Genomic DNA, 71,589 nt, shown 5'->3' on the forward strand with positions numbered 1-71,589 from the left:
AAACAAACATTTGTATCCACAGAGAGCAGCTGCAATTGTTATTGTAGGGATGATGGTTGGAATTGCAAATGGAGAGGAAGGATGTGAGGGGTGTATAGGTAGCATTGTGCAGGAAGTTGATGTCAAGAAATTGCAAGCAAATGTACAACAAGCTTGGATGCACGTGTCAATTTTGCATGACAGGCAACAATGACATTTTGAATTAATAGGAAGGGCGCATGAGGGAGGAGAAGGTTGAGTAAGCGGGGCACAGTGAGGTGGGGGATATGAGGGGAGGGGTTTCTCCGTCAAGGCAAGTGCTAAGAAAGTGGAATCGACATAATTCTTTTCGAAGGGGAAATCCTAAGAGCACGGCCACATGCGTCATAGAACGCAGAGAAATTGGATCTACAACAGGCAATTCCTGGTCACATGCAAACGAATGCTCTACGCCAAAATTCGATGTGCATATCTTCAAGCGGAGGTGCAAAATCTACATGAGCTACCTTGAAAGACACCTAACTAGAGAATGGAGGCTCAATGGCAGTGCCAAAAAGCCCCCTCCATTCACCAACCAAAGATCTAATGAGACGACTTGGTGGACTCCAACACCTCCCATCATGAAATCTGCATGCTTTGAACAAGTGCCATCCTCCCTAGCAGCCTTCTATTGGACTCCATCCATGTGAGAGTTGCTCCTCAACAAGTGTGCCTGTGCAGATGCTCAGAAGGTCTTCTTAGACACAAAGCAACAAGTAGCTACACTAGCATGTGGACAGAGTTCCACAGATCTGATTTCAGCGCATTCTAGAGCTTTGGAGGCAGGGCAACGAATTTTAGATCTTTAGAGGGTGGCATGTGGCCACGCTCTAAGAGCAATATTGGGGTGGAATCCGTGAAACAAAGGAGCGGGGGAGGTTGGAGCACAACAATCCATGGTTTTATGGCTCAATGAAAGGATAGAGCCTTCTTGCTTTACGATAATGTAGTCACTTCTCCTTCAAACAGTCCCATGCTACCCAACAAGTTCGCCCCATGGACAACTCCATTGCTTTGCATGCATAATCTTGTAGCGTCCACTTGCACCATTTTGTACCATATTTGGCGATCATTCGGGGACATGGGTGCAGTGATTAGAATGCCAAATTCACTCTCTATTATGATATTATCAAAAGCTCTAATACCACGTAGAACCAAAGTCTCTCTATATATCTCTCTCCCTGCTCCATGCTCTCTAGCAAATTCAGATGACAAACTTGCCTTCCCGTGAGCCTTTTTGAAGTCACATGTGCCTCCAGTTATGTTGTGACAGAGACATCACGGCTATTGCATCCACCAACCTCCACAAAACTTGTTCTGCAAGAGTTACTACACTCGTTCGCTCGTTGAGAGTAGTGTTGCCAAAAGTCTCGTAAACTTTTGAAACCTTGTCCTTGCCAATCTTCAGTAGTCTCCTGAGGCGCCGACTTGCTGGCTGCTTTTCCCAGATTCTTCACCACTCTGATACTAGTGTTACACTTGAGGACTTTGAGCGCTTCCAATTTTCTATCCACCCAGATGCGGATTCTTGCTATGGAGCTCACTGTCAGCCCCACTGTTGTTCACGTGAGATCCAAACCTCCTTCCACTTTTAGCTCCTCCTTTGGAATCCTCCCCCTAGCCTAGCACTTGCCATGTGGCCTTCCCAATTGAAGCCAAGTGTCCCACAGGGGACCTTAGCATATGAGCCACCTCCTCATTTATTTCCTGGGCCTAGGTGTGATCCTAGACCCAAGGGCCCTGCTTTGAAATTATGTCAAGCCCTCTGGTTTCCCGCCTCGCCATATCCAAGCCATGGGCTTCCGTGATTATGGTTGACGTTACAATTGTTGTGTCATGAGAGGTGCACACAGTAAGGCAACCTCTTTGCAGTATTGCGATCAAGTTGGGGATTGATTCCATCTTTACAAACTAGGTCTTTCCACCTTTGCTCTATAGGGGGGTTTCTTGGGCATTTCATAGTCTAAGGTGTGGGACTAGGCATTAGCATGTGCTTGATCAAGTGTATTTAAGGCAACTTTGAGAAATCATTTTCAATATTTGTTTAGTCATTGGTTTAGCTATGGGTAGCACAATCATTAAGGCAATGGTAATAAAAACATTTTTGGTTTCCTTGAGATCATCATTAAGGACTCAAGATTTATAGATGTTTTACTAGTGGCACATGGTTAACTTTGGCATATTATCTTTTTACATTGGAATGCTTGCCTTTGCTTTTCTGTGCATGCTTTGTGTTGAACCTTCATTCATCTTTAAAGAGCTAACGTTTTTTGGCCTGGTTAGCATTTAGAAGGGGAAAATACAATTCTTTCAACCTTGTTGATTTTTATTAATCTCATTGTTATATGCAATGATCATCTTCTACATATTGTGTCCTACCAAAGGAGTGTTTTTCTACCCTCGGACTCTATTGGATGTAATCTAGCCTTTCTTGCAAGTTTGTCCTTTCCCTCTATCCAAGGAGAAGAGGGCACTGTAGGGTATGGCATTTAAGACTCCTAAAAAAGGATTCTTAGCGTGCTATGAAAGAGCTACATGTGAATATCGCAAAGTTAGAATGATCACACAAGTCTAAGAACATTTCTTACGTTGAACTTGCACATATGGTTGAGTAAAAGTTGTCAAATAGACACATGAGAACATAAAATGCTCTTGCAAATTACCTCGGCTATGAGTAAATCCATGCCATAAATAACTTCGACTTAAGAAATATCTCTTTTACTTGTCACTACAAAGACTTTTTTACGTTGTCTCGCGATGCCAAGGAACCAAATTGACTATGCCAAGAATGGAGCAAACACACCTCAAACACCATGACTGACTTGGGTTTTACAATGTGCATTCTTGTAAGAACTTAGGAAGGTGCGATGGAGGCCCTTTGAAGCTGCACCGTGTACTGGAGAGTGGCGAGGGGAGGGATCTGCACTCCCCCTCCCAAGTCTTGGCCAGACTCACCAAACCCAAGCTCCGGAGGAACCACCACTTTCCTCTTGCCTCCCACTCTCATGGATTGCAACGCCTCCTCTACCCCCTTGCACATCCCCCTCACGTATGGCTTGCTCCCAAACACGAACGCTATCGATCGCCGCTTCCCCGAAAACGTGTCCACAAACACTTGACCTGTGCTTTCCACCTTGCCCAGTAAATCCACTACCACCAGATCGCCTCGATGTGGTGAAGCTCCCCCCCCGACCCTCAGATCCACGTATTTTACCTGGCTCTCAAGAACCACTTCTTCGGCACTTTCTACATCCCTGCAAATTTGCAAAAGGTATAAGCTCAGGAGTACATGGGCAATGCCTACTGCAACCGAACAAGTCTATGCAAAGAACAAGAGTAAAGACGGCTTGCAAAACCTTGTACCCTGCTCCTCCAAGAAGACTTCTGTGCGCGTCTTGATCTGCTCGGATATCACTCCGAACGCAAGAAAGCCCACCCAAGCTAGGCCAGCACCTAAGCCGAATCTGCGCGTGAGGGAGGAGGCAATCCAATCTGTTGTATCGGCAGGCTTGCGAGGGCGTGGAGCTGCGGGCTGTGGGAGTCGGGTGGGATCGCCCATTTGACGCATTTCGCTACTGGAGACGGCCTCTCTGTCATTGGCAGGTTGAGCCTCATCGTTACGCTCTGAAGCCGAGCAGCAACAGACGCGAAGCTCGGAAGCGAAGGATGAGGCTAAGAGCAGGGGCTGCTTCACAAAACAAGTAGAGGCAGGCGTCCACGCTGCGAAGGACATCTCTTTCATCCTACAAAGACACTACTTCTTGGCCAAGGCTCCCTATCTTGTTAATCCCATAAGACCCAAGGAGGTGTCTCTGCCATGCATGTGCAAATGAGGTGTCAAGTGAGCATGCCCAGGTGTGAAACAAAAGTCCGGCGGCGTCACAATCCCACCCAATAGAGTGTCTGACCGAATCCAACGAATCACTAGTGCATGATGTCTGACAACGTCATTTCATAAAAATCAACATGCACCAAAGTCCATCCAAAGTGCTTAAAAGCATCCCGACATGAATAAATTCCCTCAAAAAGATACTTGCAAAAGTAACTCAAAATGCTTGCAAGCAAATCTAAAGAAATACTATGTCTCTACCTAGTTCACAATGTCAACTAGATAACCTCCTAGAGAAACTCCTAAAGAAAGATACCCACAAGCACCAAAAGTGCTCCTAAGAAAATTTGAAGGCCTCTAACTAGTTTGCAATATCTTTTAAACAACCTCCTATAAATGTAATGAGAGGAGCGCAAGCACACACACCAAAAGCATGCACAACTAAATGGCCTTGGGGGGATTAAAGAACAAGTATTGAATGAGAGAACTCACCTAGGTGCCGATCCCCCCCTCCATAGGTCTTCCACAAAATGTTAAATTTTGTATGGATGTTACCCCCCACTCCGTTGCAAGGGTTTGGTTCTTGTACTACATGTAGTGGCCTCCAACCTAGCGAGCCACAAAGGGGAATGGGGAGATGCCCAAAGGTTACTAGAGGTTCGCCTATGTGCAAACAATAATTGGATTGTAAAGGATTTAGTTGGCTTTTATAGGAAGATTTTTAGGGGTGTGGGGGTGTGGAAACAACATGTAGCAAGCACCATAATTTGCAAGACAACTTTTTTGAAACTCCAATAAATTCCACCAAAACCCCTTTCTCTTGCATGGTTTTCCCAACCCACAATTAGGTTAGTTTCACAAGCATGATACGTGAAGTCTGGGCCTTGATTTTCACACAATGAAAAGGAATTGAAAAAGGTATGGTGTGACATTGTGACAAGTTTCCAATTTAAATCCTAAGGCATCGACAAAACTAGTTATATATTCATTGAGAAAACATTAGCATCATCAATATAACCATCAATATAAACATTGACAATCATCAATGTAAGCATAAAAATATTTTCCAAAACATGTTGCAAGGATTATGGACGGTTCCTACAAAGCATGGCCTACAGAAAATGTCTTCTATGTATTCAATGAGCAAGGCATTCACTAAATAGCCCTCCACCTTGGTTGCTAGCCTATGTTTCAAAAATGCCCTAGGCAATGAGCTGAGTTCTCTAAAAGCTAGCTAGTTGGACAACCAATTTCTTTCTAGTTTTCTATCTCTATCAGTAACCCTTGGTGTGATTGGTTTTTCACAAGCATAAATAGAAAGTTATTTTCTTTGGATTTCTTTTTAATGGATGGTTATCAATGCTATGTCTAGGAATACATTGACAGATTTATGAACTAATATATTAATGATTAGGGTTTTTCATATATCAATGAATGTACCGACAATTGAGGTTACTTTTAAAAGTACATGAAAATAAGAGTGAAAATCCACCCCAAGGTCGAGGTTGCATAAAGGATGTTATGACTCGACTTCATGCAAAAATTCATCTCACGTGGATCTCATTAAGACATTCAAAACACTTACCTACAAAAATAGTACCACTCATGGTGCAATATGAGCTCAATCTAATGGGTTCTAAATGGACAAATGGATTCCCATACTGGTGGTGCCTTGGACATAGCTTAATTTCATCATGGAATTTGTACCTACCAAAATATGGCCCAATTTGAAACTTGGTAGTTGACTCTATATGCTTATCCTATGGAAAACATGTCATCTTAGGATGAGATTCTACATTGGACTATAGGATATTAATTTGTAAGGTGATAAATAGTCACTACAAAAGATGAGGCCTTTTATACATCTTGATTCCATAATGGGATAAAGATTTAGCTTACCGTGGCTTGTGCTTTATATCCTTACCTTGGGGTGCAAAGCATAAAAGATAGCATACCGTGCTAACCTTATAAGCATGGTTATAGGATCCATGTGGCAAAGCATGTGCATAGATTGCTACCACACAAAAATTGTAGCCAAATCAAGCCATGAATCCTACTCAGGGGAAACTAGTTTCAATATTCTTTTATAGGATGGTAAAGGGAAAGTAGGTAATGGACAACATGAATCATGCATTACATTACCAACCTCCTGAATCACAACTTAATTGAGCTATCAACATTTGCTAAAATCAGCAAGGATAATAAAGAGAAGGATCATGAGGGAAGCCCAAGAATGTGAACATGTACCAACAACAAAATCAAAAATATCAAAATTTTGATTAAGTGTATCTTTTGATTGATAAATCGAAATTGAGTCACATAGCGTACCAAATGCCAAGACATGATTTATACAGTTAGCATGTTTTTTTCACCATTTAGTTAAGTCAAATGCATCAAAATAAGCATTTTATGAAGCTATGTCTAATTCTCTCCACCAAGTTCAAAATATGCCCATTTTATGCTATCATTTCTAAAGGTGAGGATGGTAGGATAGCCCAACTAGGTGCTCCTTTTTATGTTGGGTATTTGGAAAAGAAATGGTGTTAGGGATAATCCAAGAGTAAAAGATGACATGGTACAAGGGAAAGGCATGTGGAAAAAGATGAGGTCATATAAGAGTCAAGAAAGATGAACACATTTTGTGACTAAAATTATGATAGATAGAGAATTGATTAAATGATACAAAGACCTAAAATGAATATGAGAAGAATACAAAAGACCTTTAAAATAAGTACTATAAGGGTTAGGTATCCATATGTGTTATCTCTATTGCTAAGCAAATGTGAAACTACATCCTTCCAAGATACACTTGTTAAGGCCTATTAAAGGGGGGAGACAGTGAGCAGTACAGAGCACAAAATTGCCAAGGGTTCTAAGCTCAATGTAAATAGCTTCACATAATTAGTAATATCATGCTTTATGGTTCTCATGTTGGTAAGTTGCAAACAATTTTATTTTATTTTTTGGGGGGAGGGGGGGGATTTTGCAAAATTTGGCAAATTTTTGGCACCCTCAAGGATTTTTTGAGACAACAAATGGCTTATAAGGCTACATTTTAGTCAAATCTTTGGTGATATTTTTTAATTTTGGATCCATATTTATTGCCACAAATTGGACCAGATTGATTTAATTGTCTACTATGAAATCAGACAGGGAACAAAATTCACATAAAAATAGCTATATAAAAAATCATAATAATACTTTAAAAATAAAAATAAAACCCTTATAACTCACTATTCACATTTTTTCTTTTATACAATGATCGCACAATAGATCTTTTTTTGTGTTCTATATCCTGCTTAACAACAACAGTCGTACCTTCATCCTCTATAACATGGTTACCTCCCCTTCTGTGAAACTGTTTTTTGCTTTCTCATGAGTCACTCTCTATAGGATCTCATCTTTATCATCGTATTCGGCACCCTCTTCCATGGGGTTGTCTTCCAATTGACTTTTCTCCATGACCTCATTTATGTCTTTAGCACAGGAGGCATGTGTTGATCCATGCTGGGCCACACAATCATTTGGAGACTCCTTTCTGGTGCAAGGAGATTTAAAATTTTCACTTTCAATATTATTAAATTTCTCTGAGTATTCTGTTGCAAAGCCCGGGCCACTTAAATATAGCACAAACAGTAAATATTATGCTAATATGTGTATCATTACAATCTATATATCACTACTATGTTTGTAGTATTGTAAGAGAGTACTATCATAGTACTAATAGTGGTACTACTTAGTAGTGTATAAGTATATGGAAAATAGTGTAAAACATCATGGTACTTCCTCCAAAATATGTATGTGTTGTTGCCAAATGTATGAATCTTTGAGGGGCCTTGTAAAAATACACTAGCTGTAGATAGCATCGACTATCAAAAAGACTAATTTTTCTTATTTTGGCTTCATGTTTGGCATCTTTCACATCAATTGATGTGAATTCTAACACGTGGTTGTGGAGTCATGGAAGAATTTCCCAAGAGAAATGAGCTAGTGCAAAGAAATTGAAGTATTTTTTCATTTATTGATGCACCTAACAACATAATTTGTAGTCATGGTATTACTTGGAGCTAACAAGGTGGCATGTGATTCTATTTGAACTAATAAAGAAAATTTTCTTTAAAGACGTGGAAGTTGAGAAAGAGATGCAAAATGTCATAGATGGCAGTAAGCACTTCTAATGTTCCTCCCCTACAACCATTATATGGCCTCCCCGATGATAATTTAATCTCCTCATATCATTACTTAAACCAAGATATAAGGGATTAGTTTTTGCTATAAAGGATATCGAGGACTTGGCACAAGATAAGCATGATAGTGTGATGCGTTACAAGAGGATCATGAAAGAGATTCACCAAATGTCAGTCATGATTGACGAGCACTCACATCTATTATATTTTAATCGCTTTTTAACACTCTATGCATGGGCTATATCATGTTTAAAGTCTTTATAGTTATATCTTTGTTAGTCTACAAGTGTTGGAGTGCCCTCATTGTTCTAGCACATTAGTCAAATGGTCCAAGATTTTTGATAGACTTATTGGCTTGTTGTCTTAGAACCCACCTTCTTTGAGACTTGAAATTATCTGGTAATTATATACTCTTTTTTCCCTTTGATTTTGAATTACATATTTGGTTAAGCTTCTTCTTGGACAGTTTTTTAGATTGCTACATTGTGGTGGGTTCAGTTGGAGAATTGTTGTATCTTCTATGGTTGTTGTTTTTGTACCTTCTAGTTAAGGTCATAGATAGCCAGTGAGACAGTTTACAAGACTTGACTAATGGCTCTACAATACCTTAGTTGAGTCATAGAGAAGAAGAATATACAACATTCTTGTTTGTACACACCATGTCCAATGCTCTACGCTATGCACACTCTCATTTCATTAACAAAGTGAGGCATAAAAAAAGTCTATAGGATTGTTGGATAATTGCTTGAAATATATGAAATATAAATTGCAATGTTGACCATTATATTGACAATTCATTCCATTAGTTTTTGGATGATTATGTTTCTTCCCATCAATTCCTTTAAAAAATAGCACAAACAAGAATAAAAAAGCATTGAATGGTGTCTGGGCCATTCCCTTTCTTGTATGTCCTTCCATCTAGCAATGCACTGATTGATAATGTGGTCCTCTCATGTTCTCTTACTACATTCATCTACTCCATTTTCAACATATTCTCTATGTTTTGTTTGCCTCTTTATTGCTAAGTTATTAGCTTAGTAGCAAGAGTTGTTTCTACAACAAGTTCTTTGTGGACTTCAATGCCATTTCTATTTAGGATTTGAAGGAGGGCCTTAATGGAGAGCACTTGCATATAGTTATAGTTGTTGGACCACCATATAATAGATTGCAATCAAAAAAATGGAGGCTAATGACACCTTCCTTTTTATAATCTAGAGGCATTATTTCACAATACCTTATTTACATGCTTTTAAAAGGATTGCTATGAGTTTCACAAAAATTTCATCACAAAATAATTCTCCAAGTGACTAAAAAACTTGCATTATAGGCCATAAATTTGAAGAAATGCATTATCTACATTGCTTCCTTCAACTTCTTACCTTACTTAACCAGGCTCCCACCTCATTCCTCATATACTCTTGCCCTCCCTAGCCTCTTTCCCTCCCTTCTCATCTAGACTTGGATAGCCGCTTCAAATTCCTTTTGCTTGCATGTATGTCCTATTGCCCTCATTGCTATGCTCTTTGAGGATTATCATGGATACAAGTGGTAATTTGGTAATTTGTATATATCAAGAATCTTGAGAGATTTATTAATCAACACAAGGTTGCATCTAGCAGATGTTGAGGCGGCCTTTCCATTTTCAAAGATTAACTATGAACACCATTAGTTTAAATAGTATTTCTCAAACTAGCACTCCATCAAGATCTCAGAAGTCCCTACCAGAAACAAGGAGGTGGGTGAGCCTCAACCAACAATAGAGACAGCTCTCTCTAGAAGGGCAAGAAGCCTACTCTAAAGAGAAATGGGCTATGGGACACATAAAGACTCTATAACTCATGCCAATGGTCCATAATCATAGGAAGATTGTACTAGGACATAATTCAAAGAGTACACATGACCTGTGGCTACACCAAAAGCACCTCTCCCACCTACCCCACCCACTTACCTAGCAATATCATATACCTCCCTCCTTACATTCTTCTTCAAATCCTACCTATAAGATGTGGACAAAGGGGGATGCCCATATTGCAATTGATATTGCAACCAAAGGAATTGTTCTTAACTATGGGCCCTAAAAATTATTTTCATGAAGTATGAGCAAGGTTAAATGAAATATCACACTCAAAAAAGAGCTTGCCACACCTCCAAATCAAATGAAAGCAAAGGTGTGAGCCAAATGATTTGTAGAATCCCTATCATGGGTGGTATTTTGGATGAATTTAGAAACCATGGATGCTCCACTCCTCACATTGTGAACATATAGTGGAACCACTAGCAATAGAAAATAAATCGATACTCTATAATCGATGATGGAAGTGGAGGACAAAGTCCACATGTGATCGTCACTAGAGCACTACTAGGTCAAGTGAGAGTTCACTTGGGTAGAGAGCATGGCTACTATATGGGGGTATATTACATCTTGAATGCAAGGATGCCACATGGGTAGAATGTAGGCTACCATGTGGGCAGCTTAAATGCCTACATGAAGGGCTTCCACAGCAACAACACATGGCTTTAGTAGCAGCACTAGGCCTTACAAGGGCCTTGCATGGAGAAAAATGGTAGTCTAATTGGGTCTACAATTGTAGGGATATTATAATGGTATGGTTATATAGAATATCAACAATCATATGAGTCTAGTTATGGTTGATGTGGGATTTCATATGTAACTTAATAATTTGTAGTTTTCAATTAGTTGGTAGGGAACTAGCTTTGCTCCTCCCATTTGTATGAGCACAATCTCATTTCTTTCATCAAATTTCTTACTCTGAGAATCAACTTGACACTTTGGGGATGCAACAGGATGACTCATCTTACAAAACCAAAAGATCTCATTGAGCAACGTTTGAACATACATGAAGTCATGTCAATGACCATTTATTCAACATTACTCTAAATTCCTCTTAGTCCACTTAGTATCTTCCTTAATGGGATAGTAAGGTGTCATTTGAGGAGTTAGTTAGATTTCTTTTAAAGGAGTAAGAATTCAAAAATAATTTTGTAGGAGGAACAAATCGTGTTTTTCTTTTATTCACTCAATATCTCCCTTAGGGAGGTTAATAAGATGTCAATTGAGGAGTTAGTTGGACTACTTTTATAAGAGCAGCAAATCATAAACAAAAATTTCAAGTTTTCATTTCCTTAGAAAATGCTTTCTTGGGCAAGTATAAAGGTAATTGGAAAGGCAAAAACTTCACTCATGAATATAGGGAAAAAAGTTATGCTACTTGCTAAGATGAAAAGGAACCGAGAAATATAGCCACCAATGCCCTGGAACAAGAAGGTAAACAACAAGCTAGTCTTGCCTTAATTTATAAAAATCATGATTGAACTTTGATTATGATTGATAATCTTTCAAATCATCAAACACATGCATTTGCATCCAGAAGTGTAAGAAATAAAGCATCACATATTGTGCTAGATATATAGGAGATTGATTAGTACATTAACAATGGTGCCACAAGGCATATGACATCTAGGAGAAATGCACCATAAATTTAAAGTGCAAGGATGGTAATAAAAAGGTGTTTTGTGAAAATAACTCCTCTTACCTCATCAAAGATGTAAGAATTGTGCCTATGATATTGCCTAATGGGGAAGAGAGAAGCATTAAAGATGTTCTGTTTTTTCCTGTACTTGAGCTAAAATAACTTTCAATTCCCACAATTGCAAAACTTGGTCTTGTGGTGGAGTTCAGGCAACATAAGTGCTTTAATGAAAAATCCCTCTAAAATGCACAAGATCATTTCACCTTGATCACTTGAGAAAGGTTGTATACCCTAGACACCTATGACAAGTTACCACTCCATGCATGTGTTATAATAGTCCTCACGCAATTTATGAAAAAAGATTAATCATGGCATCCAAGATTTGGGCACATCAATTTTGGTACTAGCAAATTCTCAACAAGAAAAATCACAAGATCCAACAAACACCAAGAGACACATAAAATCAAGCAGACATTAAGATTGGATTAGAAGCAAAAGAAGGTCAATAATAGACGTTAGAAAGAACAATTGCAAAGCAATGGCAATTGACAAGAGTCCAATACACTAGTGCGAGAACAAGCACAGCCAAAGTAACAAAATATCAAAAGATCAAAATGATACAGCTAATCACTAAGTTAGCACATTGCTTGATGTAATGTTCACACATGGTTGACACTATGATGGAAATGAAGAAGCTCCATTAAAGAGCCAATCAACATCAAGAAGCCAAAAAAGACAAGCATAGAACATGCAAATGTAACAAACACAAATCTTGAACATTAAGATAATCAAAGCAAAAAAGCTTCCAAATAGCATATGCACATGGACAATGTTAGACATCATGACCTAAAGAGCGACAATGAGAAAGTAGTTGCCAAGGTTTATGTAACATGCAACATTGAATAAAGTTTTTCAATTAATGTAAATCTTGTACATCAACATGATATTACAACATTTGGGAGAACAAAATATACTAAGCAAAATCCCAAACAAGTTCTCATACAAAGCCACAAAATTTAACAAAGGCAAATTAGTAGTCTCAATGCCATGTGGTTTCTTCGATAGCTACCCTAGTTGCCATTTGACAAGACATCATTTTCACTTTGCACGCCGCGTGGAAGTGCAATACTCAAATTCACGAGCAACCGCCGAAAGGCAAGCATTTCTACAAGGCTTGGCCTACCAACATCTTCTATACCCTCCAACGAGAGTGGTCTTCGTTGGATGTATAGACTCCCACCCTGACTACTAGCCCCGGTTCCAAAGAGTACCTAGGTAGTGAGTTGGACTCTCCAGAAACACGTCTGGTTGACAGCTAGTTTCCGTTATTTCTTTGTCCTTTCCATCATTAGCTCCAATTCGAAGCTGACTCGTATGGTGCTCTTAAAGCATTAATAGAAGGTTCTTTTCTTCTTCTTTTTTTGTTTCTTTTTTTTTCTCTCGGGGGGGAAGGGGGGGGTGCAAAATGTGAAACACATGTCAACAAAATGCACATGACACCAATGTGCACATTCGTCAATAGTTGCAAGTTGTGGCAACATTCATAACTGTGATTACATTCACTAGTACTAGAGAAAAAGAAATTCCTCCATGCACATAACCATGAATAAGATTTATGTTCAATATTACATTTTTGGAACGCCAAAGACACAAATGGATGTGTGCAAACGAAGTCAAAACATTTAACATGTCAGATTGATCAAGCTAATCGAAACTTATGCCATGAAGATGCAAATCACATCACAAGCACATGCACCCTAGACCTAGATAATGACAAGCACTTCAAATTTGAGGTGCCATCAAACGATTTGCAGCATATTTCCTTTATGAAGCAACATTTTTAGAGAATCCCACAATTTGCAGCACACACGAGGTTGAAATACATTTGCAACAAAACTTCCATCAATGACTCAGACAAAGAGACAATGTCAACTTTGATCAGCAACAAACATCAACAATCTACAGGTTAAAATCAATACAGATATTTGATCCAGGACAACGGCAAAGACAATAACAACCTGTCAAAAATCAGCAACAAACATCATGTAACATCAACAAGATTCTTTCAATCGCTTCATTTTTCAATAAAAATGTACATTGTAGGCTTGCGCTGTGTACTTTCAGAGGCTTCACTCATTGCTTGGATTATTTGCTTATTAGAAATCTCCCCCAAAAAAAAACACGTTGAATGCTCATAATCATTCATAAGGCCTGCCTTAGATATGGAGCATGGAAAAGAGGATGGAGAGTTGAGAGAGAGAGAGAGAGAGAGAGAGAGTAAAGGAGGATTTTTAGGGGAAAGAGAGAGATTGGGGATTATGTGGAAGTTAAACTCTAGTTGCATGTGAAATATGTCCAAAAATGGGACAAAGAATTTTGGAAAATAAAAATCGCAATTTCAATTCTTGAAAATGAGATCCATTACTAAGGCTACCTTTCAGGCAGGCCAATAAAAAGAAGAAAGAGAAAGTCTGTGGAGACATGAACAACATTCATTATAATCCCATATATCAAAACTTGGTGAAGGAAACTTGGGATGTTCTCTACAAACTATGTTTTCTCAAGGTCTTGCGCACACAACCAATCCTGGATCCTAGCAAGCCTTATTGTCAATACCTGTAAAATTTTCACCTCACCTTTGAACACAATTCATGCTCAGTCTATGCAGACAAATTGCAGACCTATCAATGCTAGTCACTTGTGGTAAGCAAATACATGGTCTCATTGCGTGTGTGATGTCTTCAACAAGAAGGCCAGACATACGAGCTAAGGAAACAAATTTATTTAATGTATCCACATTCCGAATAACCGTGGCCAGAAATGCAACAGGCCTAACATCGTGAATGCTATAACCAACCTTCTCCAGATGGTCAGCTGGCATACTTTTTTTATTATGACTACTTTTTTCTCCGGCTCTAATATTTTTACTCTTGTTCCTTGAAAGAAACAGAGTCAATATTCGCACAAGGTGTGGAACGCTAGTAGGATCATAAATAAGATCGGCTCCAATGCTGTCAAACCAGTCAGTCAGTCTGAACATCAGTAGCCATAAAAGTAAGACTTTCCAACAAGACTTTGTTCATATCATTCATGAAGAAACTTTTGTCAACGTAAAGTTCTTACATTATGTCCGCATCAAAATCTTCAACTACATCTTCAAGTGCAGATTCCCAAGAGAGTTCATGGCATTCTACCTGAAAGGCATAAGACTTGAAATTATAAAAAATATAGAGGAATATTACTTTCCACAAATACGTAGAAATACCCAGATCTCTTGAGGGAACATCTGCAAAGATAGATAAATCAGATTGGCAGTAAAAGACACTCGATATTCAGATTAGCATACCATCGGCTCTTATGCATCTAGCATTCCCCAGAGTTCTGAAAATGTTTTTGAATTCCGAATAACAGAGTTAAGAGACATGACTGAATTTAAACGACCCGATCTCCACATGGTGTGAACAAAACCCTTGACAAGCTAGAAGGGTAGACAGTTCAGAAAGATTAACAAATTTTCTCATCCAACCCTCTTTCCAGACTGCAACACAGCACACAGCCACTCACCTACTTCCCTCCTCCGGTGGTTATTATTGTCAAAGACAGCATTTGCAAAAGAAACATCCCCATAAAAATCTCCTTATCTCTACCTCTAAGAAACACCATTGAATGATACAGAATGATGGATATTCAAGAATATGTTGCGGGGATTAAGCGGCTTGGATTTAAAATCCCTTGCTGGTGAGCCCGAAAATAATCAGAATTTTCCAGAATTCTAAATGAGCCCTAATATTGGAAATATAGAAGGGTCTCTATCTATGGTGAGTTTGCACTGTGAACATCCTTAGTCTAAATTCATTTGATTCCCTTCTATTTTCTCAAAATGTGTTCAACCTTTTGTTCTCTCTCGTGCCATTTTATTGGCATTGCAGCTCATTAAGATGCAAGTATCTCTCTGCTTCTCTTTTGAAAATTGACCTCTGCTCAGTCTTGTGGGGGTTTCAGTGATTTCTTCCACAAGAATGGTTTCAGTGATTTCTTTGCCTTATGATTGAAGTTGGTTTGACTTCATTGGGGAACTTGAACTTCTGTCTTAAGCTTAAAAAACATCTCCGAGACCAGTAATCACCTTTAAAAAGTTTTGCGTCATTTACTGCAAGTACGGGTGGTGGGTAACCAGGGCCACGAATGAGAAGACTTGGCTAAATTATAACGAATCCACCTCGGAGACTGGTTCTGGGATTGTACAGTGGGATCGCACGCAGTAGCACGAGTACAATGAACCCAACACAGTAGACTTCTCCCTAGCAGATCCATGTGATTGACCCATCCAATTTTCTAGCTACACAGCTGAACTAAAGGGAATACAGCTCCATCTTTCAACATGCAATCTGACACATGTGTCTTTCATGCACCGAGTCTCAAAGGAGCTTATAAGCCTTTTAATGCTGCGTCCAGATGGGCACAAAAAGGGGTTAGACTCAGAGCACAAAATCATTGTACTAGTTATATCTCCTCAACTCTCTCTCTCCCCCCCTCCCAGCTGGTCAATTGAAAATAATATTAATAATAAACGAAGAAGCAGAATTATGCCACTCAAACGATGCATGCTGGTGATGAAAAGAAATGTAATACGTCAGGTTATCGCAAAAATCATATGAAGACAACACTCTCTCTATGAATTACCTTAGCAATGCTCCCAAGTACTGCAAAGAGTTTGTGGATCAATCGAGTAAAATCCATGGTGCCTCCACTGCCAACATACCTACCCATCAACGACATGGACAAACTACTTGACTGCATTGGTCTTCTAGGTTACAATGCCCTCTGTGGCCGCCTCGCAATCGCTTGCCATCGGACAAGTGCTAACAAACATAGGGAAAGATCGCCGAGCCTCATGTGTCGGTCAACGCGCTAGGGGTTTGTCACATCACCCTCTATTGATCTCGGCGGCATGGTCTCCCTAGTGATTGCTAGCCTTTGCCACCTAAGTGGGAAAAAATATGAGTCACCCTCTAGCTGGACTCCCAGATCTCCTCTCTATATCCTAAGCAGCTGGTGTGTGCTAAGGACTCGTGAAGGAAAAGAAAATCGCTACCGGTCCCTAATCTGAATGGACCAAAAGGTTGCGGACGCGTCTGAATCCATCTTTGAATAGACTGGTGACGACCTTGGACCTCATAGTACACATTACATCTGAAAGCATAAAGTGCTCCTCCGACTCAGCCTCCTGCATGTCGAATAGAGTGCAAATGTGGCCCTCCCAAGGATGCCCTCATCGCCACTGGTCTCAATGCATAGTCTGTGAGAAGAAACATCAAACTGCCCAATCAAGACCCGCAAAATGTGGTGAAGATGGACCTTGGCATATACAACTAGGTGGGTCACGAAACAATGCTCTGAGATTTGTCGATAGTGCTCTCTTGAAAAGCTAAGCTTCACAGGAAGCTCGTTAGGTGCTAACCAAATCATGTGTGTGTGAAGCTATACAAGATCTTTTCGAATGACTTGGTTTGCCTCATGATAAGCGAGTAAAATAGATGGGACCTCGAGACTGTACTAAAAAGATGGCAATCTCTCCATGTGAAGTCCAAGACTTGCAAACCATCTACATGTTTGAGCATACCAACATCTTTTATCTCTAGGGCCAACATCGTCCTGAGGTCAAAATCTTTGACTCAACGGAGGTATGTAATCATCTAGAAGACTGCCAGACTCAGCTACACGGATCTAGTGTGGGACCGAAGGTTAACCGTGAATCATTCGTGTGAACAGTATTTACATAGAGCCTCTCTACTTGAGCCCCATCCATCTCTGATAGGTTGAGACCATGGTCCCGGGACCAAAGGTTAACTGTAAATCATTCGTGCAAGAAATTAAACCTAGAGCCTCTCTACTTGAGGCCCATCCATCTCTACTAGGTTTAGGCCCTAGCAGGGATTGCCATAAATACAAGCTAGCGGACCAAAGAGTTGAAGAGAGAAGACTTGGTCTTGGGATCTTGAAAATGAGATGGAAGCATTGGCGCTCTAGTCTCGCTAGTGCAGCATAGCCCCAACTCAATGGGGCTTGCATAGCTGGTCTTGACGTGAAGATTGGGCCCGAGAAGAGTACTCTCAAAACTATATAGGATGCAACAACCTCTACCAACAACGCGTCATTAAAAATAAACTGCTCTCGCCCGAGACATTGAAGATAACCTTGTTTGTACCAAAGTTAACATTCAAATCATATGTCTCACAAAAGGTCTGAAGAACACCAAGCTGTCGATGGAGACCCACAATGAAAGAAGAGAGTAAGACCACATAAGACCACATCGCCCGCATAGAGGAAAATCTAACCCTAGGATGCAGCTAAAGATGAGCCCATCCTCCTAGTGTCTCGATGAATGTCTCAAGTTGATCTACGTATAGACCAAACAAGGGTTGGTGACAAAGGACAACCTTATTTGACTTAATCAAGCTCCTAATCTCCTCAGCCAATCCAGTCATTGTTCGAATTCAGACTAAAACCCTCTTATGTCAAGACTAACCGAATAATCTCTTGACCATACCCCAGATCATGTAGTGTCTAATAAGACAGGCATGTGACACTATATCGAAAGCCTTGCAGAAATCCACAAAGCAACAATTAACATCTCTCCATGCCCTGGCCTCTGCAATGATATCTCGCAACGTGACGATGTGATCTAGGGTCGTGTGATTAGGACAAAAGCCTACCTATCCAATAGCTCCAAGTCCCTCGCGCCCTCCAAATTAACTAACCTATGTGTCGAGTACCGAGCATTAAATATTGGACTTGACATGCCTAATCATAATGGTCTTGTAGTTTTCCAGGCTCACCAGATGCCCTGCCATGTGGATCGGGACAATGGTATTAAGAGTTCCGCTGTGGAGAAAATTGGTGCAGACTGCTTCATTAAAAAGCTTTGCCAAGATTAGGGCTAGGGTACTTAGCCCATATGCAGTATATTCAATACATCGTCTCTCATGATTTTTGGCTCGGCCATTATGTAACTTCAGGGCAGCATGTTTGATGTCACCAATGCTCAACAATGCACAAGAGTTGGGGTGAGGTAGTTGTGAGAGGTTGGGGGACGGCTGGCTAGAAATGTCGTAGAGTATCCCTAGAGAAGATTGAGTAATGTTAAGAACTAAAAAATTGCAAATTTTTCCACCTGTTGTACAATTCCATTATGAGGGTAAATTCCTCACATAAACAATTTCGATCCTTGTACATGGAATCTTTAAATTTGGAAGATCTGGTACAAAAAAGACCTCTTGACCTGACTAAGTTTATGATGAATAGTCAGACAAGTTTAAAAAGAGATCAAGCATTGCATAACCTCAAAATCTATCACTTAGAAGATAAAAGTTTATTAAGAATACAACATGTGGGTATAACAATGCTATATTGAAATAAAGAGCCTCCCTGGATTTTAAGATATTTTCTTGAGATTAGAATAAACTTCAACCAAAAACAAACATCTTCAACATCTAGATCCTTTGTGGGCTTTTTCTTTTTCAAATAAAGGCCTTAATTTTTTTATTTTATGGCAATAAAAAGGCGAAATGTAAAGCACACTTTTCAACTCTAAACTTTGCATCTATCTTTCTAATATCCATAAGAAACTTCAAAAATAAGCTATCGTATTTGCGACTTTGGAAAGAAACTTCATAAATTTATGTTAGGTAGTAAAACCATGAGTTTAAACAAGGACACTTCTCTTATGCACAACTAGAGGAGTTAAAAGGCTTTATGACTGGGGTATGCTCCCATGGAGTTGGAGGATTCCAAGAAGACTACTTAGCATCATGACCAGCTTTGCAAGGCCTAGCTTGCGGACAACTTTTATAGTTTAACGGATCAAGGAGTATGTTGGTTATATAGCCCACCACATTGGCTTTTGGTACTTGCTCTAATGAGACCATAGACAACGAGTTGGATCAAGAAATCCGTTGTGTTGTATAGCACACCATGTTGGTTCTTGGTAGTTCTCAAGATACCATAGTCAGCGTGTTGGATCCAAGAGGAGAAGGCTGCATTTTTCTAGGTGGCTTTCTTTTCAGAATAGTTGACATTGTATGATTTTCTTCGCTTCTAATAGATGATTTGTTTCTCTTTTATCTTCTTCTCTTTAAATTTTAAAAAAATCCCCACCAAGTGATCCGAAAACCATCTTAAAATCTATTGGAGCATCAGCCTCTCTCAATAGGTTTCTCCAAAGCTCATGGACCATTAGTAACATCCCTTTGAAGCAACAACTCGACCATTTTGAGACATGTGGAGAAGTCTTGCAAGCACTTGAAATGAATCGAGTTTCTTAGGGTTTTTAATTAGCTTCCAAGATGCACAAAGATAAGAAAGACTTGCATTGTAAATGAATCCAAAAGATAGCCCCACAACTGTTACCAACAGCTAAAGGCCACAGCAAAAAATGTCATACAATAGTTGTTATTACAGGAGGCAAAAAAGCAAATAAAGCATAGAGTTTGGTGGCACAAGCAGAGGCTGACATAACTTTATCAACATGAATTCCGCCAAACAATTGTGCTAAATGTTTTCCAACTTCTTACAAAAGATAGCCCACAAATGTTTCCAACAGCTAAAGACCAATGCAAAAAACACTAAGTAATAGTTGGTATGGGAGGGTAAAAAGCCAATAAACCATAGAGTTTATCAACAAAATAAAAAGGGATCACAGAATAGCATTAGGGGGAAGAAATAAGATTTATAAAAAAGAAGCGGTGCACACATTATAAGGAGCTTCAGAGCAACCATGTGAAGTGCTTCAGAAGCTTCCTTCATATGAATTGCAGAAAAGGAACTCTGAAAAAATAGCATTACTAGCAACTCATAAGCTTACTCAGTCCACAATGTATCCAATGTTATTTCGGGGGAGGTTCGGTGTTCTAGGCCATTGTTGGACAGCCTAATGAAGGCATGAATATGGCAGGAAACTTCCCAATGGGGTCTCATCCTGTTATGTAGGGTTTCCAAGGACAGATGCTTAGAGGGATGCAGGCTGGAATGCCAAACATGATACAACCCGGCATGCCAAAAACATGATGCAGGCTGGAATGCCTAATATGATGTATGGAAACATTGGGATGCAGCCAAGGATGCGCATAGGAAATCCTATGGGAACGTTTTGGATGCCAGCTATGGGACCCGGAGTGGTCAATCCCTCAAAGGAAATGGAAAAGGGGCACAGAGCATGGGTAATATGATGCAGCCACCGTTTTTGCAGCCACCAATTTATGACAATTTGGCCCCCAGAGGCAAAGCAAAGGACTTCAAAGGAGGCGTAAACTTTGAAACTTTTATTGGGATGCAGACAGGTTGAAGGATCTGACTTTTCTGCAACAATTTGATGCAGCTTATTCAAGAGGGAACTTCACTGAAGCGTCCAAGATCAGAAAGGCCGCCACCTTCTTGAAAGGCAACACCTTGCAATGGTGGACTAATTTGCATAGCACCGGTCACTTGGGTTGGATTTAAGTAGGTATTTGCAGCCTCGTGGTTGACTACCACTTTTGAGGTGGAGGTGATGACCGCATGGCACAAGCTTGAAGCTGAGAATTGTGCCAATTTGGAAGCTTATAACAAGAAATTTTGGGCAGCTTTATTGCCTGTTAGTTCCTACAGGTTTGTACCATTGTCCAAACATATAGAGAAGTATTGTTGTGGGTTGCCCGCAGCCCAAGGATATCGGGGACTATTGTACATCAAGCACGCTCCAGTTGATTGAAAATGCCAACACGGCATATGCCCTTATGCAAGGGAGGACCACAGGGTCCAAAGGACATAAAAGGGAGAAGCGTGGCAAGCCTTTTAAGGCTTCTTTTGCTGCAGGCCAGCGATGCAAGATGAGCCAGTCTAAGTTCAAGAGGCTGACTTTTGAGGAAAAGGGAGAACAGATAAGACAAAATAAATGTTTTCACTGTAGGGAGGAAGGCCATCAATCTTGAGAATGGCCAAATAAGAAAAGGAAACAGCCAAAGGAAGAAAAGGAGGGGCAGAAGAGCAAACAGATGGGTAAGACATCAAAACCGAGTGCAAGACGTAAAAGGGAGAAGCCTGGCAAGCCTTTTAAGGCTTCTTTTGCTGCAGGCCAGCGACGCAAGATGAGCCAGTCTAAGTTCAAGAGGCTGACTTTTGAGGAAAAGGGAGAACTGATAAGGCAAAATAAATGTTTTCACTATAGGGAGGAAGGCCATCAATCTTGAGAATGCCCAACTAAGAAAAAGCCTAAGGAAGAAAAGGAGGAGCAGAAGAGCAAACAGAAGGGTAAGAAATCAAAACCGAGTGCAAGACTTATGCCTGATGTGATTGGTGAGGGGCAGAATGATGGTAAGTCAAAGTTATGCAGAGCTTGGGGCAAAGTACATGACCAAACTTGTTTAATCTTCTTTGACCTCGGAGCTCGAGCCAATTTTATCTCGCCAGAACTAGCAGGTAAGTTGGGAATCCGTCCCAAGGAGATGGGGCCACTTGTGAAGCTGATACGGCCAACCCCAAGTTCAGCTCTCCTGTCACTCCAATCATTGGAAAGTTGAGGCTACACATTCAGAGCTATGTGGACACAAAGGAGTTATACATTATGCCCTTGTCTGGATGTGATGTTTTGCTGGGTATACCCTGGTATTACAGGGTGCGGGCTGTTATGCTTCAATAACAAGTTGACCCTGACTCATAGGGAAAAGACTCATGTTTTGGATGTAAAACTCAAGTCCCCGTTGTATCGGCCTCTGCCATTTCTTCTGTAATGAGAGAGAATATTTATGCTTGCTTAATTTTTGCAAAAGAAACTTAGCCAGAAGACGCTAGGTCTCAACTTTCTGGGCTGGAAAAGCACAAGATAGATTTTCTTTATAAGTTTAAAGATCGTTTCTCTGAGTCTTTGCCAGGAGAATTGCCACCAGGAAGACTCGAGGATCATGCCATTGACGTAATCCCAAGGAGCAGCCCACCCAGCAAGCCGTACAGGGTAAGTGCAGCTCAATGTCGACGACTTGCACAAGTGATGCACAAATGCCTCAACATCCCGTCTCAGTGCTCAATAGCCTTCACCATGGCAACCTCTATGGCCCATATACGGTGGAACATGACTTTCCGTAAGTACCTTCATCCTCAACTGCTTTGTGACACACAAGCGTCCATGCATCAAAAGGAAGCCTTCCTTAAGAGTATAATGATCATGCTTTTGCCCATCCATAAGCTGATCAAATATCCTTGCAAAGTCATTGTCTTCAGCATATTGCTCCTTCATAGCATCCAACTCGCTATGATAAGCAATTGTATCTCAAGCCTTTTCACCAGTCTAGGGCTTGAGCTGTCACAAGTAAATTCATAAGTAGAATCACGCCTCCGTGACATACCCCCTCTTGGAACCCCAGCAAATGTCCCCATTAGCTGTCCAAGTGACATCAAGTGGTAATTTCTGAAAATTACAAGTACAAAAACAAGAAAAATCCAAAACATGGCAGACTCTGCCTTTTCCATTATTTTTTTACAAATACTTGTGTGTCTAATAATGCAAAAACAGCTTTACAACTCCAAAGTACAACAAATACATGCTTTATCAGATGTCTCTGGAAAGACCAACCGATGCTTTCGTATTGACCATCAGATATCTCTGAAAAGACCAACAGAGATATGTGTCCAAAAAGAAACCAACAGATTTATGATATGGTAGAGGTGCACATAACCAATCATATACATCCACTTCTGCAGGGACTAGTACATTGATCATAGGCCTCGCGGCGAAATACTGTCAGCAACCAGTACCCCAGTGACTACCGTGCACTAAGTGTTTTGATGCAAGACGATCGGTTAGTAGCCTATGAGAGCAGGGTATTACAATCAGCTGAGCAGAATTTGCGCATTTATGAGAAAGAAATGCTTGCTGCAATTCATGCTTTGTCCACGTGGAATAACTATTTGTTGGGTGCTGATTTTTATGTACAGACATATCATTCTTCCTTGCGCTACTTCCATCATGTCGAATGTCTGACAAAGAACGGACTGCACTGCTGCAATTTGCTGAGACATATTGCCACTGAGTATGATGTCATCAACATAAAGAACCAGCAAGACCAGATCTGATTTCTATTGCAGAACATATAAATTTGGCTCTGTGTGAGTATCCACAAAGCCCTGGGACAGCAAGAACTGATGTATCTTATGATACCATGCATGAGGTGCTTGCTTCAGCCCATCAAGGCTTTCTTGAGCTTGCATACCTTGTGCTCTTGTCCCTAAACAACAAAACCCTAGGGCTGATGCACATAGACCTCCTCCTTGAGATCCCCATTGAGGAAGGCAGTCTTGACATCCATCTGGTACACAGGCCAACCATAAAACGCAGCAAGAGAGATGATAGAGCGAATGGTAGTCATCTTGGCCACCGGAGCAAAAGTCTGCTCATAATCTATCCACTCTTCTTGTGCATACCCCTTGGCAACTAAACGATTTTCATAGGAAATTATCTGAGAAGCATATGAGGTGGGCAAACTTCTTGTCTATGTTCCACTTTCAAGTTGTTCATGTTGCAGGCAAGAAGAATGTTGTGGCCGATGCCTTATCCAGAAGACCCATGCCTGGTGCGGTTTCTTGGAAACCTCAAGTTTCAGCAGTGGCCCTAGTCTTGCTTGAGATTGCCCACAGGTTTTTGCCAGGATGGCCATGGAATTTGCATTAGGTTTTGATGCCTTTGCCAGCCCCAATAAGGCTGCTTGAGTATTCAGTTGATTGATCTCTCGGGTGTTGTGCAAAGTTGAGGCTTTGCTGTATTTTGATCTCACTGGATATAATTAAAGAAATACCGCAAGGGGCTTCAACGATTTTCAGGCCAAACTGGTGTCTGGTGCGGACTAGGGGCATTCTAGCTCTTGTATTGTGTGTTGGAAGTTTATTTGTTTGTTGTCTTGAATTTTCTAAGTGGCTGTAATTAAGTGATTTGCTCATTATTTCGGATTTACCGCCCTTTGGAGAACCCGAAGGCTGATGACAGATGTATATGAATGCTATGCTACGAAAACAATAATGTGGCATACACATGCCAAACAGATAAGAAGCAATACCGGCTTATAGAGTGTCAAAGGTGAATATCCAAAAATAAAAAATTGCAGCAACAATAAAACAAGAATCGCTGAAACAGACACAACTTACAAGACAAAAGGTATGAAAGCCTTATCCATGACTGCCAACATAACGGATTCTGACAAAAGGACCTCAAATGCAGTCTAGTAGCTTACAGAAGTCAATGTCTTTCTCTGATGTTGTTCATCAGGGCATTGTGTTTCTCCCACTACCGGTACACCATTGATCAAAAGATTGTGCTTTAAATTTGTAAGTGTCGAAAGATTTCCATCTGTTACGATGACCTGCATTGAATGAGTTTGACAGCAGATTTAAAAAAGCATTCTAACCCAAAAAAGGCCATCTGCAAGTTCACAATCCTGTCCTAGGCCAGGAAACCTAAGAATAATTTCAGAATGATCTGTGAGATTATGTTCGCAAAATATTATTTCACATAAAATCCAACACTACTAAGCTGGATCACCATAGAAGATGCAGCTACTGAAATTGATAACAGAGATATTAGCACAAAAATCTAAAGGCCCAAAGCAAGCCGAATCTATAAAAAAGGAGATTTCTTCTCTTGAGTAACATAAATGGCAGCTGTCACAATCTTTAGTAAAAAAGATAACAGATTTTTCCTCTTCAGTGACATACATAGCAGCTGTCAGAATCTTTCTGTAAGGTCAATCAAAACTACAAGAATAGTTGAGCCTCATTAGTGTTGACGATCATAACCTTGGTTTTACCTTGAACCTGACAATCAAAAACTTCTCCCCTTGTCCCATCCTTTCCAACCCTCCGTGCATTCTCAATCTGATTTAGCATGCACAAACTCCCTGGCTGTTTCCGCATCTTTTCCCCTCTCCACCATCTTGAGCTTCAGAGCTTTGTGTCAACACATGGTATCTTCCTCAAGCGTTTCTTGACTGACTCTCATGGGTTTTTGCCCCTAAACCACTTGTGACCAAGTTTGAGTCACCTTGTATTGCTCCATTTTGGCTGTCATATGTTCCTCCATCTTTTTGGATTTGTCCACGACTTTTGCCCATGGTTGGTTTATGATCTTCAATATCAATAAGGCTCAGCTCCGGGGGAGGTCTTCACACTTGCAAAGGAGCCAATGGAGATAGTTAGATCTTATGTATATTTGGGTGCATTTACATAGGCCCCAATGAAAACTGCAGCACAGGCACAAATGACCAGAGGGCATGCCTCTTTGTCAAGACTAAAGAGAGAGCGTTGCCAAAACTTCAGCATGTGAGATGAAATCACTCCTCTTTGACTCTCTAGCTAGACCAATGGCTTTATATACGGGTGCTTCCTAGATAATAGATCTCCAAAAAGAGAGGCTCCAAGTCATTCATGCTATCACGCATGATTAGGGGGAAGCGATGTATACTACATGACGTCATCCTAGTAAAGTTTGCAGTGAGACCTCTCCACACAGACGCCTCATTCCAAATCATCATATATCTAGACCGACTCAAATAGTTTGGATACACGAATGCAGATGAGTAGAGACGACCATGGGGATCCCTCTCATCACTGATGCAGCTCACAATTGAGGGAGATGAGCAGTGCTCGTATACATACCTGATTGGCACCTCGCCAGCTTCCTGTGAAGCTCAGCTTTTACAGAGACCATTGCTTGCAGATTCAGCAGAGGGCTTCATTGATCCACTAGGATACACATGGATCCACCTCCCCCACTCCTTGAGGAGAGGGCAGTTCCGTGTCTCATCATATGGGCTTTGCATTGAGAGTGAATAAGCAGAGGGCATACCCAGAGAGGGCCGCATCTGTGATCAACAGCAAATTGATTCAGAGGAGCATTTCGCCTTCAGATGCCCTGTATACTATGAGATTAGAGGTCGCTATCATTGTCTCTTCAGGGACAGTTTCAGACACCTACTAAGTCTCTTGTCCAACCCAAATCAAAGATGCTAGGCGACTTTCATCCATGAGGCCGTCCGACACAAGGAGGAGTTGCTCATGGCACATAGGCGAGACCAGGGTGTGCAGCTGGATTCCACTCAGAGCATTATTACTAACTTTTTCCAACCTGACCAGCAAGCTTAGCAGAGAACTAGAGCGAACAACACGGCAGACTCGCTAGCGAGTCGAGTGACAGAGCAGACTAAGGGACCTTCCCTCCATGCTCACTAGATACGGTAACACCACTGACAAGATAGACAGTGGCATTGCTTCACCACAAGGCAATAGCTAGGGGACCACAGTGGACCACACTTACTGACAACTGTCAGCACTCTATCCCAGGCTTTTTGCCACTACATCCTCATACATCGCCGACCCCCTTCGGCCCCACATACCCCGCCAGCTTTTAGATGCCCACCATAGTGTCACCATCCCCCATCCTTTCCATGAGCTTAGAGACTTTTCAGATTTATCTCTTTATGTATCAGTCTCATTATGATTATGATTATAGTTCTTTTTTGAATTCGTCATGGGTGTTGATGCCCGTTTAGAGGCTCATCCCTTCAGGTAGCTATATCAAGTTCTTTCAATCTCATAGACCCTTCGGTCTTTCGAAGACTATTAATAATCTCTCTCTCTCTCTCTCTCTCTCTCTCTCTCTCTCTCTCTATCTATCTATCTATCTATGCCACGCCCGCCATTTGCCACTTGTTTACCACACAGGATGTACGGGCTGCACTCCGTCGACTACACAATGGGAAAGCACAAGATCATGAGGGCCTAAGGACTGAGCACGTTGCACATGGGCAGGAGATTTTAGCTCTGGTCCTAGCACAGATGTTCAACCAAGGGTTTGTCACAATTTCCCACTTGCTTGGAGCACCACCACTATTGTACCGATACACAAAGCCGGGGACCCTAAAGAGATTGGGAACTACCGTACCCTTCATGATTGGCCATACTTTGGCCAAGATTTATGGATCAGTGTTAGAGAGGGAGCTCAACAGTTAGACAGAGGGTCGGGTTCTCTATATAGTAGTGATTGTTTTCCCCATATAGTGAAATTTTCTCCATATAGAAACATTCTCTTAAGAAGTCCGAGGAGGCGAGGTCTAGATACCAGAAAGTCTACACATGCTTTGTAGACTTTCAGAAGGCCTTTGACATTGTCCCGCTATCCCACATGATCAAGAGACTATAGGAGATGCATATTCCATAGACGCTGATTTGGGGAGTGGTGAGCCTATATAAGTCAATCACAGGCAAAGTTTGTGCCCCCAACGATTTGTCAGACTGGGTCGAGAGCACAATCGGGGTGAAGCAAGGCTGTCCACTCTCACTACCCTCTTCAGACTTTACAGCGATGGGATTACATCCTTCATAGACCGCATAGGAGGCGAGGCTGACATGCTATACGTTGATGACATAGTCCTTATATCATCTTCAACGGAGGGGCTGCAGAGACATCTGGAGGCTCTAGAGGTATTCTGCAAAGAGAGAGACCTTTCAATCAACCTTGGGAAGACCAAGGTTATGGTCTTCAACACCTCATGTGCAATGGCCCGTCGACTCAGCTTCACTTACCGTGGTGAGCGAATGGAGATAGTGCAGTCCTACACATATCTGGGAGCAGTCTTCACAAGACCCCTTTTCACGATGACCCATGCAATCCACGCACGCCTCACACGGGGACAGAGTGCTTTGGATCGGCTAGAGCGACAATGCTTCCACGCACACTTCCAAGACCCACCGATGAAGGGCTAGCTCTTCGACACACTAGTGCGACCGACTGCCATGTATGCAGCACCCTTCTGGGGGAGTGATATGCCGACGACCGAGTGGAAGAAATTTGAGCAGTTACAGGTGACGATGGGGTCCAGATGATTTAGAGAGAGCCCTCAGCTCCACATGAGATAGTATAGGCAGAGTTCGCCATGACTTCTCTACAAGTTGACGACATCTTTCAGACAGTGACATTCATCCACAGAGTCTAGGACTTACCTCGATGGAGATTACCGAGACTAGCCCCGGAGTCATCCAAACGACTGGCAGAGAATGGAGCAGACACATGGTATGCACGGATATCCACATTGTTTGCCAAGCACAATATTCAGATGGAGAGGCTCCCCCCTTTTCAATACAACATGGATGCACCCCCTCAGTCAATCCCGCGAGACGAGATTAACCGTACATACGGTTAGATCTCCTGCAGCTCCATACATCTCGGACTTGGGGGAGGGACCAAGAGCTCCCCACCAAGTCCCACTTCTATCGCGACCACTTCTAAGAGTATCAGAGGAGGGATTCACCATCAGACCCTAGTACCTCGAGGATAGAGGAGTCTCGCATGCACTAAGGATCGCCATTGGATAGATGCGTGTTTCATCCCATCAGCTAAGGATTGAGACGAGGAGAGCAACAACCATACCCAGAGAGCAGTGGATCTGTATGCTATACACACTCGGAGTGGTTCAGACACACGAGCATTTTCTATGTGCCTGCCCATCCTATTATGAATCAGGGGACGATACCATTGCCTTTACTAGGAAAGGAGTGGCTTCCACCCACTCTCATGACTGATCCACTTCCATGCCTAGGTCTGCATTGGCCTATATCTACTTGAGATGCGCCATCACAAGGAGAGGGAGACTGTACTACGACAGATTAAAAAGCAGCAAGAGGCAACCAGACCACAAGGTATAGAGCTGATAGAGCATTGCAACACGTCACACACTTCTATGCATTTGAGTCAGCTCCAGGACACATCGGGATGGAGAAGGAGGAGATAGCTGATATGTGGTCAGCCTGGATCACTGAGAGGGGAACGCAGAGACCACCTGCGGCAGCACGGAGAGCGACTAGAGCACACTCCCGCGGACGTTAATACATCTTTCTTTCGCTCCCCCCCCCCCCCCAACAAAGCCACATACATTTAGACCTTTGAAGAATCAATATGTTAAACAAACCTTTGAAGCATTCAGAAGAGCAAGAATAACACTGCTTAGGCCAGCACCAGCACCAATCTGCAACAATTTAGCAAAATGATGAATACCTTGTACTTTGTATTAATGTAGAACATGAAGATTCGAAAGTAAAGGGTGGGAAAAACCTCAAGACAGCAGCATCCTGAAAAGAATGTAGGATAAGATAGCAAAAGCTCGGAGAGGAAGAGACCAGCTGGCCAAGCATAGCATCTGTTTGTAAAGACAAGCAAATAATAACTTCAGCTGATTTGCTCATGTAGCCATCATACTTCCCAAGACAAGTTTTCTTATCTCTATCAAGACAAAACTTGAAATTAACTCTTTCCCAAAAGTGCACGTTATTTGTTAGAGATATTTTCTTTTTCTTTGAAATATCCAAGACAATCTTCGGTTGATAATTGTGTCCTTCCATTTCCTTGTGAACCTTGAAAATCTTCAGAGTCATCAGCAGAAAATGCACATATGTGCATCCTCATGTGCAAGTACTATGCATATCCTGCATGCAACAAAGAGATGGCTCCAAGAAACATGAAATACCTTACCCAGTGCCTCCCTCGAGCATGTTGAGTGAAACTCTTATGGTTATAGTCAAGTCCCTGAACTTCGAGGCATGTGAATTTCCTATGCAACTGGCCAGGTTGGAGATAGATTCGTCTGATATTGAGTAAAGGTAAGACTTATAACATCTTTCGGTAGCCTCCTGAAAACTCGCTATTTCCTGACATTCAAAAGTATTTACTATTAGTCTAGCCAATCCCAACTTTAAGATCATTAACATACAGTACCTAATTTCATCAAGGATATGGAAAAGAGAAAGCTTAAATCACTAGAGGCAGATACATTGCCACACAAAAATCATATCGTAGATGCATGTCTTTAATGTAAAGTTTTGAATGGATTATTCAACACGCAGTGTCCCAAACCAGCAAGCGCCACTTAATACTCTGCTGTGAATTCGAATGCCTTGCGCATTGGAAAGGGTGCCAGAACTCAGTTAAAACCATGAAGCAAAAAAATAATCCTCTAAGAACCTGCATTTATCCTCTGGTGTAATACCAGCTGTAACACCCAGTCTTTTATGATTGCATAAGGCTATGGGAAGACAAAGAAGAAGCATCTGACCATTGCCTTCAAACTGTGCTAAAAAACACCTCATCTTTTCTACAACTTCTCTGTTACGTCTCCAGTTGTGTTACTATCTCAAATCTTAGAAATGGCATCTTTGAAGCAACAAGCAAATATTATATGGCCCCATATTCCTCTCTGATGTGACATGTGTTAGTCTGAGCTACAAATACAAACAACTCAATTTTTTACTGAACAATGAAGATATTCACACAAGGGAACACTTCACATGATAGAGGAGTTTAAAGTGGAAAACTATCATGAGTCCATTGTGAAACCAAGGGGAATATTGTGAGTAGCTTTACAAAACCCCTGGTGCAAAAGTTATTGCAATGGCATTCACAACATCTTCAACTGACAGTAAAAGAAGAATCCTCACATTCAGGGGGGACGAAGATCCGACAAACAGTTCTTTCACCTTCAGGTCATGCTAGTGATCCTGAGGGGAGATGCTCAAAGACAATCTCACCATCATGCTTATGAACATTGATAGTGTGCTAAATGCTAACATAGTCTGAATTAGATGCTAGATGCCACAAAAAATAGGAATACTAGCTAGCTGATATGATCTAATCAGGGTTGTATTTAGATAATTTTTCCACTACATAAGTCACTTGTGGTGTTCCCTCTCATGCTCTATTCTCTCACTTCACTAAAACACACTGCATAATCCAAGAGTGGCATAGTAACACTGGTAGCTTCATCATGAGTGATACCTAAGTTTCAATGACCTCAGAAATCTAATCTGTATGCGCGTAAAGACTTTCCGTAATGTAACCTAGCCTGCATGATCACATCAATCAAATATCCTTCAATTTCCCAGGATGGAGTGGCTGAAGAGACATATGAAATGACGAGGTCCTCTTGAATTATATAAGATTAGATTCTGTAAAAGTGGTCCTGAAGCCCGTGCACAACAAACATGCATAGATCTAGATACGTGCTTCAACCTATATAAGGACTGCATATAAGCGTCAAAACCTTGGGTCGATGCATATAAATGCCTTCTTCAAGAAAAATGTTTTAACATCTTCCTCAACAAATATCCACCCATGATGGGCTTCAAGAGAAATGAGGGAACGGATTGTGATCACTTTGTCTACAGGAGCAAATGTCTCCTCAAATACTCTTACGCATACCCCTTCACTAGAGTTTATTGACTTGTCCTTCTCAATAGTCCATCTGCATAGTATGAGATTTGCAAAGTAACACAAAAAGACACATTTTCAAACCTATGTTGGGACATTTGGAAACATCAGACTGAAGCACCTACTTGTAACTAGATTCTATGTTGTTGTCGATTCATCATCGATTTCTTTCTTTGTATGTGGTAGTCCTCAAATCTTGATTTGTGATAGATGGATGAAGACTATGATCGATCACATGTATCAGATCATATTTGGGCACAAGGATCAGTAATCAAGATTCGGGATTGAAGTTTGATTATTCTCGAGTGATATATCATAAATCACAAGTGATGAAGTTTAAAACTTTCTGTATGTTTATTTCAATTCATAGCATTGCGGGTGTTTATTTTACATATATGTGTGTTTTTGACCCAAAATTTTCATTTTTCCAAATGTTTGAAAAAGATAAGCATTTGCAAACATTCCAAACGTGCTTCAAACGTCAACATTAAGAATCATCAATTAACTTTGCATATACATGATCCATGTGGTGCTCACAATATCCTTGCCCGCACGAGGGTTGACCATCAAACACGTGAAAGGTGCGTCCCAACTAACCTGGAGGTTCAGAGCTGTCTCTGTCTCTGAGCTAATCTGCAAGGCAAAAGTGAGAGTAGAGGCCACAATAATGGGTGCTCAAGAGCATGTCAAACTACGTGACGAGAGCCCACAATGTTCAAGTGCTCTCTAGGTACTCCAGGGAATCGGAAAGTCACCGGGAGGGTGGGCATGTGATGCTTGGTCTCAAGTGCGAACCTCCGTTGAAGTAGGAACTATGTAGTCTCCGTCAAAATGAGCTAGACAGAAGAACCCCTTGCCCATAGATAGTGACTGTGGTCACTTTTGGAATAAATAGGGTCAATGCCCCACCTGTTAGCCTCCACATGACAAGTGCAATGGTGCTCGACACCTTTCTATGTAAGGTTGTAGATGGTGTCACATTGGCACCTATAGAGGAATTGAGTGAGGCTGCCACGAGGGCAGGAACTGTGCATCCTTGATTTTTTTTTAGGGCAGCCCAGTAGTTAGCACGTAGGGATGATGTATGCCCAAAACTAGGGCAGGCCGTGAGGCTGAAACTCTTACAAAATGAAATCCCACCAGAGGGTATCCCGCACCGGAAGACTGATAGATAGCCCAGCAATCACACACGGAGTGTTTCACTATGGAATCAAGCTTCATCAAGTGTGTGTACTTCACAACATTTCATGTGTATGTGCAGACTAGTAAATAGATTGTGCTTAAAGACAAATATAGAAGCAACACTTTATATTTCCGTCCGTCGGCAAACTGGATAAGATAAACAATACCAAAAGGTTCTCCTACTATATGCCCAGCATCTCTAGATATCTGAGCCCACGTGCTCCACCTCGAGCTTATTTAGACTCTCTGTCCAGATCTCACCTTACTGCCCTGGAAGGCAGCCTAGAGGACTCACATACGAGGAGGTGACCTCTATATTTCCACCAGAAACAGGCCCAACCAAAGTTCCTGAGATAGAGTAAGTCCACAGGCTGGTAGAGGGCCTGAGAGGATGGGAATAGCTGCTTAAGAGGGCCTAGTTACAGGCTGCACTGGCTGGCAGTACAGCATGTACTGGTCTGCAGTACAGTGTATTAAGTACAGTTGGGGCAGGTACTGGTCTGCAGTACAGTGTATTAAGTGCACAGACTGGGTCGGCCTAGTCATGTAAGTGTGATCGGCTGCAGCAGCAGTCTGGTCCACCAGACGGGGAGCTCCTAGCCTTATTGAAGTGCCCTCTTGGGGGGCTGCATTTGTAGTTCAGCCAGCGGGGGCCTTCCTGTGTGCAGATCACCACCTAGATGAAAAGCAGCAGTGAAGCCCATGTGCATAGTGAGCAGCAGGGCGAGCAGCTGCTGAAGCCTGACAAAAGAGGCATAGGCAGTTTAGAAGAGATCCTCAGCACAAGAGGCTCCTGGTGGTGCCTTACCTCAGCAGAGTTTGCTGCAGGTGTTAGTCACTTTAGGAGCTCCTTTTGTATTGACGTCCACATCTATTTATGAGATCTTCTGAGCTGTATATCTGAGTCCTCTCTCCCCCAGATCTGCAAGTGACTTCTTTCTGCTTGTGTGAGCACATGTGTTGAATTGAGATACAATGGGTGTTGATTGGCTGCAGCAGCAGTCTGGTCCACCAGACGGGGAGCTCCTAGGCTTATTGAAGTGCCCTCTTGGGGGGCTGCATTTGTACTTCAGCCAGCGGGGGCCTTCCTGTGTGCAGATCACCACCCAGATGAAAAGTGGCAGTGAAGCCCATGTGCATAGTGAGCAGCAGGGCGAGCAGCTGCTGAAGCCTGACAAAAGAGGCATAGGCAGTTTAGAAGAGATCCTCAGCACAAGAGGCTCCTGGTGGTGCCTTAGCTCAGCAGAGTCTGCTGCAGGTGTTAGTCACTTTAGGAGCTCCTTTTGTATTGATGTCCACATCTATTTATGAGAACTTTTGAGCTGTACATCTGAGTCCTCTCTCCCCCAGATCTGCAAGTGCCTTCTTTCTTCTTGTGTGAGCACATGTGTTGAATTGAGATACAATGGGTGTTGTACCATGGCATATCTTCTGCAATAGATGTCTTGTGTTCTCAGTTGGTGATTGCAAGGACATTGGTATATACTACATGTTATATCAGCTGTGCTATGCTGTAGATAAAACTTGGTTTGTTTCCCAACAGTCACCCTGCACTGCAAGGCGCTCACCTAGAACCAGATCAAGAGAAGATACCCTACAACTGCTCCATCTTAGAGCTCCTAAACAACATTCTCTACTTGTAGCTTATCCTTAGAAAGGAGTAAAATTTTGACAGTGGTGAGGGTCGAATGTGCTCGAAACCCCTCTAGCCAGCTGGACCAATAGGTCACCAACCTTCTCTTGGAGGAAAAGAATGCTTGAAGCCTTTTAATGAGGCCAAAAAACCCATGTTGAACGATGAAGAGTAAAGGAGTCAAAATAAAGAGACTTGGAACATTTGAGGGATGTTAGGAGTTCGAGGCTTAAACAGGGGGCAGCGGAGTAGAGAAATCAGGGCCGGAAAAGAAGCAAAGAGTTCCTCAACGAGCTACCAAAGGAGGAAAAAAACATAAACAAGAGGGGGGCTTGGCGGAAGGAAAAGAGACCCAACAAGGTCCCGGGGGGGGGGGCGGGCCAGGAGCTCTCAAGGGTGGAAAAACAAAGCCCCACAGGGGACTGCAAAAGGGGGCCCATGGGTTCTAAGGAGGGTCCAAAGGTTGGGTTAGGGGCTATTTATTTTAAATGGGGGGGAGCAGGGGAACAAGGAGTGCTGAAGGCTGCCCAAATGGCAAGGGATGGGAAGAGGGACTTTGTGGCGGTTGACACAAGCGTCACATGGTGGAAAGAGCAAGTTGAGTACTATCCCCTAGTATCCCCACATTATCATGTGTGGTATCGATGGCGCATTGAATTGGTTTCCCATGGCTGGATTTATGTGCCAAAACTCTATATATACCTTTACAAGACTAGAATATATGCAATCTTACAAATTAAATTTTTTTAATAGAACAAGCAGAAGAACAAAGGAAAAGAAATTTTAAAAGAGGAGAATAAAAAAGCCTTGATCGTAGAATCAAAATCCAAAGTAGGGACCTTCATAGCCCATTTTCTTTCTAGTTCTTAGATTTGTTCTATTTTTGGAGTTCATGTCCTCTTAGGTACATGTTTAGTTTAGTTCTGCTATGTGTGTGTGTGTGTGTGTGTGTGCTTCTCACAAAAAAAAAGAGTGTGTGTGTGTGTGTGTGTGTGTGTGTGTGTGTGTGTGTGTGTGTGTGTGTGTGTGTAACTTTTCTTTCTTTTTTCTCTCTCCCACTGGCCTATTTTATATTACTATTCTAAATTTGAAATAAGCATAAAAAATACCAACTCACTACAAAATAATGATAATAATTGTTTCCTTGTGCTTGCATTGGTGTTTAATTTGTTGTCTTATATGTACGTTGGTTTATCTGTGTTTCCTTGTGTTTGCACATTAGTTATCGTTTCTTTCTGCTTCTTTTACAATTTAAAAATTTTCAGGGTTAGGTTGGGTTGTGCTAATTTAATTCTCTCTCTCTCTCTCTCTCTCTCTCTCTCTCTCTCTCTCTCTCTCTCTTCGCATTTCCTCTTCTAATTTTTTTGCTTTTTGGAGCGATTTCAAAACTTAGTAAGCACTAGGTTTACCCAAGAGATTCTGGAATCTTTCAAAACCTAGATGGCAGCTTATCCTTGGGTATTGATGAGAACATAAGCATAGCTTTGCTTACTAGGTTCTTGAGCCGAAATTCCAAAGATATAACAACTACAACTAAGGGCGGAGCGGAGTTTCTTCATTAATTTTCTTGTTTTATAGCCCTTTCTAAGAAGCAATAGAATTAAATTACTAAATTGAGAGATAAATACACTCTTACTAGTGCAAAGACAAGAGAACCTGTAGAATTGGAAAGTCCATATTTAGTCATATCAAAGATGTTTGAGTCAATGTGAGGCATTGGTATGATATCAACATAGCATACTCATGTTATTGTCGTTAATCATAGATATCACCTTCTAAACCTAAGGACGATTGAGTAATGCTAAGGTCCAAGAAACTACAAAAGCTTCTACTAGCTATATAGTTAAGTTCACAAAACTCTCCAGAGGATAAATTCATCCACCAAAAGAGTTTGGATCTTTGTACATAAAATCTTTAATGTCTGGGACAAATAAGTCATGTATGAATCTCCTAACCTAACTTAGTTTATGAAGAACAATTGGACAAGTCTCACAAGATATCAATAGCTCCACAAACTCAAATTCATAAGTAAAAAGGTAGAAGTTTGCTAAGAAACACCACAATTAGTGCCCATTGGAAAACCAATGCTTTGTTGAAATATAGACTCTCCTAGAGTTATGAACAAATTATCTAGAAGGAAGTTCAGACAACAAAGGACATCTTCAACAACTACAACTTTTGTGAACCTTTTCTTTTTCAAATCCATATCTTGCTTTTTACATTTCATCAAACAAAAATCAAAATGCAAGGCTGATTTTTCAACTCTTAAAACTTTGCATCTATCTTTTTCATATCTATAGTTGAAAACTTGTGAAACAAGCTTTCCTATTCGTAACCTCAAATCTTCCAAGTCTATCTTAGTGTAGAGTGTAGTAAAATCAAATGTTCCAAGCAAGATTGACACTTCGAGAGGAGTTAAAATAATTTATGCCTAGTGTAACTCCCACCAAATCATTCAAAATCCAACTTAAATCTATTGGAACACCAGCTTCTCTCAATAAGTTTCTCCAAAGTTCATGGACACATGGTAAAATGGCCTTGAAGGAAGCAATAACTCAAGAACTTTGAGACATCTGTTAAACAAGCCGCTGCAATGAATCTAGGTTTCTTAGGATTTTTATGAAACTTCCAGGCTGCACAGATTGAAATTTTGTGCCTTTTAAGAAAAGATTCCTTAGAAAAGCAGTAAGAAGGACAAAAGTATCAGTAGTGACAACATGTCCGAACTATCAATGAATGCAGCAAGCTTTTTACTACTACAAAAACAAGGGCTACTAAGAATGGCTAACTTCCATTCATTGTAAGGCTTCTACCAATGTCTGCATAATGAAGGCCTTAAAGCTACCTTATCAAGATTGGGAGAAGTAAATATAGTGATCATAAGCTCTTTTCTTAGAGTGGAAGCGCTTTCAAGGCCAAAGCCCTATCATTTATTTAACCCATATCCCTACAGGCATTGCTGACAAAGTATCACATAACCAATATACGAGGATCACATGCATCTGACATAATACCTTGCTAAATGTCGTATAATCAGCAAGGTGCACTTCCAAGCTAAGTTTACTTTGACCTTTAGAGTCTTTTTACATAAAGGTATGCATACATGTAAGTTTGTACACACATGAAATACATGTTTATACAGATGCAAATATGCACACATGTGTGAGTGTGTGTGTGTAGCTATTCTACTTTGGACAGCTATATGAATGTACATTTTCTTGAATGAAATATCTCATTTACAGAGAAAAAAAAAGTGTGTGCATGTGTGTGTGTGTGTGTGTGTGAATGTGTTGGATTAGATGGGTCACTGCCCCAATTGTGAGCCCCCAAATGAGGAGGACATGGGGTAAGGACACCTTGAACAAACTAGAACTTGAGAGGAGAGAGAGATGCCATTGTTGGATGCACGGAGCAATGGAAGGAAACTCGAATCCAAAGAGGAGACAACAAGCTGAAAGAACTGAAGTGTACTTGCAAATGGATAATGAGAGTACAAGAGATGGCCAATATAAGGCCCAAAGTCAACTAAAGTCAACTTAGAACTAAATGGCCCAAGTGTACTAGGTGTCCCAATAGGACTAAGTGTCCTCACTAGCCTACAAGGCCATACCATGGCTAAGTGTCAACAAACCCCACTCCATTGCATGACTGAAGTATCCTGGATACCTCTCAGGTATACCTAGAAGCTATATCGTGGTTGCACATAGTTGTCCGTGATGGATACAGCAACATATGATAGTACATGAAGCAGAATCACACAACAAATTGTACCAAGTGTAAAGCTTGCTGAAAAGCTTCAAACTCGGGTCGTGGTAGAGCCTTCATAAATTTGCTAGGTTATACATTCTGCAAACATTCAAATGCCCTCAAAGTCCACAGTTCAAACAGCACCCAACATAGGACAACTGTATATCTCCCACTCATAGTCGTTGTCGAACATAATGATAGTGCACCTCAATGTGCTTGGTTCAGGCATGAAAGACAGGATTACGTGCAACTCCCAAAGCGCAGTGGCATCCTCGAACTAGAAGCGACATAAGAGCTGTCCAATGTATTTGGATTGGCTGATGATTATATGCCCCTAAAAATTAGCAAACTAGATGCCAAGATAGTAGAAGCTGTTTTGCAGAGACAATTTGCTATGATAGATACGTGCAAGTTGCATTAAAGCTGCAATTAGCAGTGCCTGTGGCCCAACAATAAGCATGTCATCAACATAAAGTATTAAAATCAGAAACTCCAATCCACTCTTCCAGACATAAAGAGTGGCCTCTATGGGGCTGATCTCAAATCCAAGGCATAACAAATGTGAATGTATTTTAGCATACCATGCCCGGGTACCTGTTTCAATCCATACAAGGCCTTTTTCAGCCGGCAAACGCAATCGATGCAACATCAAGAAAACTGCCATGAATTTGTTTCTGACCACCTCTAGTCAGCTTGGTTCTATCCCTGAGAGTCTCCAAGAGCCATTTTGGGATTGTATTCTGCTGTCTAATGACAGCCCTCTCCTCTGCAACTGCCTTTTCAATAGCATGATCATCAAGTGGCTGCACATTGGCATCATGAGGAGGTTGTGAACTACTAGAAGCATTGGAAGTTGTACCGTGCAAAATCTCATCTGAATCTGTGGTGGACTGAAAGAGGGGTAGCAAAGAATCAAACACATCAGAGGCTTCTACTGATGGCTGTTTTTTACAGTCCAGCCAAGATAAAGCTGCATTCTCAGCAAAAACGTCTCTACTGACAATAACCTTGCTTGTGCTATGCTGATACATGTATTATACCCCAGGCTGCTAAGAAATCTGAAAATTCATAGGACATATACTCACCCCCCCTGTCAGTGCAGAGGGTCAAGAGCTTGTTTCCACTCTTATTTCAGCCATGGCAAGAAAGTTCTTGGAATAAGACATCAGACTTAGACTTCAAAGGATAAATCCAAGTATTTGGTGAACAAAGGTGACAAAGTATAAATAGCTTCCAAGTGATGATGTCCGCATCGGACCGCATACATCACTATGCACGAGATGCAACTTCCTAGCTGCACCAGCAGCCATCTTTTGGAAATGAGAACCGATGCATTTTGCCCAACAAGCAGCCCTTTTGTAAGTGCAAGCATGGGTGGGAGGTCAACCACCACGCCCTTGGAATGCATTTTCACCAAACTACCATAATCGAGATGTCCCAATCTCTCGTGCCATAAGTGTGTATCTGAATGATAGATTTAGCAACTGCATGTGCTTCTGAAACAGCCTGTTTGTCATCTGCATCAAGGTGGTACAGCCCTCTGGAAAGTTTGCCAGTAAGTACTATACAACTGTTATGCCGATTGTCACGCAGCACAATGATAACCGTCAAAAACAACTCGAAAGCCATTTGTGAAGATGGTTGAGATAGTAATCAGATTCTTTTTTATACCTGGAACATATAACACTTCCAATAGAGTCACTGCATCCCCTGGGCCCTGACACATAAGTGACTTAAATCTGTCCAATCCCTTTCATGAGTTAAGATGCATTATTCGCACAAGTGACAATGCCCCTGTGTAGAGCAACCCTCAAGGACTGAAATAGAGATTTGCAAGAGGTAATGTGCTTAAAAGCATCACTATCAAAATACCAGGCTGACCTAGAATTTGAAATTGACAAAGCTGAAGCATGCATCTATGAATTGTACTGGCAAGTCTCACAACAAATGCCCACTCATCATGAGCCATGTTTGCGGCCTCATGAGAGTGATCATGGGCAGCAAGAGCATTTGTAACTCAAAGACCTCCTGCTGTTTATTCTTTTCAAAACAATGCGCTTCCAACATTCAGAGATATCATGGCCGGGCTTCCTGCAATAGTTACAGCGCTTTGATTTCTTCTTCCCTTCAGCCAAAGAGAAGACCAAAAGGCTTGGGCTTGCTACAATTCTTGCCCCCCTTACTTTTGCCTCTGTGATCTCTGGCGAGGGCTTCGTGTGTGTTGATGGTGGCAGCCCTATTGGAGCAGCTCCACTCCTCTTGCCCATGGCCACTAACCTCAATGTCATAGCAAAACTTTGGTAAGACTCAGGGAGTCCATTTAGTGGTTGGGGTTACCCATGGCCACTAGCCTCAATGTCGTAGCGAAAGTCTGGTAAGACTCAAGGAGTCCATTTAGTGTTGTGGACAGAACTTGTGAATCCGTTACAATCTCATGAACATTGATGAGCTGCTCTCTAAGTCCTTGATCTATGTGAGATAGGCATCCATGTTGTCCCCTTTGTTCATCTTCACACTATCCAATTGCCTGCGTAAATAGGCAACCCTGGCCTCATTCCAAATCTCATATAGATTTGCCAAAGTGTCTGATGCAGCCTTGGCTTTCTCACAAGACCGAATGTGGGATATAACAACCCTTTTGCTATTCATAGCAATCACGGCATGTGCCTATGCATCTTGCCGATCCCACGTAACTGTGCTGGTGTGGGAAGCTCTAGGGGAGGCACTGCGGCACCACAAATGTGAAAACCAAATGGGCCGCTCAAACAAGGAGCAAATGCAATAAGTTGTCTTGCAAGATCTACCTGCAATTTTGCAAAAGTATGCACAAATCTGTCCCAAATGTATGCACGAATCTGTCCAAATAAGTTGTCCCAAATCTGCTCCAAAGTACCTGAACTCAAGTCCCTAATGCACAAGAGCTAATGCAAGTCATTAGGAGCAAAAGGCCCATCTCTTGCAAGCTGAATGTGAGAAATTGAAGGACAAGGCCTTAGTAGGCAATCTGAGAGCAAAAGACTGCAATTTTGGCAAATTTGGATGAGAATTGAACTAAAAAGAGAGCAAATTCAAGAAAAGCCCCAAATTTAAACTAGACCACACAATGTCACTAAAAGTCTGAAAGACTAAGCCAATGTGGGGCAAGACCCAACCAAATGCTATAGGAGCTAAATGGAAAATCTGCAAAGAAACTCAAATGACTGCAATGTACTGCCAATTTGAGCAAAAACCCCAAAAAGATGTCGTACAGCAAGAAAATGGACAAGCGCAGGTGACTGTATGACAACCGAGGGGGAGGCATCTCAACGGGTAGAACTGTACGGACAATTATGGGAGAGGCGCTTAAGCTCATAGAGCTATACAAACAATCGTGAGAGAGCCGCCACTTAGAATGCAGCTGTTGCACTATGGCGAGGCAAGCGACCGCGGCGAAGGTAAAAGCGAGTCGCGTGAGCTGAAAAACTGTCTTGCAGGATAGGCGTAGCAACATAATGGAGCTCCACCAAGCCGCATCGAGGTATGAAGCCAAAATGGTCGCTGAGGATGCTGCTGCTTCGCATTTGTGCTACTATTTTGCTAAAACTCCTAACCCCGAAGTAATGCTGGAACCATACAAATGGAAGCCACTCCCATCCTTACTTCACCGCGCACCCTGTCTTTACCCGTGGCGCTTACCTAATTATTTTATATAAATGATAAAAATAGTGTATTTTTTATAAATTATATTTCAAAAAAACTTCCACGTTTCGCACGTTTCTTAGAAGCGTTTCATGCAGAAACATTTCTTTGCGTTTCTACTACCCAAAACGCATTTTCTGGTTACACTGGGGGTAGGAGTGATGACTGCCACATGGGCAAATCTAGTGGCTTCATCATGCCATGTGGGCAGCATAGTGAACTGCCATCTAGGCAATGCTGACTAACATATCGGCAGGGCTATAGCCTACCATGTGGCAACAAGAGTGGCCCAACCATATAGGCTACTAGATGGCCCAACTGAAAAAGCTATTATCTAGGCCTAGTTATGGTTGGCCATGAGGTAGAAGAGCCTACTTCGCCAAGATCTAGAGTCAGCCACAAGCTATCATGGTTGGCAAAGCATTTAGGGTCAAGCCGCACAAGATGTCAGCCTTCTAGGTCGTGAGCAGAAAAGGGGGTCAGACGACACTATTACAGACTAAGTTGGACACTTAGAAGTAGCGAGGGAAATCTAGCCTCCACCTTCTGTATGTAAAGAGGCCTAAGGGCCTCATTCTCCTCACCCCTCGAAAGCCACAAAAGCCCCACGAAAGGCACAATGGAATGGAGGCAGTTCCCCCATTTCAGTACTGATCTAGGAGCACCCATTTGCACATTTCAAGTACATGGAGGGTTTCATTTTTATTAAGATCTGTCATGTTTGGAGCATCCTATATACATGGTATTTCGGCTATCTACTTGGCTATGCATACGCTTCCACATCTATATTACATCACCAATACTGTGATCTTAAGTGTTAGTGATCCTAGGAACATTCCACCACGAGGGTTAGGCTTTAGCAAGCTAGCATCTATTCCAACATGGTAACAAAACTCTGTCTAGTTTAAGGTTAAATTATTCTGACATAGTATCACAAACAAGGAAATTAGAGTCCTTGAAGTCCTAGCCCAAAAGACTGGCTTCAATTATCTACTCCAACAACTAAGAAAGAAAGCCTTTAAGAAAGGTTGTCTTAGATCAATCAGATGTGCCCTTTGTTAAGTTGCTTGAATTGTGTTGTGGTTGGAAATCTTTTTTGGGTTTTCTACATAATGTGACATGGCGATCTGCATGCCGATTATAAATTTTGAAGAGGCATGAATGTAGTGTGGGACTAACTACCTGATCTGAAAGACAAAGATTCAAAGCCCCCTAGTTGCAAGAAGAATATAGAAGATTACCAAAGGCCATTTACCAAGAAGTTTATCAGTGGGCAGATTGCATGAGCAGATAGTAGATATCAGTGGACAGATTACATATATCAGTGGATAGATTACATGTCATGGGGCATATTGGAGCTTGATGATTATAGTAGTCATTTTATTTCATTGTAAATCTTTATTGGTTATTTTTATTGCATTTGTACAAATATTTAAGCTCATTTATTGTCATAAAAGACCTTGTAAAGCCTTCTAGGCTATGTTTTACATTTATTGCCATATGAAGCGTCTTGTAATAAACCCGAACATCCCGACCTTTCACTATTTAACGAGTATCAGTGGGCTGCATAAGTGGATATCAGTGGACCCCCATGTGCAGGATCAAGATTTCCCTGCTTTCTTGTCTTATAAAGAGATCTTTTGATGTTGTAATTGGCTGTCCGTTTCTTGGGGACTGTTTCTTATAATATATATATAAATGGATTTCACCCTTTAAAAAAAAGTGTGCGCGCGCTAGCCAGAACCAGGATTTATAAGAATGTCAGGCTCAAAATTATCCCTGCAACTTCAAAGGTATCCACCAACGCACAATGATTTGGGGCTAGAAAGCATTGTGTCACCACAGAAGTGAGCTATGTACTGGGAATGAGTTCCTCATTTACAGAAATCATTTATACAGTTCAGTGAGTCAATGAGAACTAACACAAGCTAACTGTTCAGTGAGTTAATGACAATTAACACAATCCAACAGTTCAGTGAGTTAATCACAACTAACACAATCTAGCTTTAGTACAAAATCCGGAAATACCTTTGAAGAATGTAAGAGTGCAATATGTTTTTCATATAGATTACCCAATACCACTTGACCCTCTGATTCTGCAGCTAGAATAAGTTGCTTCAATACACTGCTCAAGTATCGTTGACTTGAAGGGAATTTCCTGACAACCTTCAGCACACATTAAAAATAATGTCATCAACTCAGGCTATCATTCTAAATTTTTCCTCAATTCCATAAAAAGGAAATCCACATAGTGCAGGTTTAAAACCCAGTTATTGTCATCGTCTAGTAACTACATGCAGCGTTAATCTTCTTGTCTGTTCAAACTTCAAACTTCAAACACAGCTTCATAATTTTTCAATCACATTTCTGATCACAATTGCCCTGGAACATAAGATTCTGACTTGTATTACTCTATATAAACAGAACATTCACCCTACCGTATTGTTGATGCAGTAGTCGTAAAAGAATAACTGTACATCGTCTGAAATAAGTCCATTTCCAGCATCTCTGCAAGATTTCATTGCTCTCAATACAACCATAAAATTACATGAAACTGCCATAAAACGCTTGTCAGAAAGTAATTGAACAACAATTTGGCCAAGATACATAGTGGAAATTTAGCATAAATGTGTATCCTAAGACAGACTTGCAATTGGGGCCACCTTTAAATTTATATCACAACGACTGCATACATATACATTTCTTAAAATACAGACGGATTCAGACCACTAAAAGGCAAATGAACAGTTCTTGTAATACTCCAAATCTCTAAATAATCAACTGTGCTGAATTATGCATTGAAAATTTATTGAAGCATGACACCTCAAGGAGAGTATACGACAAATGTACCGAGTATTTCTGGCTATATTCATGCACAAATTCCAAATCCACTTCACCATCAAAGGAGTATCATCAGTTGAAAGTTGAACTTCAACTTCACAATGTCCACTGATATCCCCAAGTACGTCCTGCCAGCTAGATATTTTAGTCAAACACGGTGTAGAATGGCAATTATAAATGACGTTTAAGCTGAAGCTTTTTGGATCTCTGCAGAGTTAAAACAGTCCCAGTCGTATCTAACTCTTGTCAAGTTATACGTAACTCTCTGTCAGACTGAGCTTCACTTTCAGGGTGGAGACACTGCGTAGACTTGTTAAGAAGCTGATGTAACACTTTTTGTCACTTTTTATATTCAATACTTCAAAAGACACCAACTTGCACTACTAATATCTGTTATGTCACAAGGTAGCACTAGTTAGCTTCTACCTAACTTAGGTTACGTACTAACCTGGTGTAATGGGCATTAGCCAGATTGACGCTAAGGACCAGTTAATTGGCATCTAAGTGGAGACCAGGGAATTTAGCAGTAGGGACTGAGGCAATATAAGTGGATTGACGATGTACTTCCATCTCTGACAAGCTTGCACTCTGATAATGAACTCTCTCCGAAACACACACAACAGTACTTTCATAAACGACTCTCTCTGAAACACACTCAACAATGATAAATGAAACCTCAATCCTTAACATGCAGAAGACAGAAGATAGAAACAGCAAATAAAATGCTCTGTAGTCCTCCACAGATGTGGGCAAAAGGGCCCAAGAGAGAGCAGCAAACATCCAGCGGATGTTGGGCAAAACAACAGACAGATCTGGTTGCGAGTGAACTGCAGATGAAGGGACAATTGTGTAGCTGAGTTAGGGCTCCAGTGGGATGCCCAAAGAAGGCTTCAGCAGGATGCCCAAAGACTCAGTTCATGGGCCATTATATAGGGCTGGGAGGCTGCTGGGTTCAGCCGACTGAACCCTAGAACAGGATGACCAGACCTGGGCCAACCCAGGGCCTGGATTTGACCCGACTAGGGAATCTGTTATTATGTCAGCCATAATTGCGCAAGTCTGATGCATGGTTATGGTGAGGCGGGAGACCAAGAGGGCTTGACAGTGCAATGGTGGACACATGAAATAACGCCTAGGCAAAATAGACCTAGCATTATAGAAGGATGCCAAGAGGGGTCAAAAGAGTAAGGTCCTTTGAAGGGACACTTGGCATAAAAGGGGTCCATGTGGCATGCACTGGGTTCAGGGGAGATTTCTAGAGAAGGCTCCACAAGGAAAGGAAGAGAATAAGGAACTTAGGACAAGGGAGTTCACGTATGATAAACTAAACAAGGGAGCACTCTATGAAGCCGTGGCTGGGTGGAGAACGACAGAAGCCCTTGGAGGTGTAATATCTGTCCAGCCGTCCTGTCTGCCGACTAGCAGGCCTTAGATCTGGCCTATTAAAGGCCCAGACCATACAGCCTGCAGGTGCTACAAAGGACTGATGCAGTCACTGTTTTCCTCTACCTACCCCAGCCAACTCCCCTAGATCAACTGCCCCTATGTCCTGCTCATACGGCGGCTCACAGGTGGAGTGATCTCTAACACATCTGTCAGCAGCCACGTGGCACCCCCAAAAGAGGGCTTCTCACCAAACTTCTCAGAAACTGGGATTTTATGGACTCTAGGGATTGCTCATAATGAGCTGACCATGGATATATATACTTGGATTTGTATTTGAAGCCCATTTTCTAAATACCTAATTGTTGACCTGAAGGGTGCTACTGATTCGCCAGTCTGAGAGGTATCTAGTATGGGAGTTGAATTGAGCCTCAAATTAAAGGGCTGGACCATGATTGTCTCTGCTCAAAAGGGACTTAGTGGCTGAGAGCAAGAAGAGTGTGTGAGAAAGGATGATGAGAATCGGGATAGTGATAACAGTAACCTTAATCACTATTGTCAGAAAGGATTTAAGAAGCAATGATTGTACCTCAATCAACGAGGCCAAGTTAAGTGCGCTTCTCGAGATGCGAGGTTTAACCTCAAAAATGCTCAGGCCCAGCAAGGCATTAACAAAGGATATCCAAGTTATCTAAGAGATCAGCACCGGACACACATGAGAAACTCAATGACGAACAGGAACAACAAAGGTCTCATGATCCTCCCGTGATAGAGCTAGACATCAAAGTGGAACCTCAAATGAGGCCACAATGAGAGTGGAGATATTTGATCCAGTTCAGCCCATTGTAGGGACGTTGCTCAGAAAAAGGGTGAGACCTCATCTTTGCAACTTGAGCATGAGAACCTGATACAAGAAAGAATTATCCTTTTCTCCATCGATACAGACCATGGCTTACTCTTTGGGAACGATGTTGGAGCCTCACGAAGGGTTCGTAAGGACTTCAAGGACAAAATTACACTTCAGAAGTTCAAGGGAGAGACTACATCCCCAAAAGAGCTGGAAGAATGGCTGATAAGGCAAGATAGAGGAGTACTCTAAATTGCATCCTCCGGATGACAAAGCAAACGTGCATTTTGCTCACTTGCATTGGGGGTATTCTGCTCATAGTTGGTGGAGAAACTGTGCAATGAGGTACAAATAATGACAGATCTCTAGAGAGTGGGAGAATATCTCGATGGATTTTACTACAGGATTACTTTTGAGCAGAAAAGACCGTGATGATATTTGGATGGTCACGGATAGACTGATGAAGACAGCACTTTGATCTTAATTAAAACTTCTGAGCTTACACAAGTATTTGTGGAGGACTTATTTGAGCTATAAAAACTTATACATGCTTTCCTTCTTTTTGTGAATGCAGATATATTATTCATCAAAATCATCAAGTCACAACGACCTGGGGGGGGACACATTCATTAGCTCGCAAGTGAACTTTCAAGTATCCATTTTGAAAATGATATCATGCATGGCCGCACCCAAACTCCAATGATAAAGACACAATACTAGTGATTTGAGCCCAAATTTGGCAAGGAATTTGATCATATGTGGACCAAGCCAAAAAGGACCAGTACATGCACCTTCTCCATGACATGGCAATGCAACAGGCATGAAAGGATACGGAAATCAAGCTCAATCACATTAAAATTCAGTTTGACGAATATACCAAAAGAGACTGCTTGCGAGGAGGGTGACAAGAATAAGCAGCAAAGCTTTATCCAGAGCAAGGCTAGAAAAATGGAAATGGCAGTACCTGGGACCTGGTGATAGGAGTGCATTCGATGCATGTATGCACCCCCACATAATTTACCTGTGAAACAAAAATGTCATCTTTTTACTGCCAACATCCAGAGTGTAATGCCTCATTGGTTCCGCCTAGCTTATGAAGCAAACAGGTGATATGCGAGAGTTAAACCTCCTGTGTTGTGGGGCGTGGCATGTGCTCTGTAGAAACGAATACCATTGTCAATGTCTCTTACGACACCAAGAGATTGTTATGGGCCTCGTAAAACAAGAACCACCAAAGTCACACAACCTATGAGTTCAACCCCTTGTGCTCTTGGGCAATGTATAACTTCAGACCACTCAGCACATGGCAACCCCCAAGGCCAACCATTGGAAAGGATGACACTCTGATTGGCAGTGACATAGAGGCTAGGAGGTCTACCAATGGTTATTGTTACACAAGGACAGTCTCTAAGTCCACATAGACAAGCCACAATCGACAGTGGCATAGTACTTTAGTAGCTATTTTTATGGTGTGCAAGGGCATATAGCTCTGCCGTATACTTGCGAAATTGGGTTTTTCAAAAGGACAGTTCCATGCAAACAATCAGATGTCTATTGCGCTGATGAGATATCCAGTTTATAATGCCCAGCACCAAGAGCAGGCCAACGTTTAGCATCACTTCTACAGAGAGGGGGTGCAAGATGGACGAGTGAAGGTCATTGTCCTACTCAGGAGACAGCTGGCATTTTTCACAAAGGCTCTTCCACAAAAATGGTTCTTCATGCCTAGAGAGGAGGACTAACATTTCTTGCATCTTCATTCATATATTCAAATCCCAAGAAGTAGTGAAGTACGCCCAAGTCCGTCATTTCATGCTTTTTGGGGCTAGCTTCTCTTTTACGCCTGAAACCAGCCTCCCATTGTTTGCCTGTCATAATCACAAGGCCATTGCCATAAAGCTGTCTTGGCCTTTCAAAACATACAAGTCATATCTCTCTTATGGCCTCGGTAGCACAATCTCTCTTTAGAGATATAATGGTGACAAATCGCAGTTAATTAAAGAACCACTCCACCTACTGGTAAACGCAAGAAGCACGTCTCTGTTTTATACACGTAGCCCATATCGCCCATATTTACGAAACCGGGTAATGAGACTAAAAGTTTGTCCATGGATGCCCAGCATTGTAAGAATCATTATTCCGCCCGTGTTTCAATTTGATTCATGGAATAGGTTGTTTTACAGGCCGGCAATGGCTCTTGTCATTACACCTTTTGCTTCAATAAATATGCCCTTTTGTAGCACAGACGAAAAGCTGGAGATAGTATCCCAAATATTCAATCGTATAGTCCCTTTTATGAATGAATTGGTGTGAAATTATAGCTAAACACTTGGTATCACAGTGTTCCACGATACAAAAATTCCACAGAGCACACTTATATCACACAAGACAGCGCACCTGGCCAGCTTGACGATAAGAGGCGGCGGCTCCATGGCCAAGAAAGATGCCAACAACATACGTTTAGTTCCGTCCATGTAGCCGAGCTGGTTCCGTCCAACATTTCAAAGTTCATTAGACGGGGGAACGAGAAACTCGAGGTTATAAAGAGATGTCGCAGTACAATTACCCTAACTCTGATTAGCGTAAGCAAGGATACTAATATGATCTAATTTTTGAAAGTATTTCTCTTTTAAGTTTAAGAGTAGGATGACCCTTCCATGACAGGTTAGAGACCTGAATGTCTTTAATTTCAAGAAATAAAATTCCAAGTTTCAAGAACCCCCTCTAGAGTATGCACCGCTTGGCTTAGCTCTATGCTCAATTTACTCAACGATCAAGCTAGATGAGTGGCCATGTGATGTTGATCAAGGGACAAAGCATACGCACAAAATCTCTCTCTCTCTCTCTTTTAGTGAACATCTAATATTTCTCTCTCCATCACACACCCACGTGTGCTCTCTCTCCCTTGAGAGTTTTCCTCGCATGCATACACACACAGACACTTAAATATAGGAGATCCCCCCCCTCTCATGTACAACTGCACACACATACATGCACACATCCTTGTTACAGACTCTCTCTCTCTCTCTCTCTCTCTCTCTCTCTCTCTCTCTCTCTCTCTCTTTGTATTAGGCAATTTCGAGTCTCTTCACATGGACTTCGTATTGAGAGCAGTCAACCAGTGGGTTTTACCCAGTATATGCACATTATGCAATCTACATGAGATTGACTTTGAGGAGCATTTCATTTTCAGATGTCCAATTTACTATGAGATCCGGGGGCACTTCTCCTGTCTATTCACATATAGTTCTGGATTTGTGTCCCCATTCCTCTCCTTTTCGGATCAGCGATGCTTGACTGCATTCATCCATGAGGTAGTTTGACATCGTGAGCGCCAACTTCGATCATAGTGACATGAGGAGTACACCCTAATAGACTCTTCTCAAAGCAGGATCTTCCAGGTAGATCATGCAGGCTCCCACTCCACTAGGCCTAAACGTGATTGAGATCTAGATCTAGTGACATGACAACTCAAGCAGAGGGTACCATGCTTGGGGACATCCCCTCCTTGTTCAGAGTAGGGCCATGATCGGCAAGGGTCATGGTCAACTTCGTATTGAGAGCAGTCAACCAGTGGGTTTTACCCAGTATATGCACATTATGCAATCTACATGAGATTGACTTTGAGGAGCATTTCATTTTCAGATGTCCAATTTACTATGAGATCCGGGGGCACTTCTCCTGTCTATTCACATATAGTTCTGGATTTGTGTCCCCATTCCTCTCCTTTTCGGATCAGCGATGCTTGACTGCATTCATCCATGAGGTAGTTTGACATCGTGAGCGCCAACTTCGATCATAGTGACATGAGGAGTACACCCTGATAGACTCTTCTCAAAGCGGGATCTTCCAGGTAGATCATGCAGGCTCCCACTCCACTAGGCCTAAACGTGATTGAGATCTAGATCTAGTGACATGACAACTCAAGCAGAGGGTACCATGCTTGGGGACATCCCCTCCTTGTTCAGAGTAGGGCCATGATCGGCAAGGGTCATGGTCATACTTGTTAGACGTAGAGCTATGACCAGGAGACAGCGCATGGCTACGCCCAAAGGCAGTTGGCAGTATTCTATCTCTAGTTTTCTACTCCCGCCCCCCCACCATTGACGAGGGGGGATAGAGTGGACCATAGTTGTGACATTTAGTGCATACCTCACTTTGTGTTCAGACGACAGACTATTTGATGATGATGATGTTGGTTATGATGTTAGTGACGAGGGAAATTGCTATTAGTCTGATATGACTATGTAGCATTTATCTTTTGTTTTTTATGTATGGGTGTTGATGCTCGTTAGTACCTCAACCCTTTCAGCTTGCTTGGATTAGGTTTTTCACTATCTCATAGACCCATCGGTCTTCCGAAGACTTTAATAAGCTCTCTCTCTCTCTCTCTCTCTCTCTCTCTCTCTCTCTCTCTCTCTCCCCCCCAAAAAAAAAATTTCTCTTGTGACTATTCCCCTCAACGCACACAAATGCACACATACACACACAAACACTCAAACTTAGGAGACATGCATACATACACACACATGCACACAAACTTAGGAGACATACTCAGACAGACACTCAAATTTAGGCACATTCTCCCCTTTGGTTGCGACATGGCAACTCTTTCCTAATAAAGGATTCTAAGTAAATATAGGCATTCTATATGGGTGTATGTGGCCTTGATTATACAACGTGCCACAATAAGGCCAAATACAATCACAAGGGGAAAGTCCAAAAAAGAGAGAGAGAGAGAGAGAGAGGCGCTTATTGTGCCTAGAGTTTATTGCTATCAAGGAAGCCACAATAAGGCCAAAGACAGTCACAAAGGGAAAGTCCAGGGTTAAGGGTGAAAATTTTTTTACTCATTTGAGGGGATGCTTCAAATCGAAAGAGAGAGAGAGAGAGAGAGAGAGAGAGAGAGAGAGAGAGAGAGGCTTGTTATGCCTAGGTTAAGGGGTGAAATTTTGCCCACATCATGAGTACATGTAGACACACTATCATGATCAGAGAGGATGTTGTTGGAAAGACTTGTATGCCCATCTCCAACACCAGTAACCATACAATTGCAAATGCCCTCATTTGGCATATTGCAATTCCATAAACTTTCTTTCTCATAGTTCATACATGTTTGGGGGACCACATCCCTAAGAGTATAAGGATCCCCTTGGAGGGACTTTAAGCTCAATAAATTTTATAAACCCATCCATCGAACCTCTTAGCTTCCCTACATTGCTTTGGTTATTTTATATAGGGAGGGGGAAGGGGGAAAGGGAGGGACGGAAAGTGCGGAGAAAGAGCACAAAGATTGAAAGAGGAGGGAGACTTGTTGGGCAAGGCACACCTGAAGAGACTATGAGGAGGAGGCACATTGCCATGCCCTATGAGCTCCACCTAGAACCAACAGCACTCCGTCTCCTCGAGCTCCTATTGCTAGATAGAAAGTCTTCCTTAAGAAAGATAACAGAGTTCTACCTAGAACCAGCAACACTCCATCTCCTTGAGCACCTTTTGCTAGATGGCAAGTCTCCAAAATGAATTATGTCCACTACAAAATATATTGCTCAAACTTGCAATAATAAAACAAATACAAAATTGGCCCATGGCCATATATAATGCGTTGTGTGACACCTCGATCTATACCCTCACACTAACTCCAATCCTCATTATGAGTTCCATCACCTGTACTCAAGCCACCAATTACATTAGTTATTAACAATTGATTAAATGAATCACCGAATCAACCGATCCCAACATAATCATACTCAAAGCACAATAATCAAGCACTATATCAATAACACTAGAGAGATCAGTATTAACATGGAATCACCCACAACACTGACCATCTAGCATGGCAAAACACAAGCTAGTCAGGCTAGCATGGTCTCTTATGTCCACTGTTTTTTGAGGAGATCTCTTCTACAAACATTATCCAATCATGAATTCAATTTCCTAATGATATACATACCCTTTTAGCATTATTTATAGATCATCATTGGCTAGTTGATGTTGGCGCTTGCCATTAAGTTCATGCAAAAAATAAAACCTTGGACCATAGTAACAAAAAATAACATAATCTTGTTGATGGGAAAGAAAATGGATACAATGATTGATCGTACAGTTCCATGCATAACATCAACATGCTTACAGCGCCAAACATAGAATGGTGATGACCATAGCTGGCAAATCCTTTTCCCACACATGAACAATTATCCCCAAGTGGAAAATTTGCTCTCATGATGATATAACCCATAGCACCATAGTGTTCATCATGGATAGGCATGAGTTCTAAAACACTCCTACAAGCAGCAGTGAGATCTGTCACCAAGATACGGCTGGACGGGACCGTACCTAGTAATAGTTGGTGCGATTATGAGTATAAGGCTAAATTTTTGAATGCACCTATTAGCGCGTTCCAACTCCAAATCAGGTGTTAACCAAAAGAGCATTCGAGCCATCAAGTCTCCGAATGCAGATGGATCCATCCATAATTTGACTTGTTGATGTACTGACCATGGGGCACCAACTCCCTTTAGTAAGAATACCTATAAACATCTTGACTATGAGACAAATTTACCATATGCCATAAGTAAAAATTAGTCAAATTAGCATGGTTGTGTTCTACACTAAAAGAGCTACAAATATGTCTCTATACCTTGAAATTTGGGTAACACATGAAAAAGTTACATGATTGTGAAAGGAGATGGGTTTTCACATTTTAGAGTATTTTTTGTCTTAACTGCACCCTCATCCAAAAGACCCCCCCCTGGGCCTCAAATATTATAAAAAATATGTGAAAATCTTGAAATTTTGCATATTTTTCAATGTATATACCTTATATTAGGGGGGACTTGAGATTTTAAAAAATTTCCCTTCCATATTTTAAAATTTTGTAGGAAACCCATGCATATTCTATATGGACCTTGTCCCCCAAATACCAAGGATTTTGGAAGAGGGTAATAACATAATACATATGAGTTGGTGCCCCAAGTATTGAATAGCTTCTCGGGAGTAGTTGACTTTGTTGGACCCTCTTGGACCAGCTTGGTTAATCGGGCAGGTTTGGGAGTCATACACACACATAAAAATAAACAATACTCCTACTTCCCCTTAATTGATGCTTCTAGCAAGATACATACTATTTTTGTCTCAGCCATAATCTTCACCCTCAACACCTCTTGCATAGATATGACAATCGTCCCCTCCCCTTAATTGATGTTGGGTACAAAAACTAGACTCATTATTATCTTCACCATACATCTTCCTTCTCAAGTCCTCTTGCATCAATGTGGTGATCCTCTTCTCTGAATTAAGCAATAAGCATCACTCATATATGGAGCATCCAAGGGATAGACAATGACAACATCCTCTATGACATGTGATCAATTGTTGTAGCTATCTTAGAGCATACATTGACGAATATGCTAAGCAAAAGCCTGTTGTGACTTAGTGTGGAAGCGTAAGCATCACTGAAAGGAAGTCTTGAAAGAGAATGAAACTGAAAGACATTCTGAGTAAAGAGAAAATGATTAGGATTGGACCCCTCTTCGAAAAGAGCATTTCTTTGCTGCTAGCCTACACTTTGATGGGTGCCTCCAGTTGGAAGAGCAATGATGATGGGCGTGACCATGCAAAAGCGTAAAATTGACTTTTGACTAGAATGGACTATTAACTACTATCCTTTTGTTTAGTCGCTATGGTGAAGCTCTTTCAGAACTAACATGGAGAAGCTAGTGCTTTTTGGACTGATTACTATGTTTTTACTCTACTGATCTATAACTACTATCCAGTACCTAACTCTGTGAGTAGGAAAACATGCCCACAGGAGGAGGAGACTTGCTATGAACTACTAATACACTGCACAATTGTTGCAAATCTATCCTCAATTGGGAGCACATCGGGCCAAGAAAGAGCAAACGGTTTTGTTGGTTGCGGCTAGTCATGCAGTTGACCCTTCGGTTCATGAATTGATTGAAAACCGCCTCTGATGAGGAATGAATGACATTTTAAGATATAATAATAAAAGATTGACATGGATAACTTATTTGAAGGGAAAAAAGGTATCATTTTCAAGTATGAGTTAGCTTGAAACTTTGAAAGAGCCTATAAAATTAAAGCATATAATTAGATTCATAATAATATATAATTTAAAAAATCAGTAAAATTGACACCATCAATTTTTGCATGTCAAAAATGTATATGACTAAGTTATGAAGGTGTGTTACCATGGCTTATTTATGTCAAATATAAGTTGTATTTTGAAAATATATAACTAGATTTGTAATAGTATACAACAAAAGATATGGTTAAATCAATACAATCAATTTTTTGCATATCAAATATGTACATAACTAAGTTATGAACTTGTGTACCTAAGTTTTGAAATGGATTGCTAGGTTAGAAGATTCCTAGGAAAAAGATATAACATAGTGAGATAAAATAAAAATAAGAAAACGTGCATAATTATCTGTTATAATGTGATGTGAAAAGGGTTAAAGTTGTTCTAATTAGTCATATACCCGATGATTTATTAGTATTAGTGTTTCTACGATAATTGGTTCTTTAAAAATCCTTTCTCTCTTTATCTATTTGTGATTGCCCTTTAGAACTATGTATATGTATATTACAATATATTTTAAGAATATAAACACAAAACTTCCTATGTATTTTTTCGACCATTGAATGAATAGTTGAAAAAAATGTGTTTTATTTAAGTAGTAGGAGATATTTGTAAATTTTAGATTGTTATGAGCAAGTATCTTTTGTATGATTTGGATTGTGTCACAAGTTATACGTCACACATCTATTGAGAGAATTTCCAAAATGAAGGGATATAATTAGATTATGTGACAAAGAAAATAAGTTAAAACTGGTATAATAGTTTTTCACATGTTAGGCAAAATATTATTTATATTGTAAATTTATGTCAAAATTTGGCATTTATGAAAGCATGTGAGACACTGAAGTGTTGTATGAAATTTTATATGTTACATATTTAGGAACAATAAAGGGCTATGACAAGCGTAGATCATTGTAGATATTCCTACTTGTTTTGAATAATCCACATATGTTTTCAAGTTTCTATACCTATTTCATTTATGCCTAGTATAAAAGTGATTGAAGATTATAATCCATATTGATGTTTGCATTGTGGAGTCATAGCAAGCAAGTATTTAAAGTTTGTCTAATCATGTGTGTTTACTTGTATTTTATGACACATGATACATAAAATCTGCATGGAGATACTATCAGTAATTGTTGCATTTTCTTTTCTACGCGTTGGAAGTTTTTCAACTGTTAAAAAGTAAAATATTTCTTTCGTTTGTACTCTCAAACGTGTTGTATTGTAACTCTATGTTCTATTGCTCCATTAGGATCAAGGGCTCCTTGCTCCAGTCTATGAACTGTTTGTGCCATTGCTAGTTACATCGAGATTTTGAATTGTTCTTATCGTTTTGAAGGTCCTTACAAATTGGAAGGATTGGCATCCAATTTTGTATAATTGTTTTGCTTGGCAACATATTTATTGTTCCTTTCTAAGTATTGTCAACTCAATTGCTAATTTGGCTATACTATAGTAGTTTGTTACACAAAGTTCCACCAACATTCATATTTTTATTTTTAATTGTTTATGTATGCTCTCTCTCTCTCTCTCTCTCTCTATCTCTCTCTCTCTCTCTCTCTCTCTCTCTCACACACACACACACACACACACACACACACACACACACACACACACATATTTTTTTGGGGCGAAATCTTTGATTGATTATATTACATGAGTAGCAACCTCAAAATATGGTGCTACAATTACATCAACTGAAAATTTCAGTATATGCCAAAACGACCTCATGATCTATGCAGCAGGTCTACAAGCAATCAAAGAAAGATTGCTACAAAGAATGCCTAAAAAAGCCAAACAAAGAGAAAGTAGGATCACCAAAGACTTTACAATTCCTATATGTCCATAAAGTCCATAGTGCCCAGTAGCGAACCCAAACGAAGAAAAGATGAAACTCCGCTCTGGATGGATGAAACCCAAATAGCTAAAAGAACTTTCCAAACGGAAAAGATGGGAATCTCGCTCGCAAACGCTATTAAAGCAGATCAAAAAACTCACGAGAGCACGAACAATGCCAAAACAAGTGAGGCAAAGTCTCCAAAGAAGCAAAACATCTATGGCAAAGTGCAGGAGCAATGTGTCGATGAGCTAACAACTATCTAGATGGAAACACTCCCAAAAGAACTCACCAAAAGAAAACATGTTTCCGAAGCAGTACTTTATAGGCCCAAAGTTGATGTAATCTTTTCCTCCACCACTTGGCTGGACAATGCATTCGCCAAACAGAATCACCTCTCTCTGAAACCCAAGGTTGAGGCAAAATAATTTTATACAATGCAAGTACAGTACTCTGAGATAGCCTCAAAGGATGAGAAGAGGACCCTGGAGAAGTCAAAGTCCAATCTTTTAGCCAATCTTGGAGTTCCAAAGGATGAATCAGAACAAAAGGCGAAAGCATAGAAGCAATTTGTCGCCACAAAGGATGATAATGAGAGCCCAATCCATATGTAGTGGCTGCTAGAGAAAAGGGGAGCACAGTACCAGCATCATCTATAACATCAGCAACTGAGGTAATGCCTTTAAATGAGACAAAGTAGGAACGTCGAGGTTCTTGTAAAGCCAAGGGAGGCTGAAAGACTTTCGACCCGTGAATGCTTTCAACTCTCAAAGAATTCCCAAGCAAAGATTGCCGTCCATTCCATTCCAGATGAGAAAGAACATGCTTCTAGTCAAGAAGCAAGCGGGAGACAAAAGGGCAGCCAGGCAAAGTGCCATCAGTGCAGTAAAAAAGAAATTCCCACTGATCGAGTTGCCAATGACCAAATGCAGAAATACTGATATGAGTGACTAGAGTCCTACTCATAAGAGCCCAAGGCTCTGATCACCTTGCAGAAATTGCAGCAACATTTTCCCCCTGTGGGCAAGAATATGCACATGAATATCCGTGATGTTCAATCCACCATGCATCTTGAGAGAACAAATGTGATGCATCGAAAGCAGCCTGAGACTTTTTCTACCATGTTTGGATCACCCAGAAGATTTCCATAAAGATAGACATGAAAGATGTAAGATTTGCCTTAGTGAACATGATCAATGGCAAGTAAAATTGAATATATGCCATAAGGATGGACTGCACTATTCGAAGACGAATGTGCAATGGCTAGGTTGCCAATTTCCAATACTCAAGCTTTTTTCGAAGCTTAGCCAAAACCCAATCAGTTTGTTGTCGGCGAGTGAGTTCCCACCCCAAAGCGTAACCAAGATGACGAACAAACTGAGTGGGTGGAATGATATCCCCGAGCCATAATAGACTATGCCAGTCTTTGGAATGCAAAGGGAGTAACTTAGACTTCTGAAAATTAACATGAAGACCAGCTGCCAAACCATAAATAGAGAGGGCCTGCATCAAGGCACCAAGATCATGGGGCGTATTCTTCGGGGTAAAGAAAGAATCATCAGCATAAGCTTGAGCAACCATGCTACGATTAGCATTCAATTCCAAGCCATGAAGTGATTCTGTAACCCACAAGATGATCAATATATTGCAGCATAGGATGAGTAGCAATGGCATACAGTAAAGCACTGAGAGGGCATCCATGGCGGACTGAACAACGAAGAGTCCACTCATCAGAGATATCCCCAGAAAGAATGCAAGCCGCATTGCTATCTCTATAAAGCCAATAAATAACCTGCTGCATTTTTGGTCCAAACCTCAAAGCTCGCACAGTTTGCGAGATGAAATCCCATTGAAATGTGTCAAAGGCTTTTGCAATATCTACCTGCAAGAGTAGAACATCCTGCTGTGTGTATTTGGCATATTCAACCCCAATATAAGCATTGGCAATGTTATCTGTGATATGGCGACGTGGAAGAAAGCCATATTGGGAGGGATGCAACCCATCATGCAAATAACCTTTAATCCGATCAACCACCATTTTGGCAATGATCTTGTAAACGACTGGCATGAGCGTGATTGGCCTCCAATCACCAAGTGAATCACATAGCTACTTTTTTGGAATCAGCTTGAAAAGACCCTTTTTCCATGACAGGCATCTGCTGATTTTGCCATGCTGTATTTACCATTTGCAGCAAGGTGAATTTAAGAAGATCCCAGAATGCAAGAAAAAATTCAACAGTGAGACCATCCCATCCTGGAGATTTCCATCTGCCATAGGATCTCAGTGCATTAGACAATTCCCTTTCAGTGAAGGGATGTTCAAGTTCCAAAGCCTGAGCATCATACAGAATTGGATGAATATGTTGCAAAAGAAGCTGACGTGCAGACATGACCTGAGGAGAAAGAGTATCCACATGCCCAAAATGAGTGGAGAAGTGCTGCACACATAAATCAACAAGCTCTGAATGAGATGTTGACCAAGAGCCATCAGGCATCTGGATCTAATAATTATTGGCAGCATGTCTTTTGTAGTGTCAACTCTTAAAAAATTGCTTGGAAGAGCAGCCTTTATCCAAAATCTCAGGATGGATGCCTGCTGCAACAGATGTTGGGAATCGGTTGACTCGAACCCTGGGTGGTTCTTATGTCAAAAAAGCTCATTATGTAGCGAGGGGCTTTTTTTAGATCATCATGGCTAATGAGGAGCACCATCAGGTTTTGCTGCAGCACTCTCCTCTCTTCTATGGCCACCAGCAGATGGTCCATGTCCTGCCCTGGTCTGGGATTATCACGCATTGATTAGGCATCGTTGCCTTGTTTGGGTAGAAGTTGTGGATTTTCCTCAATGCTTGTCTTCTCTTCTACCTAAAATTGCAGCTTCCCTCAGTAAGGTGGTACCCAATGGAAATTCTAATCGCTTTTGCATTTTGTGGGATACGGATCATCCCACTCCAGCTTCATATTCGGTTACTGTGAATAATGTTTCCATGGGGAGTGCCTTTTACAAGCTCAAGTGGGGGCTGTTTGCAGGTGCTTGCTTTGAATGCAAGCAATTTGGGCACATGGCTTCACAATGCCCTTCCCGAGCTCCACGGATGCCAGTGCAAGGTGAAATGGTTCAGCCTTTGAATAAGAATGCAAATGCCTCTGTTGTGGTAAAAAACAAAGGGGTCAAACAGTTTTTCTCTGTTCAAGAAAAGGCAAAGCCTCGGCTGTCTCAAATGGTAATGCTTCTTTTCATGTGCCTTTATCCTCTCCACCTCAGGGAAAGGGGGAAATTTTTTTGACTGATGGATGGCAAACTCCTCAGAAAGTGATCTCCCCTAGGTGACCTTTGCCTTCTCGAACTTGGAGTGGTGCATCCTCTTATGGGGAAACACCTGCTATAAACTTTGGTGTTGGCTTGACCTGGGCTGCTGTGACTGCAAATTGGACCTTCTTTCATGAAGAAGAAGTTGCTGCACTTTTGTCCTCTCCTCAAACTGATGCTTCATCCCAGGGCAGAGGCTCGGACATTGAGTGGAAATGTAGACGTAGACAACCCATTAGTTGCTATACATACCTGTCCCATAACTGTAAATATGCTTGATCATCTGAAGTGTGTTACTCTCAATGTACAAGGAATGTGTGATGGTCGCAAATGGAAACTCGTCTGGATGTATATCAGGCAATTGTAGCTTGATATAGTTGCTTTGCAAGAGCATAATCAACATATGTATGTTGGTCAAACAGGCCATTTTGCTGGTTATGATGTCTTCTATGCTGGAGGGTAGTCCTTCTCTGGTGTGGCTTTTTTTGTAAAGCACGACCTTCAACCTGTTGTGGCTCTCAATGATCGCCATGGTAGATGGATTATTGTTCAATGCCTTGTTCAAGGGGAAAATTTTGAATTTGCATCGGTTTATGCCCCCCAATCTTCTCGTGATAGAGCTTTGATCTAGGCTGCCATGCATACTTATCCATGGCGACAACATGTCTTCATTTATGGTGACTTTAATAATGCCCCTTAATCGGGTGACAACACCTTAGGCCACACTCATATGTTGGCTTCTGAAACACAGGCATGGTCTAATTTTTTGCTTTAGTTGCGCCTGGTTGATCTCTGGAAGGAATTACAACCCATGCTTTTGAGCTATACCTTTCAGCATAATGCTCAATCTTCTTATTGGGCACGCTTGGACAGATGGTATCAGATTGATCCACAGCATTGTGATGCCTTTCCTTGTCGAATTTGGGTTGATCATGCTTTTGCACATTTGGATCATGCTCCTCTTTGGTTGAGGCTTTCCTTACATGAATTTCCCACTGACAGATTGCCTTGCCTAAGGCTTTTGCTGATTAATAATAGTTATCTAGAGCATGTTGACTTTAAAGCCTTGGTCTTTGATGCTATTCAGCCCCTCTCTCGTCAGATACACATTGGTTTGGATTATGCCTGGTAGGCTTTTGTTGCTCAGATGCAAGAAGTTATTCGAGATTATGCAGATCCTATATGCAAGCCACAAGGGAGACTGTAGCACATGCCAAATTTACTTATCAGAGTTTGACTGAGGTTGCTCATCTTTGCCCTTTGTCTTCAGAGGAAAGCATGCTCTTATGTCAGGCTCAATTCTCTCTTCAATCCAATGATCGCAGAAAGCTTGCTACATGGGATACTCGATCCAGACAATGGGCAGCCATTCGAGTTAAGGAAAAGGCTTGGAAGTAGCAACGCTTTACAAGGAGAAAAGCACAGCAGGTATAAAACTGCACGAATTTTTCTTGGCTGTACGGAGAAAATCATATGGATTTTTGATAGTACAAAATATTTTTTTTTTTGACAGCAAAACTGTACGGATTTTCCCGACTGTATGGACTATATGAATTTTTCTGGTTGTACAGACAAAATCGTACAGATTTTTGACAGTACGGTTTTTTTTTCCCCGAATTTTTTGACAAAATGTACTAAAACACAAAACGAGTGTCAAATGGAACCTTGAGGGTGTCCAACTGAGGCAAAAACAAGTAGCCGCAGCATGGGAGCACAAGGGCTAGCATGGGATCTTTCTTACACCCTGAGACACACACACACACACCACTCTCTCTCTCTCTCTCTCTCTCTCTCTCTCTCTCTTTTTCGATTGTGACACACATACACACACACACCATGGGCTAGCACACACACACACACACACTTCCCCTTCCCTTGATAGGATGATAATGATGAGGGGTTTCAGATAATACCTCCCAACAATGGGAATCTTAAAATTGCCAACCCATAAGGCACTATATGATGAGAACTACCTCATGGATTAGGGAAATATGAGATACATACAGCTACGTAATGGATAGAGTTACACTCCACCTATTGGCACAAGCGAATTAGTTAATCGCCATCCCTGCGGTGATTCAAAGACCCTTATGCTTGGACCAAGAGACTGGTGGTTAATATGTTTGCATTGATGATTAAATGTGAGCCTTAGTCATAGATTGGAGGAAAAGGAATAGGAATTTTTAATGAGAATTATCAGTGATGCATAGGGGCTTTTTTCCCCTATTAAGGGGCTTTTTAATACAAAACATTGGGCTATATGCCCCCTAGGGACTATGGTTACCCCTATAACAAGTATAACCTCAAGAAGGAGACAAGGGCATTTTAAGGGTCATATAATGAATATAGGGTTAATTATGAGATACCACGAATATACCACATCGGGGTTGTGGAACAACCTAGAAAGGAATAGGTGGCGCACAAGGAACACCACATGCACAGTGGTCCACAACACTAATTGGGCTTGAGAGTGCCATTGGGAGGCGAGCAAGCAGGGAAGTAATGGGGTACTAGCACCAGTAATTAATAAGGCTCGTGCATACTTAGAGATACGTTGGCACTAAAAATGAAAGGAAGGAGGGATTTGGTGCTCAAAACCCCATATGCGAAGTATACTCTAAAAACTTTGATACACGAGACCCAATGGAGCATTGGATGCCTTGGAAGGAGCTCACACATTGATTGTGAGACATTTGGAATGAAGTGCCAGAGGAGATCTGGGCAGCAGCAACAACTGATATGTTGCAAGCGGCGAGTCTAATGTCCTCGAAAGGAGGCCCCTGACAAGGAGGGAGGATGGTGGACGAAACGATAACTAGCAAAGACCCGAGCCACCCTGCCAGTTATGGATGAGACCTAGGCGAGTCTCTCATAATTAGAGCCTCCCCTTACAGAATTTTTTCCCCGAATTTTCTGACAGAGCATACAAAAACACAAACTGAGTGTCAAATGGAACCTTGAGGGCATCAAACTGAGGCAGAAACAAGTAGTTGCAGCATGGGAGCACAAGGGCTAGCATGGGATCTTTCTCTCACACCCTGAGACACACACACACCACTCTCTCTCTCTCTCTCTCTCTCTCTCTCTCTCTCTCTCTCTCTCTCTCTCTCTCTCTCTCTCTCTCTCTCTCTCTCTTGATTGTCACACACACACACACACACACTTCCCCTTCCCTTGATAGGATGATAATGATGAGGGGTTTCAGATAATACCTCCCAACAATGGGAATCTTAAAATTGCCAACCCATAAGGCACTATATGATGAGAACTACCTCATGGATTAGGGAAATATGAGATTAGTACAATTACGTGATGGATAGAGTTACCCTCGACCTATTTGCACAAGGGAATTAGTTAATCGCTATCCCTGCGGTGATTCAAAGACCCTCCTGCTTGGACCAAGAGACTCGTGGTTAATATGTTTGCATTGGCGAATTAAATGTGAGCCTTAGTCATAGATTGGAGGAAAAGGAATAGGAATTTTTAATGAGAATTATCAGTGATGCATAGGGGTTTTTTGTTAGATATCAATGCTCCACTCTCATGTAGCTACGCGGGAACCAACTAACTCTACTTGTAAGCCCCCCATATGAGGAGAAGGCATTTGAGTAGCTCGATTATCCGGTAGGTCCTGGTTTGGACACCAGATGGGGGCCATGTGTGGCCTGATGGCTGGATGGAGTTGGCACACTGCCAACTAGTCTACATGCAAGTGCGGGAAGGCATCCCATGACTGACCGCACTGAGGGTAGACGGAGCATTTCCTAGGGCAGCCCACTCTCGGGTTGTGGGGCCCGTTTGGAGCCCCAAATGATCCCGGATGGCTGTGGGCCGAACGAGGAACGTAGGTTACTTGCTCTATTTTGTGCACCAGTTCTATCGTGTGATCGGTGACCTATTTTCGGAGCGACCCCCAGTCGATCGATTTGGGCAGACTGGGTCAGTCACCCAATTGGGTCCAACCAACTACGACTAGTGGCTATATAAGAGCGAGCCCATGAAGCCCATTTCATCACTGGCTACAACAACCCTAATTCCTTAGCATCCCGCCTCCGTCCTCTACTATTTCCAGCTCGCCATCAAAGCTTCTTTCACAAGAGTGCACGGTTGGGAGGCAGCGCCATCTATTGTATCAGTTCTACAGTAATCAAATTTTTGATTCTCCATACTATTTGCTTTCTCTCTTGCGTACGAGATCCTGTTATCTATTGAGCACAGACGTATTGTTTTCTTACATGGTATCAGAGCCTGGACTCTAACAAGAAGATTTGGTAGTGTGTTTCTGTTTGCAAGCAGATTGTGAGAGATGGCCCAACCCGCAAGACTACGAATCCCATCGTTCGGCGAAAGCGGAAAGTTGGACGGCTCTAACTATCCACTCTGGAAGTTCGAGATGAAGACCATCCTAAGCGCATACGAGCTTTGGGATACTGCTATTGGGGTGGACATGAAGCCGGTTGCGAGACCGGATCCAGCCAATGCAGGACAATAGATAGTACCAACTGCGGATGAGATTCTCGCGTGGACAAGAAGAAATGCAGATGCGTTGTGTTCTATTGTCTGCAGTGTAAGTAATTCCATCATGGCGTTAATTCAACATGTCACCACAGCGGAGGAGGCATGGACGGTCTTGAAAAATCAGTACGAGACCACGAATCAGACGCGGATTCAGAATCTGGAGACTCAACTCGTGAATGAAAAATTGTCTGAGTCTGAAGCGACAGAGAAGTTCATCACCAGGGTGAAGAATCTGCGCGATCAGATGACTGCGATTGGCATCACCATCACCAGCGAGAATCTAGCATGAAGGTGCATACGGATTCTCCCACCAAAGTATGACGGTCTTGTTATGACGCTGGAATATGCAGAACAGAAATCCGCCCCTCAACTTTGAGGATTTCAGCGCAATGCTTCTGGAGGAGGAGATCCGTCAAAAGACGAGGACTGGAGAAGATTCGGCTTTCTATGCTGGATCAAAGAAAAGTAAGGGTAAGGACTCTGGTAACCCATCTTCTTCTGATGATAAAAAGAGAAAGAAGAAGATCAAGTGCTTCTATTGCAACAAGGTAGGGCACAAGCAGAGTGAGTGCCGAAAGAAAATTGCAGATGAGAAGAACGGAGTAAAGAAAGAGTCTAGCAATAGCACACAGGCAGTACCAGTAGAGTTGTTCGTAGCAATTGACGAGATTTGCACGGAGGCAGTTCATGTACCTGCCGATGAACCTTGGATTATTGACAGTGGTGCATCGCACCACATGACCAGTCAGAAGGATTGGTATACCTCTCTATAGCCGGTAGGGAATGACATCCTGGTAGCAATCAACAATGATGCAAAATGTCCAGCAGAAGGAAAAGGTACGATTGCTCTCAAGTCAGATGGAGTTGTAAAACAGTTGTCCGATGTTCTTTATGTGCCAGATATCAAGAGGAACTTGTTGTCCGTTTCTGCGATCACAGATCGGGACCTCAAAGTTCAATTGATAAGAATGGTGCACAGATTCTGGATCTTCAAGGGAAGGTCATTGGTAAAGGTACACGGCGCAACAACATCTATGAACTCTCAGCTTTCAATGCTCAAGCCGATGTGAAGAACACTAAGCTGTGGCATGAGAGGTTTGGTCATCTAAACCTTAGTTCTTCAAAGGAGATGCATAAAAGTGGAATGATTGCAGACCTACCAGAAATTTCAGATCTGCCCGATGTATGTGAAGCTTGCATGATGGGCAAGTAGCATCGGCATCCCTTTCCTAAAGAGGCCAGCAAGGCAAAGGCTCCTCTAGAGCTCGTTCACACGGACCTCTGCGGAAAGATGGAGATGGAAGCTTTGGGTGGTTCCTACTACTTCATGACGCTGATCGACGACTACAGTAGAAGGATATGGATATACTTCCTGAAGACTAAAGATGAGGCTTTTAGTAAGTTCAAGGAATGGCATGTAATGGTCGAGAAAGAATTGGGGAGGAAGGTGAAGAAATTGAGATCAGACAGAGGTGGAGTTCACATCAACTGAATTTGAAAGTTACTGCAAAATTCACGGGATCAAGAGGCAGAAACCCCTGCCACATTCATCACAGCAAAATGGAGTGCAGAACGCAAGAAGATGCGCGTCATCTGTGAAATGGGCAGGAGTATGATGAAAGGGAAAGATTTGCCAAAGACTTTCTCGGTTGAAGCATGTAACACGGCAGTTTACATTCTGAATCGTAGCTACATGAAGGCTGTGGACGGGATGACTCCATTGCAGGCCTTTTTTGGTAAGAAACCTTTAGCTGCACATTTTAGAGTTTTTGGATGTGACTGTTTTGTGCATGTCCCTGATGCTAACAGGACCAAATGGGAACCGAAGAGCCGAAAGTGTATTTTCTTGGGCTACAGTGAAGAGGCGAAGGGTTACCATCTCTATAACCCTATTACCAAGAAGGTAATAGTAAGTCGCGATGTGGTCTTCTCAGAACAACCGCATCAATTGAGGAGGATGCTTCCTTCCCAGACAACCAGGACCAGGATATCCATTTAGTACCACCACCAACAGTAGACCGAACTCCCCCAACGGTGCTTGGGAGGATTCAAGATAAAGAAGATGAAGAAGAGCCTGCAGAACCACAACGACAGCGGCCATTCTCAAAGTGGGTAAAGTAGCTTATGGATGGCAGAGAACCTCTAGCCATTGAGGAGGAACCATCCGAACACCGCCGGTCCAAGAGATTAGAGGAGCAAAGAAGGGCGCAGAAACACTTGGTCAACTATGCTTTGATGACAGAAGTGATCCGTGTTGATGAACCCAAGTGTCTTGAAGAGGCACAGGGTGATGATAGGTGGATGGAGGCTATGCAGTCAGAGTATGGCTCCATAATGAAGAAGAGCACTTGGGACCTTGTGGATCGTCCACCTTACTGTTTCTCACTTGGATCTGGAGCTATGTCATGGGTCAGCAAGAAGCAACCCACAATTGCTCTTTCTTCTATCGAGGCTGAGTACAAATAAGCATGCTTTGCTTCTTGGGAGGCAGTATGGTTGAGGAGGATTTTGGGGGACATGGGTGTAGTGCAGAATAAGCTTACGCAGTTATCATGGGGTTATCATGTGACAATCAAAGTTGCATGGCGATTGCAAAGAACCCTATGTTCCACGCTCGCACAAAACACATTGAGATTCAATATCACTTTGTACGCGAGCTCATCATGAATGGAGAGGTCGACTTAGTGTACTGTCCGACTATAGAGAATGCTGCGGACATCTTCACGAAGGCTCTTGGAAGAGACTTGCTGGAGAGGCATCTTCATCGACTTGGCATTGGACCGAAAAGTAAGTTCACTTGCGGGTGGACATTGAGGGGGGGTGTTAGATATCAATGTTCCACTCTCGTGTAACTACGTGGGAACCAGCTTACTCTACTTGTAAGCCCCCGATATGAGGAGAAGGCATTTGAGTAGCTCGGTTATCAAGTAGGTCCTGGTTTGGATACCAAATGGGGGCCATGTGTGGCCTAATGGCTGGACGGACTTGGCACACTGCCAAGTAGGCTACATGCAAGTATGGGAAGGCATCCCATGACTGACCGCACTGAGGGTAGATGGAGCATTTCTCGAGGTAGCCCACTCTCAGGTTGTGGGGCCCGTTTGGAGCCCTAGATGATCCCGGATGGCTGTGGGCAGAACGGGGACAGTAGGTTAGTTGCTCTATTTTGCGCACCGGTTCTATCGTGTGGTCGGTGGCCTATTTCGGGACCGACCCCCAGTCGACCAGTTTGGGCGGACTGGGTCGGTCACCCAATTGGGTCCAACCCACTACGACTAGTGGCTATATAAGAGCGAGCCCGTGAAGCCCATTTCATCACTAGCTACGGCAACCCTGATTCCTTAGCATCCAGCCTCCGTCCTCTACTGTTTCTAGCTCACCATCGAAGCTTCTTTTACAAGAGCGCACGGTTGGGAGGCAGCGCCATCTATTGTATCAGTTCTATAGTAATCAAATTTTTGATTCTTCATACTATCTGTTTTCTCTCTTGCGTACGAGATCCTGTTATTTGTTAAGCAGAGACGTTGTATTGTTTTCTTACACTTTTTTTCCCTATTAAGGGGCTTTTTAATACAAAACATTAGGCTATATGCCCCCTAGGGACTATGGTTACCCCTATAACAAATATAACCTCAAGAAGGACGAGCTAAGACAAGGGCATTTTAAGGGTCATATAATGAATATAGTGTTAATTATGAGACACCACGAAGTATACCGCACGGGGGTTGTGGAACAACCTTGGCACACAGGGAACACCACATGCACAGTGGTTCACAACACTAATTGGGCTTGAGAGTACCGTTGGGAGGCGAGCAAGTAGGGAAGTAATGGCACCAGCAAGTAATAAGGAAGGCTCGCGCATACTTAGAGATACATTGGCGCCAAAAACAAAAGGAAGGCGCTCAAAACCGCATATGCGAAGTATACTCTAAAAACTTTGAAACACGAGACCTGATGGAGCATTGGAATCTGGATGCCTTGGGAGGAGCTCACACATTGATTGTGAGACATTTGGAACGAAGCGCCAGAGGAGATCTGGGCTACATAGTACAGCGGTCAATATGCTGCAAGCGGTGGGTCTGACGTCTTGGGAAGGAGGCCCCTGACAAGGAGGGAGGACGTGGATGACATGACAACTAGCGAAGACGACCCTGCCAATTATGGATGAGACCCAGGTGAGTCTCTCATATTAAGAGCCTCCGCTTACGCCCAGAAGACTGGCTGCGAGTAGTGGCAAGCCCAATTATGAGTTACCCCCTGTCATGGCACGAGCTTCGTCTCTAAATGCCTAGAAGGGGAGGTAGGGAGGATGTTGCACTCCTGGCAAAGTGCCTTGGCAGCCAGGCACAAGGACGCGCTGATCAGTTTCCTTGGAGCCTAACTCTTGGTGCCCAGCGTATGACTGGGAAGCACGACCAAGGAAGAGTCCCCTTAGACAATAGTGCACGACCTTACGGGACGAACCTGTCTGGTGATGAACGTAGAACACGCGAGTAGTATCTTTCGTTTATGTTTATAAGAGTTCTCCAAGAGATCTGGGCAGCAACAGCAACTGATACGTTGCAAGCGACGAGTCTGACGTCCTCGAAAGGAGGCCCCTGACAAGGAGGGAGGACGGTGGACGAAACGATAACTAGCGAAGACCCGACCCACCCTGCCAATTATGGATGAGACCCAGTTGAGTCTCTCATAATAAGAGCCTCCCCTTACGCCGAGAAGACTGGCTGCGAGTAGTGGCAAGCCGAATTATGAGTTACCCCCTGTCATGGCGCGAGCTCCGTCTCCAAATGCCTAGAAGCGGAGGTAGGGAGGATGCCGCACTCCTAGCAGAGTGCCTTGGCAGCAGCCAGGCACAAGACGCGCTGATCAGTTTCTTAGAGCCTAACTCTATGATTGGGAAGCACGACCAAGGAAGAGTCCCCTTAGACAATAGTGCACGACCTTACGGGACGAACCTGTCTGGTGATGAACGTAGAACACGCGAGTAGTATCTTTCGTTTATGTTTATAAGAGCTCTCCGACAACATTTCGTTTTCAATAACACTCGAAATACAATGCATGGCCTTGCTAAGACGCCCTACACTCGCATGCACACGAGTGGGAGTCGAAGAACCATTTCGCTTGCTGAAATCGTGCTTGGTGCATCGTGCTTAGACGACTATTTGGTATAGTTGACATCAATGTTTGGTTGGAGGGAGAACAACAATGATCTCCAAGCGAACGATGCACTCTGTATTCTTTTACAGCTCTCATACAACTAGCGGAAGGAACGCTAGTCTTCAACTGGGATAGTCGAAAGAACGGTAGTCATCAGCGGGGCAGCGGGTCGAATACCAGGGTAGGCTGTCGGAATGCTGCCTAGGAGCACGAGGATAGCATCGACGATAATGAGCCCAGCCCGTGGTCCATCAGAGGATGAACTTACGTGAAGATCTTGCTAGATAATGCACATTACTATATGCTGTGGCCTGGTGATCCCTCGATAGCGTATTACTGTGTTGCCGTTACCTTTTTCCAAGCATGGCAGATTCAAGCGATGACGGTAAGCACTAGGATAAAACTACGAGTCTAGTACCCTAGGGAATAACTCGTTTTGCCAGCGAGCTACGCACGACACCTTCTAACTCCATCCCGCTATGAAGAGTCCTATGTGCGCGCCCTGTAAGATTACAAGATCCTCGAGTAGCTCTATTACTATAGCATACTACATCCCTATGGCGGAACGGAATAGTTGACCTCTTGTCTACGCTCATTCGTCGATCAGAGTTCTGCTAGAAACATGAAAAAGCGACGATTGTATGACGTTCACGAACTCAGTTAATGAAAGTTCACGGGTACATCGAACATAGCTATAAAGCCAGGAATTAGCTATGCTACTTAGAATCAGACTTGGATAATAAAAATCGAGGCAAAACTATGGTGTTGCATACTACTTTTTAATCCTTAGCCTGCAGCATATGTATGAAATACTCCTACCCATGGAGAAGGAAAGCACCTTCACTTATGAATTATAAGGTGGTACCCAAGGGAAGTTTGTTGTATGTTGTAATACGTTAATGTCCATTCCCTTTATTAAACTGTGGGTATGTAGAGTCAGTAGAAGGATTTTCAACTTGTAAAGGTAATGATGGAAATTATAAGCATTAAGCAGTTCCTTTTACTACACATTTGTGGTGGTTTACTATTATTAGGAGGATGGACATTGACACCTCACTGATTTTTGAGAATCTATTGCATATTCTACAAGTTACTGGGGCGAAACTTTATTAGCATGCTGTATTGATTAAGACAAAAATTCATCAATCATGTTTTTTAATTATTGTTGTGGAGTGACATGGATAACAACTGTATAGAGGGATTGAATCCTGCCTTCGCAAATTGAACTAATTATGTCTGTTTGGATGGTGACAGGTGAGTCTTTTACTTCTCAGCACGATTTTTGGAAGAACATGTTTGATGGGGCCAGATGGTGACACTATGGTACTAGTTAAGGGAACAAATAGCTGGGATTTTCTGATAAAATACTCCTTTCCCTGCTTATTATGCTCGAAATACTTTTGGTCCCATGGGTAGTTTGAATAGAATTTCCCATGGTGACTTAACAACAGTTTGAACTTATGCTACAAGCATTTACTTTGCAATTAGGAACAGAGACCTTTTTTGACGTATAGTTGAAGTGAGCTAAATTAAGAATTGAGTCCACAAG

General features: G+C 41.9%; 2 protein-coding genes, 1 long non-coding RNA gene and 1 pseudogene across 3 annotated transcripts in view; 1 reads left to right on the forward strand and 3 right to left on the reverse strand.

Annotated features, from left to right (window-relative positions):
- Nucleotides 1-2,706: 2,706 nt before the first annotated feature.
- On the reverse strand, nt 2,707-3,821 carry LOC147885353 (peptidyl-prolyl cis-trans isomerase FKBP17-2, chloroplastic-like). Its single transcript, XM_087396695.1, has 2 exons — nt 3,375-3,821; nt 2,707-3,272 (listed from the first exon to the last, which is right to left on the reverse strand). The coding sequence occupies exons 1-2, from the start codon at nt 3,758-3,760 to the stop codon at nt 2,873-2,875; spliced, it is 786 nt and encodes a 261-aa protein (XP_087252821.1). The 5' UTR covers nt 3,761-3,821; the 3' UTR covers nt 2,707-2,872.
- A 10,128-nt stretch (nt 3,822-13,949) lies between these two features.
- Nucleotides 13,950-49,563, reverse strand: LOC147885354 (uncharacterized). Its single transcript, XM_087396670.1, has 10 exons — nt 49,509-49,563; nt 44,891-45,009; nt 44,479-44,548; nt 44,069-44,206; nt 30,070-30,245; nt 29,653-29,737; nt 29,510-29,566; nt 24,782-24,910; nt 14,649-14,719; nt 13,950-14,536 (listed from the first exon to the last, which is right to left on the reverse strand). The coding sequence occupies exons 2-10, from the start codon at nt 44,938-44,940 to the stop codon at nt 14,158-14,160; spliced, it is 1,155 nt and encodes a 384-aa protein (XP_087252796.1). The 5' UTR covers nt 44,941-45,009; nt 49,509-49,563; the 3' UTR covers nt 13,950-14,157.
- On the reverse strand, nt 36,064-36,689 carry LOC147885355 (uncharacterized; annotated as a pseudogene).
- A 20,031-nt stretch (nt 49,564-69,594) lies between the features above and the next one.
- Nucleotides 69,595-71,589, forward strand: part of LOC147885356 (uncharacterized) — a 2,017-nt gene continuing 22 nt past the window's right edge. The window contains exons 1-2 of the long non-coding RNA XR_015543384.1: nt 69,595-69,845; nt 71,295-71,589. The exon at nt 71,295-71,589 is cut by the window's right edge and continues 22 nt beyond it. This is a non-coding gene — a long non-coding RNA (uncharacterized LOC147885356). The remainder of the gene's footprint in view (nt 69,846-71,294) is intronic.

The sequence above is a fragment of the Dipteris shenzhenensis genome, chromosome 25, assembly GCF_047967505.1.
Source record: "Dipteris shenzhenensis isolate YYH24624 ecotype China chromosome 25, Dip_SZ_1.0, whole genome shotgun sequence".
NCBI classification, from domain to species: domain Eukaryota; kingdom Viridiplantae; phylum Streptophyta; class Polypodiopsida; order Gleicheniales; family Dipteridaceae; genus Dipteris; species Dipteris shenzhenensis.

Bases quoted from the DNA above. Each gene is read 5' to 3' on its own strand.
- LOC147885354 (XM_087396670.1), bottom strand. From the start codon at position 44,940: ATGGTGAAGTGGATTTGGAATTTGTGCATGAATATAGCCAGAAATACT. The intron at 29,738-30,069 runs GTAAGGTATTTC...CTTTACAAACAG, and splicing joins ATGCTCGAGGGAGGCACTGG to ATGCTATGCTTGGCCAGCTG. The intron at 29,567-29,652 runs GTTTTTCCCACC...AAATTGTTGCAG, and splicing joins CAGGATGCTGCTGTCTTGAG to ATTGGTGCTGGTGCTGGCCT.
- LOC147885353 (XM_087396695.1), bottom strand. From the start codon at position 3,760: ATGAAAGAGATGTCCTTCGCAGCGTGGACGCCTGCCTCTACTTGTTTT. The intron at 3,273-3,374 runs GTTTTGCAAGCC...GCAAATTTGCAG, and splicing joins TTGGAGGAGCAGGGTACAAG to GGATGTAGAAAGTGCCGAAG.